The 68,373-nt window shown below is 31.1% G+C and overlaps 7 protein-coding genes across 7 annotated transcripts; 2 read left to right on the top strand and 5 right to left on the bottom strand.

Moving 5' to 3' along the window:
• The first annotated feature begins 1,460 nt into the window (after positions 1-1,460).
• LOC130957824 (B3 domain-containing transcription factor VRN1-like) lies at positions 1,461-4,197 on the top strand. Its single transcript, XM_057884670.1, has 6 exons — positions 1,461-1,604; positions 2,014-2,214; positions 2,332-2,635; positions 2,764-2,891; positions 3,039-3,315; positions 4,026-4,197. Exons 1-6 carry the CDS (start codon positions 1,527-1,529, stop codon positions 4,037-4,039), a joined length of 1,002 nt encoding a protein of 333 aa, XP_057740653.1. The 5' UTR covers positions 1,461-1,526; the 3' UTR covers positions 4,040-4,197.
• Positions 4,198-13,056: 8,859 nt separating this feature from the next.
• LOC130957823 (uncharacterized) lies at positions 13,057-14,494 on the top strand. Its single transcript, XM_057884669.1, has 2 exons — positions 13,057-13,670; positions 14,150-14,494. Exons 1-2 carry the CDS (start codon positions 13,515-13,517, stop codon positions 14,492-14,494), a joined length of 501 nt encoding a protein of 166 aa, XP_057740652.1. The 5' UTR covers positions 13,057-13,514.
• Positions 14,495-31,590: 17,096 nt separating this feature from the next.
• Positions 31,591-35,680, bottom strand: LOC130957822 (cytochrome P450 704B1). Its single transcript, XM_057884667.1, has 6 exons — positions 35,208-35,680; positions 34,620-34,835; positions 33,588-33,884; positions 33,018-33,395; positions 32,234-32,434; positions 31,591-31,770 (listed from the first exon to the last, which is right to left on the bottom strand). The coding sequence occupies exons 1-6, from the start codon at positions 35,517-35,519 to the stop codon at positions 31,591-31,593; spliced, it is 1,584 nt and encodes a 527-aa protein (XP_057740650.1). The 5' UTR covers positions 35,520-35,680.
• A 217-nt stretch (positions 35,681-35,897) lies between these two features.
• LOC130954184 (uncharacterized) lies at positions 35,898-40,254 on the bottom strand. Its single transcript, XM_057880916.1, has 6 exons — positions 39,041-40,254; positions 37,757-37,812; positions 37,413-37,646; positions 37,028-37,319; positions 36,394-36,590; positions 35,898-36,229 (listed from the first exon to the last, which is right to left on the bottom strand). The coding sequence occupies exons 1-6, from the start codon at positions 39,932-39,934 to the stop codon at positions 36,076-36,078; spliced, it is 1,827 nt and encodes a 608-aa protein (XP_057736899.1). The 5' UTR covers positions 39,935-40,254; the 3' UTR covers positions 35,898-36,075.
• A 14,912-nt stretch (positions 40,255-55,166) lies between these two features.
• Positions 55,167-57,901, bottom strand: LOC130958193 (BTB/POZ domain-containing protein At1g50280-like). Its single transcript, XM_057885158.1, has 3 exons — positions 57,782-57,901; positions 56,543-57,670; positions 55,167-55,631 (listed from the first exon to the last, which is right to left on the bottom strand). Exons 1-3 carry the CDS (start codon positions 57,842-57,844, stop codon positions 55,206-55,208), a joined length of 1,617 nt encoding a protein of 538 aa, XP_057741141.1. The 5' UTR covers positions 57,845-57,901; the 3' UTR covers positions 55,167-55,205.
• A 3,093-nt stretch (positions 57,902-60,994) lies between these two features.
• On the bottom strand, positions 60,995-62,816 carry LOC130954771 (probable xyloglucan galactosyltransferase GT17). Its single transcript, XM_057881533.1, has one exon. The coding sequence runs from the start codon at positions 62,691-62,693 to the stop codon at positions 61,209-61,211; it is 1,485 nt and encodes a 494-aa protein (XP_057737516.1). The 5' UTR covers positions 62,694-62,816; the 3' UTR covers positions 60,995-61,208.
• Positions 62,817-64,124: 1,308 nt separating this feature from the next.
• Positions 64,125-65,258, bottom strand: LOC130957821 (uncharacterized). Its single transcript, XM_057884666.1, has one exon. It carries the CDS (start codon positions 65,256-65,258, stop codon positions 64,125-64,127), a length of 1,134 nt encoding a protein of 377 aa, XP_057740649.1.
• Positions 65,259-68,373: the final 3,115 nt, after the last annotated feature.

The following is a 68,373-nucleotide window of genomic DNA, read 5'->3' as shown; positions in this document are numbered from 1 at the left end:
CAAAACTGATTTTGGAACCTTCGGGCTTTGAAGCTTAGATATTTTGGGCCTTAAGAAACGAAGGATACAACCGTAATTGGATCCGTCACTCCTACTAATTTTAAGAAAAAAACATGTAAAATCTAGCATATGACTACGATTTATGCTTTAAATCTGCATGTATGAATAGTTGTACTAGTACATATTTTAAAAGTATTAGAAATGTGACCCCTTTTTCAGGATACCACGATTTACGTCGAAATCAAACTATAGATAAGTGAGATAAAATCATGGGCACACAAAGCATAAGTTGTGAATGTAGTAATGATTTTAAATAAAATGAATGAAACCATAGAGAACCCACAATTTATGAAAAAGGATGCGTAAAACATAAGGAACCAACAATTTCTTGTTATTTATTTAGGTTTAGCTAAATATCTGGAGAGTAATTGATTTATTATGGTCACGGGTAAATCAAACCAGAATGACATGCAAGGACAAAAACTGTGTATAAATCATTGGTTCTTTACATGTTTTAGTTTTACACATCATTTCTCATAAATTGTGAATTCTTTGTGGATTTTATTTCGTTTAAAACCACATCCTAAACCGACGACTCATGCTTCGTGCGCCCATGGTTTTGTCTCACTTGTCTAAAATTTTGATTTTCACATAAATAGTAGTATCCTTATGTAAAAAATAGGTGATATTTCTGACATCTTTAAAGTATGTAGTAGTACAACAATTCATGCATCCAAATTTAAAGCATAAATTGTAGTCTTATGCTAAATCTTTTGTATATTTTTTTAATTAGTAGGCCAGGAGTGCCACGATTTATACAAAAAATTAAAGAATAAAATTTTATTACATTTAAATTTAGAATAATCTGGTAATATACATTTTCAATTAATTTAATTAAGTAAATTATTTTCAAAATTATATCATCCACACCATAAATCTAAAATAATAAGACACATTGCTTACACTTTATACATATAACATGAAAATAATAAATAAAAATATACAGTTAAGACTAAAAGAGTATCTTATAGCTATAGGAATTATTTTTTCCAATACATATGAGATTTTTGTAAAAGACTTACTAAAAGGAAGAAATATTTTTAAAGGAAATTCATTTGATTAGATTAGATATTGGCTAGTATATGGTTTATTAGGAAGACGCCGAAAATAGAAAATAAAAAATAAAAAAGGGTAAGTAGTTAAAAGGAGATAAAACGCATTATCTTCTTTGATTTTTCTAAATCTTAAATATTTCCACGGAAAATAACTCAAAGATTCGAATTAGAAACAAACTCTTCAGTATCAATCAATTTCTATTTCCCAGTCACCAAAAAAAAAAATCAATTTCTATTTCCTAAATGTTTGAGAAGTGGGACCTACTCAATTACACAATTAATCACTTCCCATATAAATATAACAATTCATTAATCCATCAATTTAGCAACTAATTTTCACACATTTTCAATTCAGTTTTGCATCTCTCTAACTCCAAATTCCTGAGCTTCGATCAATTTCAGTGGTCAACTATGTCTTCTCAAGAACGTGATGTCGTTCACTTCTTCAAGGTTATTCTTGAAAAGAACCTTCTTGGTGATGGATTTCTGGTAATAATAATTATACATCAATTTTTCTTCCCGTTCTTTTTCTTTTTTCTTTCTTATCTCTTCAATTCTCCATGCAATTCTCTAATTTTGGTCACATTAATAAGGGTTCACCAAAACAACATAGGAGAATGAACATGTGCAGTTCAATTCCCAATAGTAGGGTTTTGAATTAGGATTAATAAAAGCTAAACCCTAATCTTTTGACTTAGGGTAATACTTAAACCCAACAAATTGTAGTAATTAGTAGTAGTTAATTTCCCTTTCTTTATTTTTATTCAATAATTTTGATTAGTAGTAACTTTAATGTTTAGTAATAATACAAAGTATGTAGCTTTATTCCTAACCCTAATTGAATTTCTTGTTCGTTCTTGAAGCTAATTAAGAAGTTTATTTTAATTTTTGTTTACAGAGATTGCCAAAGAGTTTTGTGCATAACTACTGGAAACGAATTACGTCACGTTCTGTTTTTCTAAGTCTTCCAAACGGAGCTGAATTTGAAGTTCATTGGTCAAGGGATGAACGTGGCGACGTTTTGTTTGGCCACGGTTGGAAAGAATTTGCAGAATACGTGTCTCTCCAAGCGACACAGTTTCTCTTGTTCCGTTATGAAGTGAAAAAAACTAATAATAATAATAATAATAATAATAATAATAATAAGTTTTATGTTATAGTTTTGGGTTCAAGTGGTTTAGAAATTAAGTACCCTTGTTCTAATTCTGTGTCAAAGAAAAAAAATGATAATGTTAATGTTAATGTTGTTGAAAAAGGGCAAAAGGGTGAAAAGAGTGATGCTTGTCCTTTTGAGTTTGTTAATGGAAAAAGACGAAAATCTCTCTTGACACCGTTACAATCACCACCTCCACCACCACCACTAGTAATTTCCGATGATGAAACCAATAGTTTCAAAAGGAAGAAAATTATAAAAGAAGAGCCTGAAGATTACTCTATTATTGATGGTGAAATCAATAACACTAAAAGAAAAAGGAGAGCTTCTAGGAGTTTTGATTATATTGCGAAGGAAAAGGATTATGGTAATTTCTCTTTTTCTTTTCTTTTTTTTTTCTATTAAAAAATTAAAAAAGATGTTATAATAATGTTAATTGTTATATGCAAATTTAAAGTAATTTTATTGAAGCTTTGTTTACTTGTGCTCTTATAGATAACTCAGAAGTGTTGGACAATAAAACCATGAAAAAGTTTCAAGAGAAAGTGAAGAGTAGGTTCCAAACTGGGAATCCCTTTTTTGTATGTGCACTTGGGAAAACCTATTCTGACAGAGACCTCTTGGTAACTATTCTTTCATTATTTTTTTAAACCTTAATTTTATAGATTTTTTTTATCTTATATAGTAGTATTTTTTTTTTGAACACTTGAAATTCATCCAATTTTTTTGTGAATGAGATTTTCATTACTAATAATTAATGATGAAAACAGGTTATACCAAGCTATTTTGCTAAACCAATTCTTGGGAAAAGAGAAGGAAATGCAAAGCTCTTTCTTGTTGATGATCCGAAGAAATGTTGGGATGTGCAGATGAGAATTTCTGCTTGCAGACAATTTATAATTACAAATGGTTGGAAGAAATTCTCAACATTCTATAGTTTGAAACTTGGTGACGCTTGTGTCTTTGAGTTGGTCGATCCAATCGATATTTTATTCAAAGTTCATATTCGTAGTTATGGAGAAGACCCTTTGACTCCTAGCTCTTCTGGTAATTTACATATATCTCCTTATTAATAATTAATTTAATTCCTTGTTCCTTTTTTTATTATGTAATAGTATATGTCAAATATGTCATCTTAGAAAGAGAGGGGTAAAAATGGAATGAATTCCTAAGTGTGCATTATGTTATGTATCTAAGTTAATTATTTGCATGGTTTTATATTCTCATTATTTATTAAATTTTTTTATATATTTTCTCGAAATAATGATCAATTATCAGATTTTAATTTTGATACACTTCATGTGTTTTTCATACTTATTTTTAGTAAAATTAAAAATTAATTATTATTATTATAACACATGTAACTCCAATCTTTGTTTTTATTTTTGCTAATTTGTGAAAAATGTACAATATTCTAGGATAATTTTTTTACTTTTTTTTTCACTTTAGAATATTCAGAGCAAGAAGGCCCTTCATATAGGCCTCCTTCTTCTTCTTCACCATTCCTTAAAAAGCATAAAACTTCTAAAGCTAATTTCGGATTCATGCCCAAGAATGAATGACTTCACCATACACATCAAGCATGAACAAGTCATTATGCGGTATGAAAATATAATTTTATTAGAATAATCATCATGTGTATAAATGATTAAATGCAACAACTATATTCTATATGTGTTATATATATTGTTAATATCATTTATTAACCATTATTCTTGAACTAATAAAGTTTTGTTATTATGTTTTGTTTGGTGTAGGTGATACCAACTGAATACATAAAGAATTACAGTGTAAATTGGAACAATTTTGCAACCTTGCAAGTTGATGAGAAGAGAGAATGGAAGGTGAAATTACTTTATTATCCAAATAATGGGTATGCAAGATTTTCTCAAGGTTGGACCAAATTTACTAAGGAGTGTAAATTGGAGTATGGTGATTATTGTCACTTTGAGCTTATTGGTTTGGAGAATCTTAAGTTCCAAGCTTCAATTAGAAAAGGACACTAGAGTTGGTTTATATTATATGTACGAAACACTCAGAAGATAAAGAATATAGTTTAATAGATAATTTCATTTTGCATGATGTATTGATGATATGAAGTTTTTTCTCTTCATTGTAAATGAATTTTTAGTTGCTAAACGAAAGGGGTATATTTGGTATAGTATACAATAATTTTGTGAAGTGAGAGCTACACCAAACACATGCATCCAAGAGTTAATTACATTGCAATTTGCAAACATATATTTTTCTTTTTTTGTTTTAAGCGTTATTATCCTTAAAATAAAAAATACATAACAATGACTATTCCTAAATCATGTACAATTTGGTGTGTTTTTTTAATATAGATGCTAACAAATTTGAGGGTTAAATTTAAAAAGTAATAAAATTAGTAGAAAAATCTGACCCTCAAATTTTATGAAAGACTGAAATTTTAAAATTTGATAAAATATAAATTTAAGGGTTGAATTTGTGTACTTCAAAATCAAAACATCCAATTTATTAACATCTAATTTTATGTTACAGTGAAACTAACACACTAAATTTTAATAACACTAAAAAACGTGAGTATTCGATTCATTAACATCCAGTTTTATGCCGCAAATTATTTTTGATATTGGGGTAGAAATGGTGTTTTTTAGAAGTATGAATGTTAAAGGTGTTATTCTCAAATGTGGAACTTTTTTATTTAAAATATGAAAATCGGACCCTTCGATTATTTTGGGAATAAAAATCGGACAATGATTTATGAAATTTTTTTTTAAAAAGATCACAACAAACAAATCGGATCCTCTTATTTATGAATTTTTTTTTCAATCACAACAAATAAATCCGACCCTCCGATTTGATATTAAAAAGTTTTTAAAATTTAATTTACAAAGTAATCGGACTCTGCAATTACTTAATCCCATATTAAAATAAAATCACATGCACCCTCAACAGATTTGGATTTCACACCTCTATCTTCCATAACAAAAATTTTTATCCGTTTTATGCTACGGTGAAACACACCAAATTTTAATAACACTGAAAAACGTCTTTGTTTGTCCAATATTAAAATTAGGTGCCTACTACTGTAAAGATGCATCTTTACAGATTTTTGTCTTTTATGGCAAAAAAGCGTGTCACTAAAAAGCGTTGCTTTAAAGAGAAAAGTGTTATCCTTAATCGTTAACTTGGCTCTGATACCAATTTTTATCAATGCAGGTTTTTGAAATATTTTTCTTGGGTTGGATTTGCATTATTAAAATTTTCTATTTCTTTTAACAAATTTTCTATTTCTCTTGATTTTTTCTAATTCTTCGACTTCTTTTTTCAGATTGTTATAAGATAATACTAAAGTTTTGAAAGCTCTTTGGTTTATTTCAGAAAACTTTAAATATTTCAAATGATTTTCTCTTTCAAAGAGTTCTTGTTTCTTATCTTGATAAGACACGTATATTTCTTCTTTATTTATCGTCATAATTTATTATTTAAAGTTTCATTCAACTTTTCAATTCTTTTTGTTAATTCCTTTATTTCAGAATCTTTTTCTTCAATTTTTAAATGAGATAGACTTAGAGGGCTGTTAATTTTAGATTCTCTTATTCTAAAACTAGATGATGAAAATGAATTTCTTGACGGTTGTTTTAATAACAAAACTGGGCTTTCAATAGCCTTATTTCTTGGAATTTCTGTTTTTACAAACTTTTGAAATAGTTCATCAACATAAATTCTTTCTTTATTTTTGAAGTCTATACTATGATGACTATTTGTCAGCGCATAATTAATTGCATATGTGATAGAAAATGGTTCATCATTTTGTTCCATTAAATCTATCTTATGGAATTTATAAGCCAGACTTAAGGATCTGCCGAGATTTTCGGTTGATAGAGGAATAGCGTATCCAATATGAGCATTGAATTTAACATTTACATTTGCCAAGTTACCATGGATTATTCCAATTATTTGATCTCTAGGATTAGTGATTCTTTTATCACAGATTGCCAGACTTATTGGAGAATTAATTCCTTTCATGTATGTGGATTTAACTAAAACTTGAATGGTACTAATATGAATCCATCCAATTTTAGATCTTTTTTGTTGATCTTTAATTTTTCCAATTTGTTTATTTACATCTTGTTCATTTATCAGAGCTATTTCAAGTTCTCCATTTGCGGATTGTATTTTTATTGGAGTTTCAATCTGAATTTTTCCATAATATATTATATTTTTTCTATTAAAGATTTCTTTTAGAGGATTTTGTTTATTAAAATTATCGTTAGGTTTAAGATCTAATTCCGTTTTTAAAATAGCTTGTTTTTCATTATCAAGTAAAGCAGTTAGCTTATAGTAATCAGATTCTTCAGTTATTTCTATATCTTCTAAATAATTCATAACTTAAAAAGATTGGGATAAAGATGTACCTTTCTGGAGAATAAACTTCTTTATTTATTGCTATTTTACAATATGTTTTGTTCTCCAGAGGGGAGATTTTACAAATTAATTCCAGAGGGGAATATCTTAGAATTATTTTTCTAATGGATCAGACTCCAGAATCGCCTCAGCTACTTCCTCTTCGCCCCCCTGGCCTGTGAGTACTCTAAGCTTCCTGCTTTCTGATTTCTGATGCTCTATCAAATAACTTAGCACTCTATTTATAATGGTTGGGTTTGATGGACAAATCCCATCCTTACCCTTCTTATGACGTCATTGCTTACGTCATTGAGCAATAATTCGCACCAACTACATTATTGGTGCCTTGTGACGAAAGCTCTTACATCATTCAACAATAATGTTGATGGATGACTCAGATGTCTCATCCTCTTCTTTTCCCATGTGGGTGGGGTCTTCAGCATTGTTGCTTTCTTCAGACATTTCTGAGGCGCACAGCTGGCACCTATGGTCTTCTTTGTCTTTTAGTAAATGGCATAGATTCCTCCTTATCCCGTCAGGAAGTTTTTCCAGTAATCCAGAAAAGTTGTAAAATGCTGATTCAAAATCCACTAGAAGTCTCATCTCTTGATTCAATTGGTTTTTCTTACTAGAAACAATTAGAGTGTTTCTGCTTTTGTAGTTTATTCTTGTTCTGGATTCTTTGTTTATTTTTTGGGCTCTCTCGAAGACTCTTGCCAATGTACTGGCCAATCTTCCTTCGTCGCTATAAATTGATAGATCTTGAACTTGTTCTATTGGTTGAAAATCTCCTGGGAAGACTGACATGAAAATTACTTGAAATGCTGGGATCAAACATTCTCCTTCTTCATTGAAGATTGGCTGACTACTTGTAAATTTTAGGGATATATCTCTTGGTTCTCTTGCATCAATCATATTTTTGAATTTTTTCGCTGCATCTATAAAATCTGCAGGAAATTCTTTAATGATATTTAAATTGTCAAAAATTAGGATTGTATCAATTAATCCGTATTGGAAAAACTGATATGTATCAGAGGGTGAAGCCTCTGGGAAGATTACCAGCTTTGTTAGCTGTTCTTTGTTAATGGGATAATATCCCAATATTGCTCTTTTGTCTAGAGTCCAATTTAGAACCAGATTTAAGGTTTCTCTACAGTTTGATCTACAGACCCTTTTCTTGTCATTTATTTCGGCTCTTGTGGGAATATTTTTCATTAGTCCAGTCCTTTGGGTTTGGGCTGTTATTTGGATTTGTACTGGAGCTTTTTCTGCTCTTTTTAGAATTTGCTCTGTATGGAGCACTTCATATTCTCTGAGGGATTCTTTTGCCTCTTCTATTGTCAAGAATCCTCCCTTGTGAATAGTTTTGTGCTGATGGGTGAATGGGGCTGCTTTAGCCCAATCATCGTAAACTCCTTTCATTGGGCCATTATATATGACATAATATTTTTTATCCTGAGTTGATTTTTTAACTATTTCTGCCAGAGTTTTATTTTCAGGGATTTTTTCAGAAAAAATTGGTTTTGGGTTTTGTGGCTGGTCCACCACGCTTAGCTGGCTGAACTCTGATGGTGTTGCGAGCATTGGTATTGGAGCAGGTAATGTTGCTTGCTGGGGAACTTTCATGGCTTCCATGGCCTTCTTGATAGATTGAATTTTAGCTCTTAGCTGGTGGCAATGATTGCACCTTTCAAGCTCTTGTTCAAGCTTCTGGATTTCTTGATTCATTGTGTTGACAATGAACTCCATTCTCTTGTCAATGTATCTGCAATAATATTTTTATTTCCTTTAATGTACTCGATTTTTATCGGATATTGTAATAAAAACATTTGCCATCTTACCAGACGACCCTGATTATAATCAGATTGTAAATTATATCTAATAAAACCTGTTAAATAACTTGAGTCTGTTCGTAATGTAAATTCCTTTGGAAGTAGATCAATCCTCCATTTCTTAATAGTTTTTATTGCTGCTAGAGTTTCTTTTTCATGGGTAGTATACCTCTGTTCTGTTGGTGTAAATGTTCCAGAAATATATCTGCATAGTAATTCCTTTGAGGAATGTTTAGAATCTAGTGATTCTTTTTCTTTGTTCAAGCTTTTTTCAGCTTTTTTAGCTTTTAGACAGCCTGACCAGGTCTTGTCTGAAGCATCTGTTTCTACTATTAAATAGTCATCTTCTTCCGGAATATAAAGTTCTGGAAGATTTTTACAAAGTTCTTTAATTTTTTGAATCTGCAGGCTATCCTTTTCTTCCCATTTCCAATTCTTTTTTATACTTATTTTTGAAAATAAGTTTTTAGTATAATCTGTTATATTCTTTAAAAATCCTTGATCAGAAATATAATTTATGCATCCTAAAAATCTTTGTAATTGTTTTCTATCTTCCATTTTATCAGGAAATAAAACTACTTTTTCTAATACATTTGGTTGAAGTTTTAACTTCCCTTCAGTAGATAGAATTAATCCAAGAAATTCTATTTCTTGTTTTGCTATCTTAGCTTTCTTTTTACTAAGGACTAAACCTTTTTCCTTACATCTTTCTAAGACAATTAGTAATTTTTGAAGATGATCTTCTTTATCTTGTTTTGTAAAGATTAGTATATCATCAATGTAAACTAGAACAAAATCATTTAAATCTTTTAAATTTTCTTCCATAAATCTCTGATAAATACCTGGAACTTGTTTTAGTCCAAATGGTAGGACATTCCATTCGTAGAGTAATACTCCTGTTGATTCTTTTGTTGGACAAGTAAAGGCAGTTAATTTCTTTGTTTCTTCGTCTAAACGAAGTTGCCAATATCCTGATTTTGCATCGAGCGATGAAAACCAAGTTGCTCCTTTGATTTTTTCTAGAATGGAATCCTTTCTTGGGAGCTTATGAGCATCTCCTATGGTTGCTTCATTCATTTTTTATAATTAATAACCATTCTTCGTTTTCCTCTTTTAATTTCGTTATTGTTTTCAACATAGAAGGCTGGAGCCGCATGAGGGCTTTTACTTAGTCTTATAATCCCTTTATCTAAAAGATCCTTACATTCAGATGAAAATTCTTCCTTTTCTCGAGCTGAGTAGGGAATTCTATTTGGAACATTTATTTCCCTTGTAGGAACTTTTAGCTTAATACTTATTAATTCTTTGTTTGTATTTTTAATATCTAAAGGATTTTCAGCACAAACTTCATTTAAAAGTTCTTCTATTTTAATTTCAAGGTCATTTTTTGGAGTTTTTATCTGGAAATAAAGGTTCAAATAACATTCTTCTAGAATTGAAAATATTTTGAATTTTAAAATTTCGCTTATAGTAGTGGTTGGGATTTTTATTAATTTTGCCCTTTGATTTAGAGAGGAATCATATGGGGCTTTTAGAACTATATATGTTAATTCTTGGATAAAAGGGTGATACAGCTTTAGGAAATTATTTCCTATAATTAAATCTATTCCAGATTCTAATTTATATATAGATGGAACGATGAATCTATAATTTTGAATGAAGACTTCAATCATTTCTGCTTTAAAATTAATTTTGTGTATAGATTTATCGGCTATTCTAATTCTTAGTGGATTTTCTAACTTTTTCCAATTAAGTCCTATATTTGAACTTGCAAAACATTTTGTTGCCCCTGTGTCTATGAAGGCATTAATAAATTTTTCTGTAATTTTTACAGTAATAAACGTAGCACTAATACTCAGTTCCTGAGTTTGTCTCTGAGTCTGTTTCTGAGACATATTCAAAAATATATTTTAGTTCATCATCAGATTCTTCTAGAGGTTCCATAAAACAAGTTTTTGCGATTTCCATTTGTTTAGTTAAGTCTTTTTATTCTTCTTTTTGGACATTCATTTGCATAATGTCCTTCTTCTTGACAATACCAACATTTACAGTTTTCTTTTTTATTTGGGCAATAATTCTTTGGTTTTTTATTGATACTTCTTTCCCTAAAGTATCTCTTTTTTCTCCAATTTGGATAATATTTTCTTTTTCTAAAGTGATATTTTCTTTTTCTTTGGATATTTTTATAAGGATGGTATTTCCGAATATTTTTATTAGAACCATATTTTTGAGGAATTTCTTCGTTATCTTGACAACAAATTCTAATTATATTATTAAATCTTTTTTGAGTAGCTTCTTGCATACAGCGTTCTTTATTTCCTCTCTTATAGCAAATGTTGCTCCACCGAAATTATTTTCGATTGTTTTATTATTTATTTCTCTTATAAATCTTCCCATGATGATTTCGTTAGCAGGATATGGAAGTTTTGTGATATACATGCTAAGATAATGATTTTTATCTTCTTCTTTTAATTTATAATAATATATTCTATATTCGCAAATATAGGATTCTATATGGCATAGATCGAATATTTGAATATTGGCCAAATGATTTTTTGCTTCTAAATACTCTTTTTCAGAAATTTCTTTTCTATGATCTATAACATTTTTTCCAAAAAATTCTTTGTATAGAACTTTCATTATGTGTGCTATTCTATCATAAGCTGTTGTTTTTGCAGCTAATTCTTCTATTATTTTATTATCTATTGATAACATATAATTTCGTATAGTTCCTTTAGTGTGGAAACCTATGAAATTCCAGATATCCATTTCAGATAATTCATTTAATTTTGGGTTTGTATAAGCTTCTAATAGAAAAGAGTTCATCCAATCTTCGAAAATTTCTTTTTCGTTCTTTTTGCAATCTAGATCAAGCATTTTTTCTCCTTCTAGATCTTGAATTTTAGGATTATATTTTGATGGTATTTTAGTATATTTCGAATTTTTGCTTATAAATCCTTTTTTAAAGGCATAATTTTCAAAACCTGTTTCCCATTTAAATTGGGTTTGATTATTATTCCCAGATGTTCCAGCTTCATCCTTTACTTGTACTGGATGTACTGGTTCATCATCACTTGAATAGTCTAAAACATATTCTTCTCTTTCAGAGATTTCTGGTTCTTCTTTAATCTGAAAACCTTGTTCCAAAAAGTTGTCTTCTTGAGCCATTTTTAATTGTTTAAAAAGCATTGTAACTTCTTCTAATTTTTCATCAATATTCATAATTTTAGAGGCGGTCTAATCATTAGATTTGTTGTATCGATTTTATTTTGGATTTCTTCTTTCTTAGGAATTTCTTTTTGGAAATGTTTATCAAGAATTTGTTCAATTTTATTTATTATATTAGGCTCTTCTTTTTCTTTATTTTTCTGAAACTTTAGAGAGACTAATATTTCTTCAAGCATATCTATTATCGAATTTAATTGTGGATTAAAAGTATGATGAAGATGGGGATAATTATCTCCATGATAACATTTTTTAGAAACTCCGTGTGAAATATAAGTTTTTTCTGGTTTTTGAATACCTTCAATAAAACTTAAAGTAAAATTAAGATTTTGGGAAAACTCGTTTTGTATTGATTTTAAAAATTCAGTGTCATTACTATTGACATTAGTTAAGATCATTAGTTTTTGATCTATTAATTTTGATAGATTAATTATTTCTTCTCTTAAATCTTCTAATTTACTAGTTTTTTTCATTAGGTGACGCTTTTCTTTGTAAAGGGCTACGATTTTAAGTTAAAAGTGTGGTTTTAGAATGTGTGGTTCAAATTTTGCCACATAGCACATCTTTAAAACAACATCTTTACCATATATTTCACCTTAAAATTAAAGTGTGAATAAATGATATGGTTGGAAAAAAAAAAAAAGCCTGAAATTATAATTGAGTATAGCTAGTTAGCTTGCTTAGCAAGTAAACATCGTATCATTATCATAGGGTGGGGTGGCGGTGGCGGTAGGAGGTTGTACCGTCAGCCGCCTCATCAATCACTCTAATGTGCTCAGTGCTTTTATTGGAACTCCAAGTTAATCCAATTATTTATTTATTTATTATTATTACTATAGGAATATGTAATATATTAATCAATATAAAGATTTCTATTTTTCTAAAAGAAAAAACAAAATATGAGTGAGACAAATATAAAAGAACGACTAGTTTAAGCAACGTAATTTTTTTTATATAAAAGAATAGATCGGATCACAGACAAGTAAATTATTTAAATTTGTTTTAAAAGATACTTTTTAGAGTAAAAGCCCTTTCCGGTCCCTAACCATTTACCCGATGGACGACCCACCCCCTAAGTAATTTAAAACCCCAAATCGGTCCCTATCAATGATGGTATATGGACATTGAAGACCCTGCAACCGGTTCCCAGCAGGTGACATGCTGATCTGTCAGTCACTTGTCCACCTGGATTTTTGTCCTACATAATTAGGACTAATCGCCCCCTGCACCTTTGAAACGATGCGTTCCATGAACTCCCATGTACTCCCATGTACCCCCCTGCTGGGTCAAATTGATTCATGTCAGGTAGTGGGGGTTAAATTAGCTTTGATATGTGAGTTCTCCCCTGCATGGTGATTATGGGTGGATCGGGTGAAGCAGTAGGTTTGTTTCATGAGTTAGGGTTGTTGTGAAAGTATGAAAGTGATGTTAAGTTTGAAAGTTTGTACCTTTGTGTTGGCTTGATGCATTAAGAATGCTTAATGGATAGACAGGATAGCCTAGTTGCTGTTGAGGGTGTTTGAAGTTTAGCTCTGTTACTGAGTTGTGATTTGGTTTTTTACAGATGTCTGTGTTTGTTGCCCCTGTTTTTCATCACGGTGGGAGACTAGAGAAAGATTCAAATGGAGTGTTACGCTATGTAGATGGGAAGATTGAGAAATTTCCACCGATGGATGTTGATTTTGTCAACAAGAAGGACTTGGAAGAACTCTTCAGGGGATTAGGTTATCTGGAATACTAATAGGCCTAGATGGTTGCTTCTTAAAAGGTTATTACGGAGGGCAGCTCCTAACTGCAATGGCACTTGATGCTAACAACCATGTATTCGTTATTGCATATGCTGTGACAAGAGCTGAAAACACAGAGAACTGGACGTGGTTCTTGACGCGGCTTCAGGATGATTTGGGAGACCATCAAGTGCGCGGATGGAATCTGATGTCCGACCAACAGAAGGTAACTACAATGTCCCTATACTATTCTGATATAATGTATGTTTTATGAATGTAACTCTGCACAATGTAGACTTGTGTTGAATGTGTTAATTAGTTGTTTGTTTAGATTTAAAGTGGAATATCTGCTAATTGAAGCAAAAGGCTATACTTGTTAAACTGAAGAAATTCAGCAACATAGTTGGTAGTAAATACAACCAATCTAACCATCTTCCCTTACAATTGTTGGTATCCCTTCCATAGAAATAATCTGTTAATCTGTGAATTGTCACCTGGGTTAGTATTTGTTTGTAATCGTGTTGTTTAATTTCTAGCTTTTGGTTAGTAGAATTCTGCACAACATAATACATTCATTATTAGTTTATGCATATACGGTTAAGTGGCTTATGATTGGTCTATGTCTATTCCCAGCAATTGGTGTGTAGTTATTGGTGTCTTTATGTCATAAGTGCATTATATTTGGTTTGTAAACCATCTTTGCAGGGACTTATGCGTGCAGCCAAGGAAGTCATGCCCTATGCACACCACAGAAATTGTGTGCTGCATATTTGGAAGAATCTTCAACAAAGGTTCAATAACAAGCAGGTAAAGGGTCTGTTATGGCATGCTGCCAAGTGCACCACTCAGGTGCAGTTCAAAGCGGCAATGGAAAAATTTAAAAGTGTGTGCCATGGAGGATGGGAGTACATGAATCAATTTGACCCAGCAGGGGGGTACATGGGAGTACATGGGAGTACATGGGAGTTCATGGAACGCATCGTTTCAAAGGTGCAGGGGGCGATTAGTCCTAATTATGTAGGACAAAAATCCAGGTGGACAAGTGACTGACAGATCAGCATGTCACCTGCTGGGAACCGGTTGCAGGGTCTTCAATGTCCATATACCATCATTGATAGGGACCGATTTGGGGTTTTAAATTACTTAGGGGGTGGGTCGTCCATCGGGTAAATGGTTAGGGACCGGAAAGGGCTTTTACTCTACTTTTTATGTATAAATATGACATGATTGTTTAATATGTTCTTGGAAACAAAGAAAAATGAAATAATCGCGTTTGTTGTCAATGGCTACATAATATTTTTAATAATAGTATGTTATTAAATATATTTATTATATATTACAGATCTGTAAAAATTAGTAACTAAATATGTATCTGATTTATTATTAAAAATTTTTTTAATCTATTTAAGTAGATCAACAAACTAACCCAACAAGTTTAAGCATGATGAGTCTTTCTTTTTTTAAAATATATATTATATATATTCTGCAAATTATTTATTTATATACTCATGATGAGTCTTACATCATCATCGTCGTCAATAGATTTGTGTTTCAATTTCCAAACTTTCAGTCACATCCAGTCGTCTCAGCAGTGAGTGGTTACATAACATGTAAAATTGGAAACAAAAAACTGATAAGGGTAGTGGCCTAGTGGGTGATAGCAGATGAATCAATATAAAATGTGCGAAATTTTTATTTAATTTTCTAATGAAAAAAAAAACTTTAAACACCTTGAAGTTAATGTTTTGTTTTCTCTGATATTTTTTATTAATATAATAATATATTATTAAGTATATTCATTATATATAACAGAGTGACCCTTAATCCTGTATAAAACTTTGTTACTAAATATGTATCTAATAATTTATTATTTTCTAAAATATTCTTTCATATTTTTCCTAACTAAAATAAAATTTAGGTGTTGTATAATATTTACTGTAATTTAAAAGTTCGTTTGAGTTTTTATATTTTGTTTGAAATAATTGATTTTTTTAATATAAGTTTTTGTAATAAATTAGATTTATTTAACATAATTAAGGAATAAATAATTAAAAAAAATCTTCATGTCTGTTTTAACATTCTAATAATCAAGATAATCATATTTTTATAATTTTCTGCTAAAACATACAGATACATAAACTACATATCACACTAAATAAAGTTTCATTAAAACAAATTTTTTTTATAATTAATAATTCAATAATAAAGACATATGTCAAAAATACTATAAAAAATATTTTACAAAAACTTATTGAAAAAATAATAATTTTTACATTTCTAATACCTTTTACATTTTTAATGTATTGAAAATATTAAAAATAAAAAAGTCTATTATAATAAAAAAAGAGAGAAATACACATGAATAAATTAAATCAGAAAAAATTTTATAACAAGTGCCAATGTTATTGGGCTAATTTTTTTATATGAAAAAAATATTGGTGTTTTTGTTGGAAATGAAATTATTTAGTATAATTACAGATGAATGAATTTTATAGGCAAGGAGTCAACAAGTTGGGAGCGCGTTGTTTATGTGGTAATTTAATATACTTATTAACACTTAGGGAGAGTGTTGAATAATTTTCACAATACTATAATATATTTCAAATATCAATATTCAAATAAAACACCATCTCTATTTTCATATTAAAAATAATTTCCAATGTTATTAAATTAAAAAGATAAATAAACTTATATATATATATATATATATATATATATATATATATATATATTCAATAGCTTCATCTTTACTAACTAGTATCTAAGTTCTAAAAAACAATGTCTCTGCATTCATCAACAGGTTTCTTTAAGATACTTATACACAACACGTTTAAAAAAGAATTGGTAAGTATTTTTTTTTTCTCTTTTTGCATTATACTTATAACATAATGTATGCACAATTTTTTTTTTAAATTCAACAATAGTTATAGCATCTCATATATCAATTAACTCAATTATATATTCTCTATATTTTTTTTTTCAGATGATTCCCAAGAGTTTTGTGAGAAAATATTGGGAAAGGATATCAAATCCTATAATACTAAAGCTACCAAATAACAGAGAACAAGAAGTATATTGGAGTCAAAGGAAAAATGATGAAGTTTGGTTGGAAAATAACTGGGAAAAAGTTGTAAAGTTATGTCACTTGGAATATGAATTTTTGTTAACATTTGAATACAAAGAAACATCATCATGTTTTGAGCTCAAAGTATATGATAAGAGTGCTTCACAAATAAACTACCATCCAGATTGTGGAGTTCATGAAACTAATCATGATTATATTGTTGTTGATGATATTCAAAAGGAACCAAAGAGAAAGAGAACCAACAAAGCAGGTAATCAAAACCTAATAACTTCAACTATTTTTATTTTTTTTATTTTGTTATTCATCAGCTCATATTTGAAACCAAGTTGAAAAAATTCAAAAGACAAAGCATTAGGTTTGATTAAAAAAAAATAATGTGCCTTTTAATGAATATCTATCAAAAGTTTTTATTTATTTATTTACCATGTTAATTAATATTAGATTTCTCTACCTCAATAACTTTTATTTTATCATTTTTTTTTCAGGAATTAGAAAAAGCATGCTCAATAATGTTAGGGAGAAAATAGAGATGGCTGAAGCCTTCTCTACAAAATTGAAAAATCCTTCTTTTTTTCTTGTTCTGAAGCCTTCATATGTTCATGGCAATGCTAATCTGCTGGTATGTAATTAAAATGAAACAAAAAGTCAACAATAATCTTGATTTTATATTTTCTAGAGTCTAGTTCCTATTATATAGTAAAAATATGATTTTGTTATATTTTTTGTGATTTATATTTTCAATTTGTAGTAGTTTCAATTTTTGAATTGATATTGTTATATTTTTAATTGGTGTAACATAGCATAGAAGCCACTGAATATTTTATTAGTAAGTAGTTTTATTATTTTTTATTAACTAATTTAAAATTTTTAAAATCATATGTAAATAATTAAAATGACAAATATTGTAAACCTAAGAGAGTTAGTACTTTACATCTCATTGAAATAGATGGAAAAAAAATCTATCAATATATTAAATTAATTATTATATTTTTATGCATAAATATATTTTTAATTAAAATAATCATTTTTAATAAAATAATTAAATATATAGTATACTATACTTTTTTTTATTTTCAGTTACATAATAAAAATTTTATAAAATACTAAATATATTTTTTATATATATGTAATAATTGATTAATGAGTAAATTGCATTTCCAACACACAGCATATACCATCTTTATTTTCGAGACAATACTTAAATGGATTAAAAGGAAGTGGCACGATTTGGATTAGTGAGGATGAAGACACAAATTGGCCCATTAGTTACAGTTTCTCTAATATTCGAAAACGAACTACAATTCATGGTGGTTGGAACAAATTTTGCAAGGAAAATAAGTTACAAGTTGGTGATGTTTGTGTCTTTGAAATGATGACTCAAGTCAACCCCCATTCCTTCAAAATTCACATCATTCCAGTCACACAACAACAACCATCAACTCCTCCTCATCAATTTCAAGGTTCTAACTTTAATTTTAATTAATTTATTTATTTTTAGATAAAGTATAATTTTTTTTTCAAAATTTATTAAAAAATTTAAAAATACTTTAAATTTTATTTTATTTCAAGAATTTTTGATTTATATAAAATATATATCTGCTTGACTAATTTTTTAAAAAATAACCATCAACACAAATAAATTAAAAATAATTATCATATATTATAATTTAAAAATATTATTTATATATTAAAATCAACCAATAATATATTTGTATATAAATATGTATAATTTAATTTATTTTTAATGTGTATTTTTATTTTAATATATATGTTATATATTAGTAATTAATTTTGGTGACTAATTTTTAATGTATACGTAATATAATTGATTATTATTAGATTAATCTTAATTTTTTTACAAGTTTAAGAACATTTTTAAAATAAAATAATATTTTTCAAAATTTTGACAAATTTTTTTTAAATATATACTTTATTTATCATTTATTTTTTATTTAATAATAGTCTTACTACTAACTTAAATAACTTGTGCTATAAGGTGTGTTTAAAAAAATAATTAATGTAATGTCCCTTTATTATTATTTTTAAATATTTCCAATTTTTGTTCCTTTGATGATTCATTCATTGTTTTCCTTGTGGTATGAAGCTGATGAGCAAAACAAAGATAATGATGAAGTTACTAGAAAGAGAAAAAGAAACGATAGGGTTTCAGGAAGATCTCCACAATGTCACGTGCTTCAGAGTATTCTTTCTTTCTTTTCTTTTTGTTATTTTTTTCAAATATATCATTCTGCAATTTCTTTTATTTTATTTTATTTCGGTTATTACGTATACTTCATCTTCAGAGTTACAAAATCTAATTTCTTTTCTTTTTCCTGTGCAGAATCTGAAATTCCCAATAGGCAGACTCATAATCAATTCGAGCTTCGTATATCAAAATCTAAATTAAAGCAATTCACTTCATCAGTATTCGTAGTACGTACGAGTTGCTAGAATATTGTATATATATTATATATTAATATATAGTATTTATATAATTAAAAATTAATTAAAGACATTTTTTTGCAGCCCATACCAAAGAAATTTCTTCGCAGGAATGAAAAATGTCTTGGGAAAAATGTGACACTTAAATTTGGACAAGAATCATGGACTGTGAAAGTGGTGAATGGTGGATCGTTTAGCAAAGGTTGGGTCCAGTTTGCAACAGAATGCAAATTAGTTGTTGGAGACATTTGTCGATTTAAACTGAGTGACGGTAAAAATTTAGTGTTCCATGTTTCCATTTTTAAGGAGCATCGCTCATGAAAATGAAATCATGATGAGATCTTGTTAATGTTGTCTATATATATTTTAAGTCATGGTGAGAATCTTTTGTAGCAATTATCAAATGGATTGTATGGAGAATCTGTATTTCATTTCATATTGACTATTTCTTTTCCTTTTTGTTTTTGTTGTAAATTAAGTGTCAGCTTTCTCATTTCAAGAAGTCATTAATTATTAATGTTAATCTTTTGTGTTCTCTATTATTAAATAAAAGAGGAAGTGAAAAAAAAGTAGAAAGTTAATAGAGAGAAAATCGTATTAAGGATACTTTAGTTTTTCTCTTCTTTTTTTTTTTTTAAATTACTTAGAGCATCCCTGCGAAGTGAGAACACTTTGTAGTTTGTACTTTTACAAAACGTCACAAACTCACGATGTTTTATCTTTTATAATTAAAATTTTTATTATAAAACGCCAGTAATATTTTGTACTATTATTATAAAAAAAAATAAAAACCAATAGAATATTTATACAATATGTACAATAAAAATTTAGGGAGTATTAGAGATATAATCATTAGTGTTATTCTTTTTCATCAACGGAAGCTTTTAGAATGAGTCATAACATAGTATTAGAGCTCTAGATCCAAAAAGTCAAGAGTTAGATAGTTAGTGAACCCCAAAATCAGTTTAAATTTACTCAATAGTCTATTGTACACTTTATTATCCCTAGTATTCGCATAATATAAGTGGTGTTCATTTTGTAACTTAATAGTCCATTATACACTTAGACCATTGACTCTCTAATAGTACTCAAAAAATAATGTAAAACATTAAAATAGTCAAGTATCATTATTTTACATTAAAATTATCTACGCATAAAAAAATTATCCCATCTCTAATTCTATATTTAAATTTAATTTTGTTTTGAATCTCACAAAATAGCACATTAGTATTTGTAAAATTATATGTCATAAATAATAATTTAAAATTAAAAAAATAAGATTTGATACTATTATGTTTGATTTTAATTCAATTAAAATTTGTTATTTTTATTATTTCATCAAGATAGTTATACAAGTATCAAAATTTTAGAATTTAAATTTTTTAAATTTTAAATTTTTACTTTAAAAAATAAAATATAATCTTTTATCTTTAATTTTTTTAAATTTTACTTATAAAATAAATAATAAAAAATCACATTTTTTTTAATTGAAATTTAAAAATTAAAAAATCCAATTTTATTAATTTCTATCAAGATAATACTATCTCTTTAAAATGAGATCAGTTTTATTTCATCTATCAATCTAAATTCTAAATTAATTTTTTTTAGAAATATCAAAATGATACTCTAAAAATATTCTATTAGAGATCTTATTATATTTTCAATAAAACTTAATGTTTGTCTTAACATTTGTGCTTTAATGTTTGTCTTAATATTTGTGCACAATTAAAAAAAGAGTTTTAGATAAACAACTTAATTAAGTTTTTTTGAAAAAAAATTTAAATAATATAAACTCTTAAATAATTTTTTAAAAAGCTGTAATTTAGTTTTAAAAATTGCACCAAATATAAATTTATTTTTAATTTTTTTATTGTTTTCATTTTTTTTAAATATTTTTGTGAACATCCAAAATCTTCTAGAATACATTTCTCCTCCATGAGCTATAACGTACTCTATACTCTTCTTAAAATTTATTTATAACCTGCTATGGCCAATGAAATTGATTCAATTCCCTAATTTCATCACCCTTTTTCTTCTTTCTTCTTCTTCTTCACAGACAAACAAATATGGCCTTCTATAACATGTTTTTTAAGGTTCTTATTGATCCCAACCAACTGAGGGGAAACCAACCAAAATGGAAGAAGCCGTCATCACTTCATGAATTGGTTCGTATTATATTATTATTATTATTATTATTATTATTATTATTATTATTTGACAAAAAACAATATCATCACTCATGTCCATTTAAAATTGATGCATTCCTATTCATTATAAAAACATAAACTTATGTCGAGAAATTACTAAATAATAATGTATGTATAAATTTGTTTGTTAATTATTGTTAATATTTAATTTATTATATATTGCTTATTATTTCAGGAGATACCACCAAAATTTGTAGAAAAAAATTGGAAAGAATTGTCAAATCCATTATTGTTGGAGTTACCAACGGGACATGGAATAGAAGTAAAATGGATCATTAAAGAAAATAATAGTGTTTGGTTTGAGGAAGGCTGGAGAAGAGTTGTGGAGTTGTTAAAATTAAAGCATGGATATTTCGTGACTTTTAAATACAATGGGAAATCGAAATTTGAACTCATAGTTTTTCATCCGAATACTTTAGAAATTGATTACTCAAGTGTGAGAGGTTTCTATAATGATGATCATCATCAAGGTGCAAATGGAAATGATGATGATGATGATGATGATGATGATGATGATGATGATGATTCTATTGAGATTATTGCTGAAGAGCCAGAACAATTCAACAACAGAAGCAGAGAAGGTAATAAGAAGAGTTACATGAATCTTTTTCATACATAACTTATATATACATAGAGTTTAATTTTAAATGCATGCACTACAGTATAAAAATTATATTTGTTTTTTTATATAACTATTCATATTATTAATGTAAAAAAAAATTCTTTTTTGTTTGAGGATGCATCAAAATTAGATTCTATTATTATATAAATGCTGAAAATAAAATAGTTTGATGATTGAATTTACAGGAACTTGTAAAAGCATGCTCAAAGAAGTTCATGAAAATCATGACTATATTGTAATTGATGATGATGATGATGATGATGAAAGGCACTCTGAACCACTCTTGATGAAAAAGAGAACCAAATCAGAAAGTAATTGAATTGAAATCTAACTTCAACTCTTTTTTATTTTATATTTTTTATTTCATTAATCAGCTCATATTTCAAAACAAAGCTGAAGAAATTCAAAAGTCAATAGAATCAGACCCGTTTGGATAGATTTGCAAGTGCCTTTTTTTTATTTTTAATTTATGAAAAGGTGTAGTATTAATATCTTGTATAATTTTTAAAATAAAATTGTAATTTTTTAAAAAATAATTTTAGTGTTTAAAGAAAAATTAAAAAAATTATTTCTTTTATAATAAAAATTTTTTTATTATTTTTTTAAAATAAATATTTTTAGAACTAAAAAATCAAATACAAAATAATTTATTTAAGTTGTTTACCCAACTATCAAAAGTATTTTTTTATGTATCATCTTAAAGTTTTATATTTATCTGCTTCATAATATATAATTGGTTATATTAATAATTTAATAAATCAATATAACTAGCCACAATTTTATTTTCATATATATATATATATATAACTCGTTAGGATTGAAGGGAATACCTTATAAATGCTGGAAATAAAATAGTTTAAATAATTATTTGAATTTACAGGAACAAGTAAAAGTATGCTAAAAAAAGTGAGGAGAAATATGAAATGTGATGATCACCGGAGCAAGGCACTGGAGAGGGCTGAAGCCATCTCTTCAAAGCTGAAAAATCCTTCTTTTGTTCGTGATTTGAAGCGTTCATATGTTGACTACGGGATCATGGTAATTAAAAAAAAAAAAACACATTCATTAACTTGATTCTATATTTTTTAGAGTTTATTTTCTATTAGTAAAAATATGCTTTTTGCACACATCACTTTTTAATTTGAATATGGAGGAAAAAGTGGTGTTAGACTCAGATGTGGGGAATCTAGGTGCTTTACAGTCATGTGGTGTTAGCGAATAGAACTCGGACCATGCGAGTTCTTCCTTTCATAAAAAAATTGATAACAACAAACAATTCGGAGGGTCCGTTTTCTAGCTTCCGAAATTCATATTTGCCTACCCACAAGTCGGACCATGCGATTTGTTAAGCAAAATTTTAAAATCAAACAACTCGCATGGTCCGATTTGTGTACTCTGAATTTTTCAAATTTTTTAACACAAATCGGACCCTCCGAATTGTGTACTCTGAATTTTTTTAACTTTTTAAACACAAATCGGAGGGTCCAATTTGTGTACTCCCACAATTTTAAAAAACACCAAAAATTACCATATTAAAATATATCACTCATTTTATTTCCATATCAAAATTTTTTAACCACAGAAAATTACATGTTTTATTTTTTGTGCTTTGTATTTTCAGTTTGTAGTAGTTTCAAATTTTGTATTAATATTGTTATATTTTTAATTGGTGTAGTTTTATTATTTGTTATTATTAATCAATTTTTAAAATAACAAAAGAAAGTTAATTGGGGCCAAGTCATGTGTTGATATTAAAAATTATATACTACTTCAGTCGATGTTCTATTTATTTTTTTAATTAAATAGAATAATCAAATCCAAAATAGAAAAATAATTAAATTTATTTACAATAAAAATTTTATAATTTATTTACAGTTGTGGATTAATTTTATTTTATTTTTAATGTTAATAACCATGAATGATTTAATTTGTAACATATGCAGCAAATACCATGTTCATTTTCGGAACAATATTTATATAGATTAAGAGGAAGTGGCACAATTTGGGTTAGTGATAATGAAGACATGAAATGGAGTATCAAATACAGTTACAATGATTCTCAGAACAGAACAAGTATCTATGGTGATTGGCACAAATTTAGAAAAGAAAATGAGTTAGAAGTTGGTGATGTTTGTGTATTCGAAATGATGACGAAAGTTGAACCCCATTCCTTCAAAATTTACATCATCCGAGTCACAGAAGGATCATCATCATCTTATCCTCATCAATTCCAAGGTTCTAACTTTAATCAATTAATTAATTAATTTATTTTTTATTATTATTAATTAATAAAATTCTAGATGTGTTTGGTTTGTAGTTTTATTTTTTTATTTTTATTTTCAGTAATTTTTATTATTTGTATGTTTTTTTTATTTTGTAAAAGAAAAAATAAAAACAGTAAAAATAATAAAATGTTATTTTTTGTTTTTATCTCTTGTTTTTATTTTTTTTCACAAAATTTATAAAATAAAAAATATTGAAAAAAAATAAAAAATAAAAAATTAATAATCTTATTAAAAGTTTACTAAAAATTATTAAAGAATATTTTTTATTTTTAATATATTGAATACAGACAAATGTGAAAAAATTTACTAGTATATTTTTAAAATATATTCTTATAGCATAAAGTAGATTATATTTAGAATTTTCCTATTTTTGTTATTTTTTAAAATATATTATTATGCGATTTATTTTATTTTATTTTGGTTGTTGTTGTATTTTATTTTATTTTTGGTTACAAAATCTAAACTTTTTTTTCTTATTTTTTTTTATGTCTAAACAGAGTCCGAAGGTCCCAATAGGCAGACGAACAATCAATTCGAGATTCCGATAACAAAATCTAAATTGAAGGCATCAACACTCGTAGTACGAATTAATTACCAGAATTTTGTATATTATATATTAATATATATTACTATATTTTTGTGGTTATTGTATACTATATAATTAAAGACATTTTTATTTTTGCAGAAAATACCAAGGAAGTTTATTCGCAGGAATGAAAGATGTGTTGGGAAAGATGTGACACTTAAAGTTGGAGAAGAATCGTGGATTGTGAGAGTGTTGAATTCTGGTTCGTTTTGTAAAGGTTGGATTCAATTCGCAAGAGAATGCAAATTAGTTGTTGGAGATATTTGTTATTTTGAACTCACTGACCCCACTAATTTTGTGTTCCATGTTTCCATTTCTAAGGAGGAGCATCGTTCATAAAAATGAAATCATATCTTGTTAGTGTTGTATATATATATATATATATATATTTTAAGTTATGGTGAGAATGAATCTTTTTTGTAGTAATTATCAAATGGATATGTATGGAGAATATTATCCTAACTAGCACTATGTATATTATGTATTAAGTATCCATGAAAGTATGTAACGTATTTTCAGTTGAAGGTTGGATTGTGTTTGTTTTTTATTTTTTTCGTAGAAATTCACACCTATTTTGTCTTTATGAAAAATTAATAGATAATAATTTAACCAAATTTATTAAATTATTCAACGGTTTTTATTATTAACTTTTAATAAAGACTATAAGCGTTTACTTTTTTTTTAGGTTTTCTGATTTTAATTATATTATTATTATTATTATTATTATAATAGTAATATATTATAGGAAGAGTTTCAAGTATGTATAGTGTATGTTTAATATTGATAGAGCAAATATTACCACATCAAATATCATTTAGGTGTATAGTCACAAAAAAAATATTTAGGCGTCTTTTGTTAAAAGGCTAGATTAAATATATTTGTGTCTATATGAATATTAATTTTTAGAGTTTTAAGAGTTTAGCTAATATGTATTTTAAAAGCACAAATTAATATTATTATTAATGAAAATTTGAAATTTAATTTAATAAATATTTTTATAAACGTTTTTAGTCGTTAATTATCTAAACCAAATTATTTGGTTAAAAAATTTAGATATGAAATTAGAATGAGTGTTATACTTTAACGTGATAATTTTTGGTATTTTTTAAACTATGAGAAGTATATAAATCGGACCCTTCAATTTGTGTTTAAAAAATTTAAAAAGTTTGGAGTATACAAATCGGAGTACACAAATTGGATTTGTGTACTCCAAATTTTTCTAATTTTTTCAACACAAATCGAACGATCCGAGTACAGAAATTGGACGGTCCGATTTGTGTACCTAAAAATCGGACGGATCGGACCGTCCGATTTATACTTTGTACATTAAATCATCCAACATTTTAGAAAAATACAACAGTAAATCATAATTTAAAAAGTTAATTGAATATTAAAAATAAAAAAGTAAAATTATTTTAGTAAATTTTTTTTTTTACGATAAAAGGGGCACGAAGGTCCAAATAGAGAAACGGTTCATCTGCAATCAGCAGCAAAGATTAGGGAGAAATACAATTAAGGAGGAATGGAATAAAAAATAAGCATTCTGAGTTATTGGACAAATTAATTTCTATTTTTATTTCAACATTTATTTGCATTTTAAAATTTCAAGTCTTTTGAATATATTTTTAACATATTAGATGTATTAAAAATTTTATCTTATCTTAAAGAATTTAACTATATTATGTTTTAAGATCACAATTTAAAAATATAATAATAAAAAATTTAAATTTTTATGTACTTAATATATTAAAAATATAAAAAAAATTATCTTTGTAATAATTTTTTAATAAAATATTTCTTTCTATAATATCTTTAAAATATATTCTTAAACCACATATTAATAATATCTTTAGTTTTTAAGTGACTCCCAAAATATTCTGCCAAATAGTGAATGTTGGATTATTTTGTCAAACTGAATTTATGTTAAATAATTCAGTTATTTTTTTCATATTTTAAATTTTAAAAAAACTTGTTTATTGTTTTAATTTTTAAAAAATATTTTTCTTCTAAAAAACTGTAGCGTGACCAAGGCAAAAAGCGTACTCTACAAGTCTACATTAGTTTTTTATATAAATAACGCCTTGAAATCGATTCCGTTACCCTAATCTCATCACTCTTCACAAGTCACAGCTATTAGTTTTTATTTTCCAACTCTTTTTCATTCTCAGTTCTTCTTTTCCATCGTCAACAAACAAACATGCCCCACCATAACATGTTTTTTAAGGTTCTTCGTCATCCCAACCTTTATGATGAAACGGTTCGTATTATTATTTAAATTCTTCTTCATACCATATAAATTCAATGCATTTCTATTCATTGTAGTAAAAAAGATAAAAATTGTGTTGAGAAATTATTAAACAATGTATGTACAAATTTTTTTGTTAATTGATGAAATTTAATTTTCATGCTATTAATATTGTTATATATTATTGCTTTTTTTTTTTTTTTCAGAAAGTGACAAAAAAATTTGTGAAGAAATATTGGAAAGGAATAGCAAATCCAATATTATTGGAGTTACCAACTGGTGACAAAATAAAGGTAAAATGGAGTAAGAAAGAAGACGATAGTATATGGCTGACTGAAGGTTGGAGAAGAGTTGTGGAATTATTAGAATTAAAACATCAGTATTTTGTAGTTTTTGAATATAAAGGAAAATCTAAATTTGAACTCATAGTGTTTGATTTGAGTGCTACGTCGATTGACTATTCGAGTTTGAGAAGTCATAATGATCACCATCAAGGTGAAGATAGAAATGATGATAACGATGATGATGAAGATGATGATCAACCTATTGAGATAGTTAATGAAAAGCAAGAACAATTTAGAAGAAAGAGTAGAGCAGGTAAAAAATAGTTTCAAAATACTTTCTACTTTTAATTACTAAAGTACTTTTTTCCATAAAATTTGTCTAATCTTAAGTTTTAATTTTGTTTTCAAAAGTTTTCCTTTGCAGAGTTATAATATATGATAATTATTTTTGAGTTGTTTGTGTCAATAGTTATTCTTATAAAATTATTGTTTATTTGACACTAAATTTTTTAAAAACATTAGCTGATACAAATAAAAAACTTTCAAAACAAAACGAAATTTTTAAACAAAACAAAAAAATATATTTTATTGTTTTTATTTTATATGTAAAAAAATTAATTTTGTTCATTTTTTTTAATTGAAAATTTAGGTTTACAAAAGTTGTAAAATCCCATATTTGATTATGCACGCTATTTTGATGAATTTCTTCTACCTTAGAAATAGTTAAAGTAGTTGAATTTATTTAATTTGAATTTGCAGGAGCTTGTAGTGAAAGACTTAAAAGAGTTCAAAGTGATTCAAAAATTGCTCCGAAGAAAAAGGATAATAAACCGTTGGTATTAGAATTTCAAAGCAGAAAAGCATTGATGAATAGAGCCCAAGTTTTCTGCCTAAACTCAAAATATCCTTGCTTTATACTAGAAATGCAAAGATCTTATATTTCACATGATCTACTGGTAATTTTCTCTCCATATCTTTTCTTTTTTTATGAAATTTTATTTCACATTTTCTTTTTATATGCATTGCATAAATTTATTTATTTTATTTTTGAGAAGACTACAATATTAATTTTTTTTAATAACCAACCAAATATAGTATTTTTGTGTAATCTTAATTTTTACGATAATGAAAACTACCTTCTTAAAAATATACCTAATTATTGTTATATTAGTTGTTGCAGATATTGCGGTTGTGAAATTAAACAATACTTAATTGAAATTAAAAGGTCAAACTCATGCTTAGTAGATAAAACTTGCGGAATTATTGGAACGGAGATTATTCATCATGTTTTTAATCAATTTCCTTTTTTTATATATATAATATTAGATTTATAAACAAAATGTCCGAAAAAAATTGTGTAAATAAGCTACTTAGTAATTTCTGACTATGTTGTAAGTTGTAACATTATTTTGTGTTTTATTTTCTTATAAACCATGATTTTGGAACAGCGTATACCAATCGAGTTTTCGAGAGGGCACTTACGTGGGTTAGAGGGAAAAGCCAAAATTGGAGTTAATGGTAACATGAGATGGGATATTCTGTTAAGATTTTGTGGTGATAGAGCTACTTTCAGTGCTGGTTGGAAAAATGTTTCCGAGGCTTTTGGCTTAAAATTTGGGGATGTTTGTGTATTTGAGATGATTAAGGACACTCCACTTTCCTTCAACTTTTTTCTCATCAGACCCAAACAGCAACCAATAAGCCTTTGCCACCAAAACTTGCCAGGTTTCATGATTTTTAATTGTTTCATCATTTATTATTATTATTATTATTATTATTATTATTATTATTATTATTATTGATGATGTTGTTGTTTAATATAAAGTTACTACTAATATATTGCTTGGAAGATGTTATTAGAGTTGTTGAACAATCTTGAGTTGAATTAAGGTTAAGTTATAAAGAAAAAGAGCCCAATTTTGGTAGAAATTAGTATTATGATTAGAAAAATGATTGTGAGTCATAATTCATCATTGTTTTAATTGTCCTCTTAATTTTTAGATAAAGAAATTTTGAATTTTGAATTTTTGATATTTTTTATAAAAAAATGATTTGAAGTTTTAACTTCTAACTTATTCTCCTAATTATCATATTAATTTTTAAATAAGAAAATTATTGATATTTTTAGAAAAAAAAATTGAATCCTCTAAATTTTAAATATTCACTTTAAAGGATAAAGTGTGATTTTTTTCTCATTTTTTTTTGTCTCATCTATGAAATAAATAGTGAGAGATCACACTTTATTCTTTAAAGTGAAATTCAAACTTTAGAGAATTTAAATTTGAAAAAAAAATATATTTAAGGTTTTTACTCTTTTTAGTTTTTAGTATTAAAAAGAATATTAGAGGATGAATTGAGATTTTCAATAATTATTCTTTTTAAAAATAATATATATTATTCGCTTTTTTTTTATTTAATTGTTATGGTATGTAGCAGACCATTATCAAAGCCTCCCTCAGCCAAAGAAAGTGCAAGGGCAAACCAGTCAATCTAGAAAAAGAAAAAGAAGCAGTGATGGAACTTTCATGAGAATCCGTGACAGTAAATATTATTCTTTCCCCTTTTTTTTTTTCTCCATTTTACTTTGGTGTATACAATGATCATGTCATGCCATATTTACAATTGGTTTTTGAGAGTTTAATTTCTTATTTGAGTAGATTATTAATTTAAAGATTTAGTTGGTTTTAAAATAAGAAAAAATTTTTGTCTAAAGCATCTAAAGGCTTAGAGCAAAATGAATACATGATTTATTCTATTATTTTAATTTCTATAAATATATTTTCATTCCTTATATATTTTTGCAGGAGCTCCCAACATGCAGGATAATGAATTTATCCTTGAAATTAAAGATTATCACCTTAGTGGATCTACTGTGGTAAGATTATAATTATAACTTATAAGTAAAAATTTTAAAAATATGAAAAAGAGATGGATATCCTAAAATTTGGAAAATAATAGACAAAAATTCAAGTGCAGTTACTAATAGTTATTAAATAATTTGACAGATTTAAAACTCTCAATTATCATTTTCATATGAAATTAATTGCACCTGATTTTTCATCAAAATTGTGCCTATTGCGTAATATAAGCCACTTATTCATAGAGTTGTCTTTTCATTTTATTTGTTTATTTATTTATTTTTGCAGTTCATACCAAATGGATTTTGTCGTAGGCACAATGATTGTCTTGGAAAACTTGTGAATCTGAAATTTGGAGAAATTTTACGGCCAGTGAAATTGTTAGCACGCGGTGCTTTTTCTGAAGGATGGTTGAATTTTGCAAAAGAATGCAAATTGAATGCTGGTGACTTTTGTTCCTTCAAACTTGTTGATGACCAAAATCCTATCTTTGAAGTTTCAACTGTAAAATCAAAATAGTTAGGTTGTGTGTGTTTGTTCTAGGAAGCACAAGATTAAGACCTTTGTTTTCATCTTAGGTTGCTACTCTTTTGTGTTATTACATGGGTTTCTAATATAACTGTTTGGAATTTAATTTTGTTATCATTGTATGTATTTTGGTAACTAAACACATATGATGCTTAGTTTGTTTTATTTGTCTAATATTTTTTCATGGATGCTCTAGTATGATGTATTGAGCTTTTTTTTCAAAAAAAAAAAACTCCCATATGATGGATTGTTGATTATGTCATCGCTAGTACTATTAATTAGCATTAATAATAAGGGAAAGTACGAGCAGCCAATTGAATATTTTTACAAATTTATAGAGTATTAGAGATATAACTATTAGTGTTATCTTTTTCCATTAGCTGAAATTTTTAGGATGAGTAGTATCATAACATAGTAAGAGTTCGATCATTGGTGAACCCCAAAATCAGTTTAAGCTTTTGGGAAGATGTTTATTATCCCTAGTACTCGGATAGTTATTCTAGATAGTATGAGAGATGTTCATTTTGTAACTTAATAGTCCATTGTTTGGATCCAATAATAATTATAATAAAATGATATTTGTATTATTTTTTGTATAGAAAGTTTTTTTCCATCTTTTTATAGTATAAAAGAAAATTTTGTTATTTTTTTATATTTTATCATTATTTGTAATATTAAAAATATAAAGTGTATAAGAGAGATATATAAAGAGTATATAAAACATTCTTCTTAATAAATAGTTTTGAAGTTTGAAAATTTTAGTTAGTATATGACATTATCTTTTGATTTCAGGTTACATATTACATTATTTTATTTTAGAACAAGAACTACTTGTTATTTTGTCCCCCCTAATTGCTAGTTCAATTCATTTCTCTTTCTTTCTCTTTTGAATGAAATAAGCAACACCTATAACTACATCATGCAAATAAATAATAATGAAAATCTTAATTATGAAAGATTTATTTATTTATTGCATCACATAAAAAATGTGATGAGATTATAGATCAAAGGCGCCTTTGTATGGTTAGCTTCAAGCCATGTGCCATTGACAAAATAGTCATCATTCTATAATTAACTTGGTGACCAGCCACCAAATTAAACTTATAAAATCTGCACAAAATAGCCATCACCATCCTCATTTGTAGGTATGCTGAGTCCTTCCCAAGGCATATCCTTGGCCCTCCCTGAAAAATCCATACTTAAAATATTATTCATGTCTTTCTACTTAAAAAAAAATTAAAACTGATAATTTTTTGTTAGATTACTCAAATCAAATCTTTTTCCTGAAGTCCTACTTTATTTAGACCGAAAAAATCGTACAATTTTTTTTTTTAAAATTACGTCTCTTTGCTTAAATTTGTAGTCAATCATATTTTGTAATAAGTGCAGTTGATAGTCAAGTTTAATTATTTTTGTATCCATAATAATATAAAATAAAAGTTCGACTCCAAATTGTTAAAAAAAATGACTTGGAGTCGACCCTTTGTCTTATGATTAGTTAGTTCTGTTTTTTAATAAAACTGTCTTTTCTTAAACATATTACCATTTTATAAGATAAAAAACTCATGAAATTGTTTCCATATTTGAATAATTAATTCATCACATATGTGCAATCCTATAACAATATTTGAAGGGTGATGAAGTTACCTGAAAAGCAGTGAATTTGAATGGAGATTCATTTTGGAGAACACCATCTTTGAACCATCTTTCAGGAATGAATGAAGGTGCATCAGGTCCCCAATTATATTCCATTCTTCCCATAGAGTATGGAACATATGTTACCATTCCCCCTGCTTTTATTTTTGTTCCATCTGGTAACACATCATCCTCTAACACTCCCTTAGGATCCTACATTCAACCATTGATATATCATACAAGAAATTAAGGCTGCACTGAAAATTGATCGAATTTATGGTTTTAGATTGCAAAGTCTATCACGTCATGCCGTCGCAATATATTTATATTTGGAATTGTAACTGCAATTTAAAACCGTCGTTAATAATAGACTATATCCTGTTCTAGACACATTAAAGTAACATTTTGAAGGTTGGACAGAAATTTTTAGTAGGAAGAAGTGTAAGAAGTGGTTCATTGCGGTTATTTAAAATGTTTGACTGAAAAAAAACAAAAAGATATTCTAGAACAAAAATCAAGTATTGCGAAAATTATTAACAGGTCGTTTTCGAACTATAAAAAATGAAGTAATGTAAATTCTTTTTGTTGTTGATGGTAACATAGGGAATAACAACATCGAACTATAAAAAATGAAGTAATGTAAATTTTTTTTGTTGTTGATGGTAACATAGGAAATAACAATAGATTAGATTTATTTTTTAGTTTTGTTTTTTTGTTTGTTTATGTTCTTTCGCTCCATTATATTGTGTCGAGTTTTCTTGTTAAAAAAAAATACAAGAGATGCACCGGTACATACCTGAGGAACTGCTGGATACAACCTTAGTGTCTCTGTAATGACTGCATGCAAATAATGCAATCTCTCTAATGAATCTTTATTCAAAAACTTTGAAAATTGCTCCACTCTTTGATTGAATGATTCAGAGTCTCCAATGTCACATTGATTCAGAGTAACACCTTCATCTTTTGCTCTGTTCTCCTCAAATGTCTTGAGCTCCAAGTAAAGTTTGTCAGCAACATGAGCATGTGTCATCACCATGTATATCGCCCACGACAGAGTTGTCGCCGTCGTGTCTCGGCCGGCGATCACAAAGTTCAACACAACATCTCTTAGACTCTTGTCTGTTGCATTATTTCCCCCTAGCTCTATAAATCTTGATAATATATCATGCTTTATCTGATTTCAACAAGAAAAAAAATGAAAACCAATTTATCACACTCTAATGATGTATTAAAATTGTTATGATTTAAGATTTTTGGAGAAATAAAGTATTATAATCATTCGAAAACTTGTAATATAACGTACATTTTTTAGGGACTAATTTGTTATACTTCGATGATTCGAGGACTAATTTGTATAAATATATACCTTACTTTGTTGTCCATTGTTTTTAGCAAGCTCTATCTCTGCTTTCCTTCTCCGAATGACATTGTAAGTGAAATCATCAATGGCTTTCATGCTTCTTTCAAGTTGTGCTTCTGAACCAATGTTTAGAAACTTCTTGATTCGCCATAGCGGATCGATGAAGCGAAGTGTGACAATGGTGTTTGCAGTGTCAAAGGCTTGAGCAAAAGAATTTTCTGGTAAATTAGGAGCCAAGGTTCCAATTTCCACTCCAAATCCAACCTTACATATTGAGTCTAAAGTCATTCTCATCAACAACTCCTACAAAATTGGAGATTGATGTTTGTATTTTGGCTTAGATTTAGTATAGGAATTAGAAACCAACAAATAATCATAGATACCTAAATCAAATGCTTTTAAAAATATTTGTATTCAAAACATTTTGTTAGATTGAATAGCCAATTTGGTTTCTAACTACTATTTTTCTTGGCCAACTTGGTCTCTAATTAAAATAAAATAACAATTTGGTTTTTAACCATGAAAAATGCTACTTTTTTTTATAAGATTTAATTACTCGGCCGGTTCTTACTAAAATTTTAAATTAAGTCCTTATATTTTTTTCTTTTTAATTGGGTCCCTATATAACTATATTATATCAGATTTTGTAATTAAGTCTATGTTGTGACAAAAATATTGGAATCAACGTAATATTCTATTAAACAAAACAAATATGTCTAATACTTGACTGAATATTCTATTTTGTTAAATAGAATATTCAATTGATTTCAATGTTTTTGTGGCGACAGAGACTTAGTTACATTTTGATATGGTACATGGATCCAATTGAAAAGAAAAAAAGTATAAAGATCTAATTGAAAATTCAATGAAATTATAGGGACAGCAAAGTAATTAAACCTTTAATAAATAAGGCTTGAATTATAATCTACTTTGGTTAGAAAACGAATTGTCCATCAAAATCAAAACAAAAAATGAAGAGTTAAAGTAAAATCATAAAAATAAGACCAAAAATTAATGAATGTGAATATTTGCAGGCACCTGCATATCTATTTCTTTGTTGAGGAAAGAAGCTTGGGAGAGAATGGTAGATAATTTTAAAGCATACTCTCTGAAAACTTTTGTACTGAAATCCCTCAAATTTCTTGATGCAAACTCTAAGCTTGCTGTCTTTCTCTGTTTCCTCCAAAGTTCACCATCAACATTAAATATCCCATCTCCAAGCAATACCTCCATATAAGAATGATACACTTCACCCTGCATTATTTTAAGAGCATAATAACAGAAATTTTTTTAATTTTTTATGTAGTTAATGACTTAGTGTATTAAAAATATAATTTTTTTAATCTTTTTGATAATTTTAAGTAAAATATTTTTTTAGGATGTGCTTAAAATATGACCTTAGAATATATATGTTAGCAAGCCTCTTTTTATAGTAATTTTATCTCAAAACCACTTTTTAGTAATACTAGTAAATAAATTTATTTTCATATAAATGATTATATAAAACAAAAACAACTATACAAATATACTATGGTTGAAATAAGTTTAATCTTCCAAACAAATCCTCAACTAAGAATTTAGTACCCACCATTGAAAGGAAAAGAAAGGATGTAATTTGGATTTTACCTTTGGATAGTTATTGAAATTGGTCTTGAGCACATGTTCCACATTAACAGGATCAGCAATGTAAGTATGGGTTGTAAATGGCATTTGAACCACAACAGTTTTTGACTTGGCCAAATATTGAACAAGCCAATCATGCATCCTATCATAGTTCATCAACAATTCAATCACAGACCCAAGAAAAGGCCAAGTCTTGGGGCCTTTATTGTTCCTCTGACTCCATCTATGTACTAGCATCCATGAAACAAACATTAACATCAATAGCACCAAACTTCCCATGTTGCATTCTAATGAAGGGCTTGTCTCTTGTCCCATTTTTTAGAACCTAGTAATGTGTCATAAAAAATGAATGCAATGGTGATTAATTGATGAGCTTCTTTATATTAATTAAAGGATGTCAAGAGATGGTTAGGATGTAGGTATGTTAGTGGTTTCCTTTATGTGTGTGGTTTTAGCAAAGCAACATGTTGTCACAATCTTTGAATGCATGAAAAGGTTCATTTGTTTCATGCCCTTGACCTAATTAAATTTCTTGAAATTATGGAATATAATTTATGCCTAAAAAAGCTACTCTTTATATTTTTATTGGTTCAGGTAAAATTTAAATATTTGATTTTGGTCCTTGCCGTTAATATTAGTAAATGCATGCATAGTTAAGTCAATAATGACATGACAAAAATTAGATTGAGCGGATAAATTCTTATTTTTTATATTTTTACTTGAAGGATTTAATTTGAATCATCAATAAATTTTTATCATGTAAAAAGATGTATATACACATGTTGTCCCACACACCCTTCAAAATTACAATGAACATCTCAAGAATTTGGTGGCGATAGGAGATGAATCAAAATTTGTTCAATACTACTACTCAAGAATTTATTGACCAATCATAATTCTTGTATGAGATATTAACAGAAGCAGCATCACTCAAGAGATGTGTCACAAGGCCTGCTTTATTTGGATCCAAGTAACTTATCATCCAATTTAGAATGTTTCTCTCTTGTCCAAAATCCATGCCATACCTGTCAATTTTGTAATTACGAATTTACCATTAAATTGTTTTTATTTATAAATAATATTTCTTAAATAAGCAAAAACCATCTAAAAGCATAAAAAAAAATCTTTACATGCAACTAATTTAATGAACTCCATATTAAAGAAAAGTAGGAAAAAAAATTTTGCTTACCACTTGAAAATGGGACTTAGATAAACGGTTCTCTTCTCCAAATTAACTTCAATTCCATCATTTGCAAAGAACTCTCTTGCAGCACCTCTCAGTTCTTCTGCAACTCTATGGGGTGAGAAGAACCTCACTTTTGGGCTTGACTTTGTACCATTACAAATTCCAAAGTGAATTAACGGATTCATTTTCAGAAGAGCAAGCTGCAATTAGAAATAATAAGTTACTGTTACTTTGTATTCACTTAATTATAGTGAAAAAAAGTGAATCAATTTGGAAAACACAAACTGAGGCTGCAGCACTGTTTTTATTTTTATGTAGATAATTTTCTTTTATGAATTTGACTTTCAAGAGAGTATATATAGTTTCATGATTAGTACTTACTATTTAAGTGTGTGTCTCACTTATTCAAAACAAAGCAAAACAGAACATACAATACAATTATGTTACCCTGCTTAAGAAAACTTTTCTAACAGTTCTTTTTTTAATTTAGAGGTAAAAAAAAAAAAAAAAACAAAATTCATCAAAACATAAGATCAATATCGTATTATGTCAAACCAACTAAGCTTTGATATATATAATTGCGAATTTTGAACCAACCAGAAGAAATATATAACAAATAAAAAAAAAATCAGATTACCTCTAACCGAGGGTCTCCAGTGCTGAAGGGCTTAACTAATGAATATGGTGACCTTCTGTTACTTCTGAGAATACCATTTTTGATAGTACTAGGAGAATAAGGATGTCCTCCAATCAAATACAGGAAATCAGAGAAGGATCTCCTGTTAATTGCACCTTCTTGCCCCACTCCTACTCTTATCACAGCATGGATTACCATTGCATTATACAAATTCAAGAAGAAAGCAAGCTTCTCGTTTTCTGATAGCTCCAACAGATCCACCCTCTGAAGATCCTGGGTCATGTTAACATACCTGCATTTCCAAGAGTAGGCTTGTTAATTTGCAAATTATGCATTCATAGTAAAAAAACTTAGTATTTGTGGTGTTTTGAAGCATTTAATATACCTCCTAAATTCTTCACTTTTACTAATGGCCACATAATCAACATGTTTTCTATCATCAGAAGCATAAGACTCAAGAATAGCTGACATAATCTTGGTAATCCTGTCACAAAGTTCAGCTGCAGCCTTTGGTTCACTATCATTTGTGGCACCTCTGAAATTGAAGCATTTGGTGATAAATGCTTCATGCTCAAGGAATCTGTAGAAATTGTTGTTTCCCTCCTCAAAATCATTTTCCCTACATATGAAAAACATATAAGAAAATCACTATAAGACTATGAGTGTCCCTTATATATGGTTCATGTATATGTATAGTTAGTTATTAGTTTCAAAGAGTTCTTTTCTTACCCCAAAACATGATGTATGAAGTGCTTCTGGCACAATTGTTTTCCAATCTCCACAGCCTGGAAATTTTTGTTAGAAATGAAAATAAGGATATATGCCTTAATATTATAGTATAAATAAATAAATAAATAATTTACTTTGGTATTTTATTTTAAAGTTTTAAATTATGAAATCGGGATTGTATTATTACTATTTAGTAATACACTAATATTATTTAAGAGGTAAATGTAAAATATCTTAGTTTTCATTATTTTATAAACTTCTTTAACATAAATCAATGAATCATCCTAACAACTACTCTTTCATATAAGTTTATGTTTTTTTTTTCCTCACGGTATCTCCCAACTGACAGGTCAAGGGGTACTGAATACTAATGAGATGTTGCATACATAAGGCGGAATTCAAACTTCCAACACTTACTTAAACCAACTAGTGAGCTAACTATTGGATTAATCCAATTTGATTACATAAAGTTTTTGTTTAATTCTACAAATTAATTAAGAAAATGATAACCAAAACTTTTGAAAATTTTACAGTCCAGAAAAGAATCAATCATTCAAACCCATGTGCCATTTTTTCTCATTTTGGGTCAATGGAATGAGTCCATATATCTTTGGGACTCCCCCACCAGCCAACAGGCTTTGTTTGGTTTATTATACTTTTGATCTCATTAGTACTTAGGACCACTTATGCTAGGCCCCTAGTTGTTCTTTTCTAATTTTCTATTGTAATTAAAAAACAATGAAAATAATTGGCCAAATTATAAGATGAAAAAATTCAAGATTAGGCAGAATTTAGTACTTTTAGCTAGTATTTTGGTTATTAGTTTAATTTTTTAATTTAGCAATTTAATAACATATTTTTAGTCTATACTTTTAAATATTATTAATTAATTGCCAATTAAAAATAATAAATTTCACTAACTCTTAGCATTTTTCTCCTTATAAGATAATCAGTTACTAAATTAATCTATTATATAAAATGTATATTAAAATTAAAATATAAATTAAATACTACATATATTTATATTTGTGCACAAATATATAATAATTAATGTAATAACTATCATGTACACTTAATTTTTTTAAAAAAAATCAACATACAACAAAACGTGATAACTGATAGGAAAGTTCAGAATGTGTACCAAAGTTTAATTTCATACGTTCAAAATTTGAAAACATTTACTAAACTAATCCTAATAATATCATATCAACAGTACAAGAATTTTGTATACTTAAAAATATACTAAAATAAAATAAAATAAATAGTTATTATATATTAACGTACCTTGGGACGAGAAGAGTGAAGATAATGAAGGAGAAAGTCCACTAAGTCGGTCCCACTGAAACAGTTCCTCACAAGCTTCATCTTAATCCAACGGTCCTGAATCGGCAATCTCTGCCTCATCACCCTCACAACCCTCACCATCTCCCCTTCTTCTTCTTCTTCTTCGTCTTTTGCCACGTCATCATCAAATCCGTATGCCGGCGCTGCAGGCGCGTCAGCACCGGAACATTTCCCTCCCTCCTCCCTCAACAACCGCCGCTGCAATTCTCCGTCGCCGCTCCTCATCATCACGTTCAGCTCCACCAACCCTCCGATCAGTTCCCCGTCGAAGAAGATCTTCGGCACCGTCTTGCTCCCCGTCCGATCCACCAGCTCCTTCTCTCTCTCCACGTACACGTCGACATTGATCTCCACGAACCTCAACCCTCTCTCTCTGAATAACCTCCTAACCGCGCTGCAGTCCCTGCAGTTGGACCTCGAGAAGAAGCTAATCACTCGTCCCTTCGTCGAAAACGACACGTCGTTTTCTTTTTTCTCCGTCACAACCACCTTGACTCCCGGCAGATTGAACTCCGTAACGTCGCCACTAGAGTCCTTGTCGTTCTTGTTAAACGACTCGTCGTTTTCGATGGATTGCTTGATTGACGAGATGCCTCTTGAGATCGCAGACGACAAGTCGTTGCTGCGCTGGCGGAAGAATTTCCCGACTGCCAAACGCGAAACGGCGTCGTTTCGGTTATTGCCGTTAAGTTTAGCTGGTGGTGTTGGCTTCGGGAGAAGCGAATGAGGTTGCACGATTGTTAGAGTTTTTGTAACGGTCACGTCGTTGTTGACGTTATTACCGTTGGGATCGTGGTTTTCGTTTGGAATAGGACTTTCCACTTCAGAGCCCATTTTTTTGTTTGTTTGTTTAATTTCTTCTATGCTAGCTACGAATGGAGATTAGTGTTCGAAACTAAGAGAAGCAAAAAAACCGGTTACGTTGGGAAAACCGAGGAGTGAAGAAAACGAGGTTGGAGTAGTGATGAGGATGCTTTGAGATGGGAGTGGTGGGTTTTTAATAGGGTGGGATTTGATTAAGTAATTTGATTAAGTAATAGTAGTAATTAAAAATGGAAGCAACGGATTTGAGGGAGTACGATGAAGGGGTCAGTGAAATACAGGGGGAAGAGACAGACGTGGTCTTTTTTATTGATATGATTTGAGTGTTTACGTTTTCTATACTTTTCTATGGAAAGAAAAATACTCATATGATGACCTAATTAATATACATTTACTTGGAACTTTTCAAGAATTTTCTTTCATTCAAAAGTACTACTAACCAAACTAAAGTTCGCTTGGCTCTATCCATGGGAAGAGCGTGGTGTGTTCATCACTTCATCATGTATGTGTGTCACTGCACGTGGAATTCACGAGTGTTTTAATTTTAAGATTTAGCTAACTAAGAATACATGTCTTTTACTTTTTTGTTTGGATTTTGCTGACTTGTGTTTTAAAGGTATATATTCTTAAAAAAAATTATCAGAGCTATTAAAATTTGAATAAAATTTTACATTCAAATCAAATTTTTGTTTAAGTCTATTCAAATTATTGTAACCTTTTAAATTAAGCGCTCCTTCTCCTTTTCCTTCTCATTTTCTTTCTCATTTTCTTTCTGCTTCTCTTTTTTCTTCTATTTCTTCTTCTTGTTCCAAATTCGTGCAGTTCTTTTTCTTCCCTTCTTTTTCTTCTCCTTCTTCTTCTTTTTTTATTCTTCTTCCAAATTTGCACACGCATTTTTTTTCTTTTTTTTCTCCTCCTCTTTCTTCTTTTCTCTTAGAGATTATCAATTCAATTTAATTTAATTCATAACACTGGGTCTATTCAATTCAAAATAATTCAATTCAATTCATAAATTTATTAAGGTGAAATACCATTATATAAAATCAAATTTAAAAGAGCTTTATGCATAATGAATCGAAGGTGAAATAATTGTATAGTACTAAATGAACGGAACATTATCCATTATATAAAATCAAATTTAAAACACGTTTGTCTACAATTTAAAAATTATCAATTCAATTCAATACACCCGCATCCATTCAATTCAATTCATAATAAACCGAATATTAAGGTGAAACAATTGTATAGTACTAAATGAATGAAACATTATCCATTATATAAAATCAAATTTAAAACAATTTTCTGCATAATGAAGCGAACACGTTATTAAAGTAAAACAATTGTATAGTACTAAATAAACGGAACATTATCTATAAAATCAAATTCAAAACACACGTGTCTACAATTTAGATATTATCAATTCAATTCAATTCAGAATACCTGCGTCCATTCAATTCAGTTCAGTAATTGCATTTTATTCCATTCGATTGAAAAATAATCCATTAGCAAAATATTGGTGTTGTTGGTGATGACAATAACGAAAGAGAAGAAGAAGAATCTGCGTGCACAAAGAGGAGAAGGTATGCGTGAATTGAAAGAAGAAGAAGAGAAGGTATGCGTGAATTTGAATTTGAAAGAAGAAGAAGCGGAGAGAAGAGAAGAAGAAAAAGCACGTGTAATGACGCTGTTTTAATGAGAGTAGTTTTTGTTGGTGTTGCACTTACTTGAATAAATTTCGATGAAAAAAAATACTTGGATGTATAGCAATCCTATTAGAATTTATTTATTTTTTATTATTTAATTATTAATTTAATTTTTTTAGTTTAATTTTTTTAGTCTAACTAGTAACTCAATAATATATTTTATCTCATATTTTTAAACATTACTAACTAACTAATAGCCAAAAATTATAATGTTCTCCTAAAATTCTAACATTTTTTTTAAATATCATAAAAAATATTTAATTAATAATTATTGAAAATTTATTTTTTTATATATTTTTAATGTATTAATTACATCAAAAATTTAAAAATATTTTATTATTATATTTTTAACATGTGCAAGTTAGCTATTTTTTATTTTTATATATTTTTAATAAAAATTTCAATTAATAACCTTAATATGTATTTATGTTTGTCAAATCTTTAATTTTAATTGTGTTTTGATGGTATAGGTGATTGTAATATGTGTATTTTATTAGTACATTACTAGAATGAGTGTTTTAATTGTATGTTTGTCTGAAGTGGGAAATGATTTAAACTTTTTTATGAATTAAAAAAATAGACATTTCCATTCTTAATTATTTTATTTAACCAATTTATTAATAATTTTATAATATATGTTCTTTTCTTATTCCATAAAATGGTACAATTATTTTCATTTTGACGGGAATTAAATGGTGCATTAACCAAGTCAATAATTGTATTACCATAAAATGAAGTCAATCATTGGATGATAAAAAATATTATAGTTTAATTGAAAAGTAATTAGTCTGCCTTTTACAGTAATAGAAGGATATTGCTAATAAGTACCTCACACAATTTTCATGGACATTATAAGTAAAATTTTGAATGAAAAATATAAATTAAATGTAACTTTTTTTAAAAAATTATATATATTGAATACATTGAAGGAGCTAAATTTTTTCAGTTTTTCCTTTTAACTAATATTTTTAGTGTTTTGCTAATAAGTGCTTTAAAGACACGTTTTAAGATAATCATTAACAGAAAATATACATATTTTAAGTTTTTAATGCATTGAATATATTAATAATATATTAAAATTGAAAACAAAAATTCTTAATTAACCAATGCCTTAATTATGGTGATTTATTTTGAAAATTTCTTATGTTGTTGCTTCTATTATAAGGATAATGATAAAGTCATTCTATATATAATTATAGGAGAAAAATCTAAAATAGTTCTTGACACTTACCTCAAACAACAACGAGATTTTTGATAAAAAAAAATATCAACTCAGCTTTTAAGATTTATTTTTATATGACTGATTAGTTCTTGTGTCAAAAAAAAGTTAATGTTGTTTTTTTTGTACAGAGATTAATCAATCTAAAAAAAGATTAGGAACCGAGTTTGGTGTTTTTTGTTGAGGGTTTCATTGTCCTTTCGAGATAATTGTCAGGAGTTAAATGAGATATTCACTCTAATTATAACTGATATTTTTTATATTGTAATTTTGTATGAATTTATAAAAAAAGAACATTATTAAAAAATAGAAATTTAAGTGCAGTTAATTTTACGTAAAAATGATAGTTAAAGATCGTTAAATAGATAATAATTTAATCAAATAGTGTGAAACCAATTTATAATTCGAAGAGAGTATCCTTATTAAAACAATTCTCAACTATCAATTTGACATGAAATTAATCACATGAATTTTTACTAAATTAAAATAAGAATGATGATATACATTTATTATTATTATTATTATTATTATTATTATTCATGGAAAGTGTTATTGTATTAAACTATTAATCAGCATTTACCTTTGCTAGTGTTTGGTCCATTTCAATTCTCCTTAATAAAAAAGTGTTTGGTTGGCCCATTTTCAACGCGTAATTGGAAGTTTGCAACGATAAATCCGATGTGTTGGCACCAAAAGAGACGCAAAATAACGGAATCTCCAACTGATGCCGGTGGAGACAGCACCTAACTGGCCCTATTTAGTGTGCGGAGTGACGGAAATGCCCTTAGGATTTGACAATCAAGAGTGGACTAAGCCCGAAGATTGCATGTCTTAGGGGCATGTCTGTAATTTCAAATTTCATGGGAATGTGGCGATGATGTAGGGAGTGGGGACTGGTTGATTTGCATAAGAGTGTTGACAATGGCAAAGAGTCAAATGAGATAATAACAACATGCATTGCATGACGTGATTTAGGCTCCAATTTGCGTCCAATTAGGACTCTTTCCATCTTAATCCTAATCTTCATTTGTTTATTTAGAAACAATCAAACACCTACTAAGCAAGGCTTTGGCCAATTGGCACACCAACCAAACCGTCTCACTCAACTAACCATAACAATAACAACAACAACAAAATCTTATCTCACTAATTAAATAAAATTAACTACATAAATTAAACAATATCATTAAATTTTATTATATATTATATCATAAAAAAATTATTTATATATAAATCTCATTAGACTATTTTATTAATAATATTCCTAAATTTTTTTTCTATCTTTCACTCTTTGTCAATTTTCTATTTTATCCCCCTTTCTAATTTGATACTTTCTGAATCTTCTTTTCATTCAACTAACCATATATATAAAAAATTTTAATGTGATTAATTTTGATAGGCTGAATTGCCTAAATTATTGTATACAATATTTAGTTATGTTTGTTTATTTAGACCATGATCATTCTTATATTAATCGTTAAAAATAATTATATTTAATAACGTGATAATATATTAATACGTAATTAAATATATATGTAAAATTTTTTTATATTATTAGTTATTAAAATTAAATTTTTTTATTATATTAAAGATTAATATCTAAAAATATTAAAATACAAAAATTCCTAGTATATTTGGCAATAATATGCCCAATATATATATATAAATTATAAAAATATTATTTATATATTAAAATTAACAATAATATATTTGTGTATAGATGTATTTAACTTATTTTTAATATATATATTATATTTTAATATTATTTTATACTAATGACTAATTTTAATAGCTAATTTTAGTGTATATTTAATACCGTTAAATCTTAAAAAAAAAATTGAATATCGATAGAATCTATGATTCTATCGTCTCATGTTCATGTGCGTTTTAAATTTATATATAATCATAAATTTTGATTTATGTAAAAAATAATATCAAATTATTTTGTAGTGATAAAAAATGTTATAGATATAATCTATACTCTATATTCTATAATGTATAAGTTCTTCTTAATAAGCCAATAAATTTGTTACGGTGGGTAACCGGAGATAAATGCAATGGATGGCGTTGAGGGGCCCAAATGTATGAAGGAGGAGAACTCCGGATGGGTCAGCAACTCGGGAGGCTCCGTCCGACTTGCGCGCGCGAAGGAATGGGGGGTGGTACCTGCAAAGACACTCCGATGCTTAAGTTAGCAAGAGTGTGAGCAGGTCTAGAGAGTATTGGGCTTAGAGATACCTGAGGGGTGTCAGTGTATTTGTAGTGGTGAGCCAATAACCACCGCTGGTGTAGTGCCGTATCTTTAGGATATTAACCGTCCCATTATCTTGGGGAGGTTAAGATATGGCTTTAGGAAGCGGTTAGAGAGATTTTAGGGGCGGTTACTCATTTGAATGAGTGTTTATCTGCCAGCTAATCTCATGTCCGACTTCTTTAGCGCAGGTCGGGACGAACACCGACTTCTTATGTGAAGACCGGCGTTTAGTAAGGCTTAATCTATTGGGTTGGGCCTTTTAATTGGACTTGGGCCCTTATCATTGGGCCAGGGTATGAACAGTGCCCCTACTTGAGCCCAAGATTCTTTTAAGGCTAGGGTTCAAGTATTCAACTCGGGTTCGTAGCCGACTTTCACGGGTTTTGGAACCGACGTGATTTTCGTGACCTTTTCTTTCTGACAGTTACGTCAATTCAAGCGTCGTGTCCGTTGAGAAAGCGTTTAGGGATTGAGGGCTTTGGTAACGGTGCAATCTCATTAATGACTGCCTCGTTTTTACCATTATGCCCCTTAGCCTATTTATAAATACTTTCCCTCTCTTTCGTTTTTCCGTTTCTGCAATCTTTCAAACTTCTCCTTTCCCTGCTTGTGCTGCATTCTTGTGCTTGAAAATTTCCGCTCTCTCCAACCTTCACTTCTCGGATAAAGGTTAGTTTTGTTTCTTCCATATCATGCCTTGTGTTTGCATGTTTTGTATTGTGAGTGGGTAGGTTGGCCTGTAGATTCTTGGTTTTGCATCCCTCCCCTTTAGGGACCGTGTTTTTGATTTTCTTTTTTCTTTTTCCTTTTGTAGGTTTCTGCCACTTTTCTTTATATAAAAAATGGCTTCCGTAGATGTTCTTTCTCTGTGGGTTGATGACACTGTCCTTGGGGAGGAACCCCTGGTCGATGCTGAGTTTATTACTCATCTTCGTACTCATCACCGGCTTTGTACTTCAGAGGAGGACGAGCCAAAATATGAACTAATAATCCCGGGTCCTGAAGACCGGGTCTGTTTTGGGAGAGTTAATGAGGCGGCCCCTCATTTTTTCTTCATGTATGAATGTATGATCACCCGTTTGGGTGTTTTTCTTCCTTTCTCAGATTTTGAAATATCTATTTTGCACCACTGTAGAGTTGCCCCTACTCAACTTCACCCCAATTCTTGGGGTTTTTTGAAGATCTATCAGTTTATTAGCCATGCTCTGGACTTTCCGACCTCTTTGAGGATTTTCTTCTTTCTTTTCCATATGACCAAGCCTTTTAGTGGGCTAAACAACAAACAGCAGTGGGTATCCTTCCGAGCCATACAAGGTCGGAGGATTTTCACCCTTTTCGACGAATCCTTTCATGACTTCAAAAACTACTTTTTCAAGGTTCAAGCCGTAGAGGGTCACCACCCCTTTTTCCTTGATGAGCACTCTTCCCCTCGCTTTCCCCTTTATTGGTTGGCGGCCTCCCCTTGTGAAAAGTATGGTCTAGATGACCTTGACGAGGTGGAGGCGGCTATTGTGGGATTTTTCAAGGAAGCGTGGGGAAGGGCCCCATACTTGGATACCAGAAAAATCCTCCAGGGAACGCCGACTTTTGTTCAGTCTCAATTAGGTAGTGCATGCATTTCTGATTTCTGAGTTGTTTCTACCGACTTGAATGTTACCGACTTATAACTGTTGGTTGTTTTTCTTGTAGATATGGCAAAGAAGAATGCTCAAGAGGCTTACCAAAGGGTCCAGGAGGCTAAGGCGAAGTCCCGGGCTAGGTCGGGGGGTGCCAGGGCGATCACCTCTCCTCCTCCTCCTCCTCCTCCTCCTCCTCCTCCTCCTCCTCCTAAAAATACTGGCACTCCCTCTCAACTCCTTGTCATTTCTTCCTCAAGTTTGTCTCGACCACCCCCTTCTGCCCAAATTCTCTCTGAGCCAGAGAAGAAGAAGCGTAAGACTTTAGAGTCTGGCTCTTCTTCTTTTGATGGTGGGGTTAAGGCGGATGCTCTGGCATTCGTCCGAAAGAACATCTATCCTTTTATAAGTATGGATGATGTTTCTGTTCGAAACCACCTCACCACCATGGCCGAGGAGAGTTTTAGGACAGCGGGTGTTTGTGGCAAACTTTTGGATCTTTTTGAGAAGACTCCCCTTAGCTCTTTGGGGGCAACCTCACGGGTTGAGGAGTTGGAGGGGAGGCTTCTTATTTATGAAAAACATGAGAAGGAGTTGAAGGAGGAGAGAGATAAGTTGAGGAAGGAGAGGGATCACCTTAAGGAGGAGGAGGGTAAGCTGCGGGCTCAATGTACTTTGGAGGCGAATTTGAGGAAAACGGCACAAGACAGCTATCACAGTTTATTTCAGGATATTGTGGCCGTGAGGAAGGACTTGCTAAATTCTCGGAACGCATACGCTGAGTTGGAGGATTCTATTGCCGATGGCGCCGAGGAGTCTTGGAGAATTTTCTTGGAACAAGTCAAAGTTATTGCTCCCGACTTGGATCTTTCTCCTCTACATCCGGACAAGGTAGTTATTGATGGCGCCATCGTTTATCCTCCTGCCCCCGAGGTTGTTTCCGAGTCAGATTTGAAGACTCGGGGGCAGAGGATTATTGAGTCTCCTCCTCGAGATCCTCCGAGTTCGTCCTCCGTTCCTCCTCCTGGCCCTGGTGGTGGTGATTCCTCTGCTTCTCTGAAAAGATAACTTTATTTTTTATGGCTATATGGGGGCTCGACTTGTGAGTCCCCCCTTTTTTAAACTTATTTGTTGTTGGTTGTGTGAACAATTTCCTTTTGGCCTTTTAAGGCCGTAAACAAAATATTCTGATCTGTGCCCTTTTTTGGATAAGGGTTTTTAAACAAAAGTGAATGCCCCTTTTTTGGATAAGGGTTATCTTGTGCGTTTTGAGTTACCTTGTGCGTGTATGCTTTTCTGATTTCCCCTTAGCTTTTTCTTGAAAACCTTTCTATTTCGGATTTCTCGTTTTTCGTTAAGGACTTTCGGGTCGTCCTTTAAACTTTTTCTTAGGTTTTCCTATCTCTTTTTGTTATTCCTTTGTACTCAACTTTGCTTTTTTGATGAGTTTTTCGTGACTTAGGTTATTTTTGCGATGCGTTTTTCTTCTACTTGGTTTTATACTTCGATCTATGGATCGAAGTGTTTCCAAGTTTTCCTACTCGGGGTCTCGTTCCGACTTATGAGTCGGGTTGGTTCCCGAGTTTTTACGATCGACTCATATAACCTCTTTACACCGACTTGTACCTCGTCGTTTTATCCTGACGACCATCTAGGTCGGTTCATGGGATTTTCACGTTTTGTCGAGCTTAAGTCGGCGCGTTTCGTAGAAGGATTTAGAAAAATAAAGCAGGATATTTATAAGAGATATTATGAATGAAAAAGATCTTTATTAATTGGGGAGGTACCTTCTTTTGCTACTAAGGGTCTTGATAGCTTATTTTTCCCTTAGTCTCTACTATGATGCCTCGTTAAAAACCCTTCTCCAGAAAAAACCCTTTTTTGGGAAAAAATCATGAAGTTGGGAAAAGAGTACATCAGGGAGTAGAGTTCGCTTTTAACTGTAGTACCTTTTCATATTACAAGCATGCCACGACCTTGGTAGCTCAGTTCCGCTTAGGTCGGTTACTTTATAATAACCTTTCCCTAATACTTCTTTGATTTTGTATGGTCCTTTCCAATTTGCGGCGAGCTTTCCTTCTCCCGATTTGTTGACTCCAATGTCATTTCTGATTAGGACCAAGTCATCTGTAGCAAATGCTCTTCGAATGACTTTCTTGTTGTACCTTGTAGTCATTCTTTGCTTTAGCGCAGCTTCTCTTATCTGGGCACTTTCTCGGACTTCGGGGAGCAGGTCGAGCTCCTCTTTGTGTCCTTGTATATTTCCGACCTCGTCATGGAGAATTACCCTTGGGATTTGCTCATTGATTTCTATTGGAATCATGGCTTCTACGCCATAGACTAGTCGGAAGGGTGTTTCTCCTGTGGCGGATTGAGGAGTTGTCCTATAAGCCCATAACACTTGAGGGAGCTCTTCAGCCCAAGCTCCCTTTGCTTCCTGTAGTCTCTTCTTTAATCCTGCCAGTATGATCTTGTTAGCCGCCTCGGCTTGCCCATTGGCTTGGGGGTGTTCCACCGAGGTGAACTGATGCTTGATTTTCAGACTGGCTACTAGATTTCTGAAGGTGACATCGGTGAATTAGGTTCCATTGTCTGTAGTGATGGAATAAGGTATTCCATACCTTGTGATAATGTTTTTGTAGAGGAACCTGCGACTTCTTTGAGCGGTGATAGTGGCTAATGGTTCTGCTTCTATCCACTTTGTGAAGTAATCTATTCCCACGATCAAGTATTTGACTTGTCCTGGTGCTTGGGGAAAAGGACCTAACAAGTCCATTCCCCATTTTGCAAAGGGCCAGGGAGAAGTGATACTGATGAGCTCTTCTGGTGGAGCTACGTGGAAATTTGCATGCATCTGACATGATTGGCACTTTTTCACAAAGTCTGTGGCATCTTTCTGCAAGGTCGGCCAGTAGAATCCTGCTCGGATTACTTTCCTGGCGAGTGACCTTGCTCCTAGATGGTTTCCGCAGATCCCACTATGTACCTCCTCCAACACCTCGGTAGTTCTTGAGGTCGGTACGCACTTTAGTAATGGTGTTGATATCCCTCTTCTGTAAAGGACATTTCTCACCAAAGTATAATGTTGTGCTTCCCTTCGGATCTTTTTAGCCTCTTTTTCCTCCTTAGGGAGGATGTCGAATTTCAGGTATTCGACTAAGGGGTTCATCCATCCGAGGTTTAAACCGACTATCTCAAGTGTCTCCTGTTTATCTTCTGTTTTTGCTACCGAGGGTTCTTGAAGGGTTTCTTGAATCAGGCTTCTGTTATTTCCTCCTGGTTTGGTACTTGCTAACTTGGATAGGGCATCCGCTTTGCTATTTAGATCCCGAGTTATGTGTTTGACCTCGGTTTCCGCAAAGCGTCCAAGATGTTCCAGGGTTTTTTCCAAGTACCTCTTCATATTAGGGTCTTTTGCCTGATATTCTCCGCTTATTTGGGAGGTCACCACCTGTGAATCGCTGTAGATCGTTACCTTTGTAGCACCGACTTCCTCTGCTAATTTTAATCCGGCAATCAAGGCTTCATATTCTGCCTGATTGTTTGAAGCTGGAAATTCAAATTTTAAGGAGACCTCTATCTGGGTTCCTTTTTCATCTACCAATATTATGCCTGCGCCGCTCCCTGTTTTGTTGGAGGATCCGTCTACATAGAGTTCCCATGTAGTCGGCTTTTCCTCTTGCTCTCCTGCATATTCTGCAACGAAGTCGGCGGGGCATTGGGCTTTAATTGCCGTCCGAGTTTCATACCTCAAATCAAACTCGGAGAGCTCTATCGCCCACTGAACCATTCTTCCTGCAACATCCGTCTTTTGGAGGATTTGCTTCATAGGCTGGTTTGTGCGGACTCTTATTGTATGAGCCTGAAAGTAAGGTCGTAACCTTCGTGAGGCTATCACCAAGGAGTAGACAAACTTCTCTAGTTTGTGGTACCTTAGTTCAGGGCCTTGCAGGACCTTACTGATGAAGTAGACCGGGTGTTGTCCGACCTCGTCTTCTCTTATCAGGGCTGACGACACAGCCCTGTTTGCTACGGATAGGTATAGGACGAGGTCCTTTCCCGGTATTGGTCGGGTCAAGATAGGAGGTTTGCTTAAGAACCTTTTGAACTCTTGGAACGCCTCCTCACATTCCGGAGTCCATTTGAATTGGCATCCCTTCCTTAATAAGGAAAATAGTGGAAGGGATTTTAGTGCCGAGCCTGCCAGAAATCTGGAGAGGGCTGCAAGTCGGCCATTGAGCTGTTGAACCTCTCTCAAACAAGTCGGGCTTTTCATTTCTAAGACGGCTCTGCATTTATCGGGATTGGCCTCAATTCCCCTTTGTGTTAGCATGAACCCTAGAAATTTCCCTGTCTCGACCGCGAAGGCGCACTTTGCAGGATTTAGCCTCATCCCATGCGACTTTATAGTGTCAAAGACTTGTGAGAGGTCGGTTAAGAGGTCGACTTCTTTCTTGGTTTTTACTAGCATGTCGTCGACATAAACTTCCATCAAGTTCCCTAGGTGGGGAGAAAACACTTTATTCATCAATCTTTGATACGTGGCTCCTGCATTCTTTAGTCCGAATGGCATGACCACGTAGCAATAATTGGCTCTCGGCGTGATGAAAGATGTTTTCTCCTGGTCGGGTTCATACATCGGGATTTGGTTATATCCCGAGTAGGCGTCCATGAATGATAAGTATTGATACCCCGAGCTGGAGTCCACCAGGGTGTCAATACTTGGTAGGGGATAAGGGTCCTTAGGACATGCCTTATTCAAGTCGATATAGTCGACGCACGTTCTCCATTTACCATTCTGTTTTTTGACTAGCACTACATTGGCTAGCCATGTTGGGTATTTGACCTCTCTAATAAAGCCGGCTTCCAGGAGCGCCTGTACTTGCTCTTCTACTATTAGGGCTCGTTCTGGGCCGAGCTTGCGTCTTCTTTGTTGCACAGGTCGGGACCCTGGGTAAACCGAGAGTTTGTGGGACATGAGCTCGGGATCAATCCCGGGCATGTCGGAAGCCTTCCATGCGAAGAGGTCAGAATTAACTCTCAGGAGTTCACCCAACCTTTGTTTTAGGGTTTCCCCTAGGTTGGCTCCTATGTAAGTGTTTTTTCCTTCCTCCTCTCCGACTTGTATCTCCTCGGTTTTTCCTCCCGGTTGGGGTCGCAGCTCTTCTCTGGTCCTTGTACCACCTAACTCTATGGTGTGGACTTCTTTGCCCTTTCCTCTCAGATTTAGGCTTTCGTTGTAGCACTTTCTTGCCAATTTCTGATCTCCCCTCACCGTTGCTATTCCTCCTGGGGTTGGGAATTTCATGCAAAGGTGGGGAGTAGATACCACTGCTCCAAGTCGATTAAGAGTAGTCCTGCCGATTAAGGCATTGTAGGCTGACCCTTCATCGATGACTATGAAGTCTATGCTCAGAGTCCTTGATTTTTCCCCTTTTCCAAAAGTGGTGTGAAGGGGTAAGAAACCCAGTGGTTTTATTGGCGTATCCCCTAATCCATATAAGGTATCGGGGTAGGCTCTCAACTCTTTTTCCTCTAACCCTAGCTTGTCGAAGGCGGGCTTGAAAAGGATGTCCGCCGAGCTTCCTTGGTCTACTAGGGTTCTGTGGAGATGGGCATTGGCTAGGATCATAGTTATCACCACGGGATCGTCATGCCCGGGAATTATCCCTTGCCCATCTTCTTTTGTGAATGAGATAGTGGGGAAGTCGGGTGTCTCTTCCTCGACTTGATAGACTCTTTTGAGATGTCTTTTGCGAAAGGATTTAGTGAGGCCCCCTCCCGCAAATCCTCCCGAGATCATATGAATATGTCTCTCTAGAGTCTGCGGTGGTGGATCTCTTTTATCCATATCATCTCGCTTTCTTTTTCCGTGAGTGTCCGACCTTTCCATGAGATATCTATCAAGCCGACCTTCTCTGGCCAGCTTTTCTATCACATTTTTGAGGTCGTAACAGTCGTTGGTGGAGTGACCATATATTTTATGGTACTCGCAGTAGTCGCTGCGGCTTCCCCCTTTTTTGTTTTTAATAGGTCTAGGGGGTGGCAGCCTTTCAGTGTGGCAAATCTCTCTGTATACATCCACTATAGAAGTTTTGAGAGGAGTATAAGAGTGATATTTTCTGGGCCTCTCGAGACCGAGTTCTTCCTTCTTCTTGACTTCCCTTTCCCTCTCTTTAGATGAGGGAGGGGGTCCAGGTCGCCAACTCAGGTCTCTTAATTTCGCATTCTCTTCCATATTGATGTACTTTTCCGCCCTTTCTTGTACATCGCTTAGAGAGACGGGGTGCCTTTTAGATATGGACTGTGAGAAGGGGCCTTCTCTAAGTCCATTGACTAACCCCATTATGACTGCCTCTGTGGGCAGGTCGTGGATCTCCAAACATGCCTTATTGAACCTTTCCATATAGGCTCGCAAAGACTCTCCGACCTCCTGTTTTACTCCCAAGAGGCTCGGTGCATGTTTTACCTTATCTTTCTGAATTGAAAACCTCATCAAAAACTTCCTTGAGAGATCTTCAAAGCTAGTGATTGATCTCGGGGGGAGGCTGTCGAACCACTTCATTGCTGCTTTCGATAAAGTGGTCGGGAAAGCTTTGCATCTCGTAGCGTCGGAGGCATCAGCTAGATACATCCGACTTTTGAAGTTGCTTAGATGATGCTTTGGGTCTGTGGTCCCGTCATAGAGGTCCATATCAGGGCTTTTAAAGTTTCTTGGAACTTTTGCCCTCATTATGTCCTCGCTGAAAGGATCCTCTCCACCCGGGAATTGATCTTCTTGGTCGTCGCGGGAGTTGTGACTCTTGAGGGAGGATTCTAGCTGTAAGAGTTTTCTTTCTAACTCTTTTCGCTGTTCCATCTCCTCTTTGAGGTACCTTTCAGTTTCTTTCTGCTTCTCCCGCTCTTGCTCCAATTGTTCTAAGCGACTGTGGACTAACCCCATTAATTCAGTTATGTGGGATGGTCCGCCTTTTCCCGATTCTCGCTCGTCTGAGGGGTTAGCCTTCGGGTTTTTTACCCCGGAGGTGCCCTCTCTATTCTGATCATTAAATTCCTGGTGGAGGGTTACATCCACATTGTCGTTACCTGCGTTCAGATTCTCTTCTTCGGAATCCGTTTCCGCATGTACTTCCTCATGGGATCTATCCGCCATCGATGGATGATCTCTCGGGTCCCCGGCAACGGCGCCAATGTTACGGTGGGTAACCGGAGATAAATGCAATGGATGGCGTTGAGGGGCCCAAATGTATGAAGGAGGAGAACTCCGGATGGGTCAGCAACTCGGGAGGCTCCGTCCGACTTGCGCGCGCGAAGGAATGGGGGGTGGTACCTGCAAAGACACTCCGATGCTTAAGTTAGCAAGAGTGTGAGCAGGTCTAGAGAGTATTGGGCTTAGAGATACCTGAGGGGTGTCAGTGTATTTGTAGTGGTGAGCCAATAACCACCGCTGATGTAGTGCCGTATCTTTAGGATATTAACCGTCCCATTATCTTGGGGAGGTTAAGATATGGCTTTAGGAAGCGGTTAGAGAGATTTTAGGGGCGGTTACTCATTTGAATGAGTGTTTATCTGCCAGCTAATCTCATGTCCGACTTCTTTAGCGCAGGTTGGGACGAACACCGACTTCTTATGTGAAGACCGGCGTTTAGTAAGGCTTAATCTATTGGGTTGGCCCTTTTAATTGGACCTGGGCCCTTATCATTGGGTCAGGGTATGAACAAAATTATAACTCAATTAACATACCTTTTTTATACTCATTTAAAAAATCGTTAATTTAAATCTCTATATTTTTAATTAAAAAAATAAAAATTCTTTTCAATAAAAAAAGTCTAAGCCCAATACGAGTGAACATGTACATGAGAAACATCAAATGCCACCATTAAATTCATGTCTGGCCTTGCTAACACCCCAATTACTTTAATTTATGATAAAGGAATTTTCCACTTTATTTATCAACAATAAAGCTTAATGCACCAATTTCTCTTTAGCTTCATTCATAATTTAAGTTATGATGTAGTTTTAACTTTTAAGTATCATCATATATGATGAAAGAATTTTTTTTATCTCATTTTCTTTTTTTTTTTTTGAAAAAAGAGAGCTTAACATTTGAAGTGGAACAAACAATTTACAATTATAAAACAGAAAAATATAAATCAAAACAATTTTTATGTCATTTTTGGTATAATCATCAACATCATAGTTAACTATCACATAATTACTTAACACAGTAAAATAATCGAGCAACACAATTAACCACGTCTATTACCTTATTTTCAAAAATAATTTTATTTTTACGTAACCAAATATTCTATATAATGTTAAACCCTGCAAGTACCAAGTACTACAATATAATATATACGTATAGTTAAACACTAAAAAGAAAAAAAAAATCAAAATTACAATACAATTTTTTATACAATTCAATGAAATGTCAATATATATCTTAGCCATATAGATAAACAACCAAGCAAGAATTTACATTAATATCTATTCAACAGAATCTATGCCCATTTCCAGCACAAGAAGGACTAAGCAACCCATTATTATTATTACTATTATTGACACCAAACCTTGACATTTGATTCTTCATTTGGTTGCATAATTTCTCCAACTCCCTCACTCTTAATTGCATGCTTTCTAAGTTTAGTCTCATGTCTTCTTTCTCTTCCAAGAACAAGTTGTTTGTGTTGGACTCATTGTACAAGATTATTTGTGAATGGTCCATTATACCCTTTTCATTAACTGCAAAAACACGTTGTGGAATTTTTGCTTTTTGGGAAATAAGTGCTTGCATTGCAATTCTTGGGGGTATTTTTGGGTTTTTTGCAAGATCTTTACAAATTTCAAAACTTAGTTTATTATAATTAAGACATCTGCAGAATCTTGATCTTTCTTCAAATGTAATCATTGGGTGAGACTGCAGATTGAATAGTTCCATCAAGAAAAAATTGAATTAGAAATTAAATATAACAATTAGATTATTAACACTAACACCAAAGCAATGCATTTACAAAATTAAAATTTTTAAAAGAAGTAATTGTTGTGGAGAGATTATACAAAAATAAGATTAGTGAACTGAACAAAACTTTTTAATTATGTATACATTTATAAGACTATAAGAGTATGCAATTTTTTTTTTTTGATCTTTAGATTATTTAAATTTTTGTATGTACAACATTATTTAGAGTAATACAGACATTTGGCAAAATTCGTTTCCCTTCTTGGCGGGCACCTTCTTATCCTCTTTTTTTGTTTTATTTCATGATTGATTGTATTTCCATATATATGACAGATTATATGACAATGACATAGATATACAAAATAATAATAATAATAATAATAATAATAATAATAATAATAATAATAATAATAATAATATTATTGAGCCAAATTGTTAAATTTCAGTATTTTGAACTGAAATTTGGACAAACAAATTTTACTTTCGTAAGAATTTCTAGTGATGATAAGACATTAAGAAAAAAAATATTTGGTGATTGTTTAAGAAATAAAAAAAGGTAAAAATAGACTGTGGTTATCCACATAAAGATGTATAAAATTGTCTTTAAAATAATAATTAGATAATACACATATTATATTAAGCAGTTTAGTAGAATAATTATTTAAATAAAAAAAATTATTATGTAAAAATAATAATTAAAATCAATTAAATAGATATATTTAATTAAATTATTTAACATAATAAATATTATCATCTTAATTAAGTGAAAACTCAAGTGCAGTCAATTCTTAATTACCATCTGCATATGAATATATTCTCCTGTAAATAGTAAAATATGTCAAATTTTCTAACGATTTTGATGAACTAACCTGAAGATAGATGTCAATGGCTCTGTAGAGGCCATCAAAGCAATCTCTAGCAGAATCAGGCAAACACTCTGCAACTCCAAGAAACTTTGAGATCTTCAGATTCTGATCAGCTGATACCTCTCTCAAATACTTATCAATTAACCTTCCAACTTTCCTCATTTTCTCTAAACTTTCACTATTATTATTATTGTTGCTCTCAACAAATAATTTAACCAACCTTATAACAAAATTAACATCATAATACAGCCCCATATGGTTCCCACACACCAACAAATCATCCAATCTTGCTTCCTCAAGATTCCCACCAATCAATTTCTCCATCTCCATTCTACAACCTTCACTAAGCCCAAAACAAGACACAATCCTTAGCACCCAGAAAAGTGTTCTGCAAGAAAATGTGTTCTTCCCAACAAATATGACTCCATAAGCAGCTGTCTCGGCAATACTCGAATACTCACCATTCTTGCTTCTACTTGGAGGAACTGATTTCTTCAGATAATCAATTAGGAACCTTGTGAGGACTAAGTTGTTGTTATGCTTCTTGTAACCGCCAATGCACCTGAGAAACTTGTCAATAATCATTGGAGGAAGAGAATCCATGTCTTGAAACCACCAAGCTTTGCTTGGAAAGCTTTGTCTTATAGTCTTTGGTGTTGTTTGAAAAGAAAGCCTCTTGTTATTGTTTTCTGGCGACGACGGCGACGAAGAAGGAGATAATAAAAGTAGGCTTGGATCAGAGTTCAGAGCAATCTTTGCCAACAATGCAAACATGATCTTGTCCAAGATTCCACAGTTTTCTGCATAGGAATGGAATGAAACACAACTCTTGAGACTCAAAAGTGTGTCATTCCATGTCCAATGATAGATTCTGTCAAGAAAATTTTCTGTTTGTTGGATGAGATTGTTGGTGAAGAATTCTTCAGTCATGTCAAGGTAGAGTGCACTGCAATGGAGGATAAGGACATTGGAAACTGTGATTGGAATCTTGCCATTGTTGTAGCAGAACATTGAAACAAGCTCAAATCCATTTGGACCACATGGGAAATCATTCATTTCAATCATCATCTTATTCTTGTTCTTGTTCTGGATTTGACTCTCTATTTTTCCACTGTATTTTGACATAACCTCCTGCAAAATAAGATGAACTACATTCTTCAGTCTTCACCTTTTGATTTTTCTTTGGATCTAAGAACAATTATTAGAAGATAAAATCTAAATAATAATGAATATGTTGAGTACCTTGTTCAAAAGGAAGATTTCTTCATCATTAATGTTGATTTTCAAGTCACAAGGCTTCTGCATAGTTAGCCACTTAATTGTGCATTGAATAAATGAGAGAGAAATATGAAATAATTCTAATTCTTGTGGATAATTATATAAATGCATCATATGAATTTGAATATATAAAATAAAACTTTAGTTCGTTGGTCTCGGTATCAGTTATTCCACTAAGATTAGGGTATGTCCTTAAGTTTAATAAATATTTAAAATAATATTTATGTATAACTCGAACTCACTTTGTGTGAGATATAATTTGAGTTTATAGTTTATCACTCATGCTAACCCTAATTCAATTAGGCTTTGGTTCAGAAAACATGACCAAAAATTAATATTCTTATATTTTGTTTAGTGAAAAATAGATTATGAAAATTTAATTTATTCTTATTTTTTTTATAAAAAAAATATAATGATAAAAATTTGATAAATAATAAAAAAATAAAAAATAAGTTGTATTTTTTGTTAGTATCTTTGTGTCTTTTTATAAAATATACTAATTCAGTATTTTTATACATAATATCTCTATTCATGGTTTATCTGCCAAACATAATTTTATATTTCTGGTCCTTATTTAGCTGTTTCAGTGTTCTATATCTGTAAACAAATGCAGTTTTAAATTCAAGTGTAATTTTAGACTTACAATGTATTTCAAATTTATGATGTAAAAAAAAAAAAATCAAATTTACATTCACTAGTCTTTAACAGATTTGTCAGTATATATATGTATATATAACGGAATGGCCAAGGTACATGAAAATGTTCAACCCTATCCAAGCCAAGGAGATGCTTCATTATTGAGATCTATCCCATTTGTTTCCTAGCTCTTTTTCATAATTAACTACATATATTATATTCTGTTTTTATGTTAAATATGCTTTTTGTATCGTGATTCTACAGCCTTATTATTAATTATTTATGATTGATGTTATATAGTTTTGGCTATTATAAGACAAGGTCCCCATGCATGTATGACAAATTTGGTTGTATTAGCAAAGGTGTGTCACAGTATATATTTTATGTATTTTGCTAATTTGTTGCTCTTGTCTCCATTGCTGGACCAGTTGTTCTACTTCAAAATTTTGAGTAAGACTGCTACTAAACAAAGCCACAATGATTCTTTTTTTGTTTTTATTTTTATTTGCTATTGAAATGGGATAGGCTTATGTTTGAATTTGTCTGACAGGGTCAACAATTCAAGAAGAGCCAGAACCAAAGCATATTGGTTAATAATATAAACACCTTTTTTCAGTTCTGAGTTCTGCCAGTTAAATTTAGTTGCATTGCATGACTTGGCTTTGGATTTACTTGAGGGATGTACTTTCTAAACATGTGAACATGGACCTAATGAATGGGACCAATGAGAACTATAAGGGAATTTTTTTTTTAAAAGAATCAAGATAAAATCAATGGTTGACAAGGTTGGTAAAAAATGGGGCTAAATTACCAATTAGACTATCTTTAAATTGAATATAAAGACTAATGAGTAAAAAAATGATTAAGTCGAAGAATGAAAATGTTTGGTAAAAAAAAAATAGCTAAAAACAGTTAAAATTTATTTTATTTAATATTTATTAATTATTATTAAAATTAATATATATTAAATAAAATAAATTTTAATTATTTTTTATCTGTTTAATATTTTTATTAAAAAAATTATCTTTATAAAAAATATTCTTAGTCCGAGTTAATTGAGTTCGAATTAGGTAGCCGCGAGTAGAGTATATATTGGTAGTCCTACACTAACAATATAGAAACTTTTGAGTGGCTAGATTCTCGTGAAGTGAACTGCTGGGGATGTTGCTCGGGAATCTCTCAATAATAATCTGAGTTAGATTCTTATTAAGAAGCCCATACAACCAGCGTTTGCCAGCATCTGAGTCATTGCTTATGCATGTGCTGCTGATGATATGCGTGCTTCCGAATCTTTTTTACTTATTATTCACGAATTTTGTTTGTTTTCAATTATTCATATATTCAACAAATTACAAATATTAAATAAAAGATATTTACAGATCAGTTTTTTCTTATACAATTTTGTTCAAAATTATTATGAATGTGAAAACTTAGATGCAGTCGACTTCAACTTTACGTGAAGTCGACTGCACCAGTTTTCACTTAATATAAATTATGATATTTAAATCACATTTTTTTGTTTGGACTTATGGGCCTAGTGCTACTTAGTCGTGGGCTAGGAAAAAATGGTGTCACCTTCCATTTTGGGTATTTAGGCCCAAAAAAGGGTATGGTTCTCTTCCCAGTTCCCATTGTTGTTTAAACCCACCCACCCTCTCGTATCCCAGGTCGGGTCTATCCGTTCATTGTTTTTTTTTTCAGGTCCAGCTTTTGACCCAAATCTAGGACCAAAAACCCCATCCACCCATTTTTTTACTTTATAATGGGCAATATATGAAAAAGGTTTGATACACGATTTTTATTTATTTTTTAAATATTGTTCATCATATGTATCCATAAATTTCTAAAATTTAAATCGAAGATTTTTTAATAAGAGTATAATGTATTTATTATTTTAAACTGATTTCACCATTAATATTTTCACACACATTCAATAAAAAAGTGAATTATGGAATATTAATTAACATACTAGTAATTATAAATTATAATAACAATACCAGATGAAGTGTTTGTAATAGGTCAATTCTATGGAGAGAATTGAAATCCCATATAGTAAAGTTTATTTCTTAACAATCGATTGAATAAATAAATAAATAAATAAAACAAAAAATCACATAACACCTTACAAACCAGATAAGCAGCATGTGATAAATATAGCCTATGAAGTATGAAGTGCACACACCGTCACATCCCATATTAAAGAAGAAGCTAAATTTACTCCTATGTCCTTCATTCGCAGCTTTTGCTAGTAATAACTTCAACACATACCTTATGACTTATGAGGTTGAGCTAATAACTCCAACACACATACCGCTAGATTTTAATTTGTTTTAAAATGAATGATTTTTTTTTTTTTTAGAAGAACACTAGTTCATATATAACCTATCCAAAAGTTACTAACAAATAGTAGCTAGATACAACTACTTAGGTTGGTCAAATAGTCAACTCATTCGTTTTGTGCATATAATATTTATTAGCCAATAATAGACATTTAAATAGAATTTAGACAAGAAACAAAAAAAATAGCTAGATACAAAACTAAAAGTAGCAATGAATCTTAAAAGGTAGTGATCTTTTGATTGATACTTCCCATTATTTTTCCAAATATCAATGAAACAATTCGGAGCATCAGATCATATCAAATTCCAAAAATAGACAAACATTGCCCCTCACATTTAGTTTCTTACCTACACATAACATCTACGACAAATCCAATTGAAAAAAACAATAAATAAAAATAATAACGCTAATCAAATTAAACTTCCTCACTTCCAAAATCCTTACCACTTATTTTTTCCTCAACAATCCTAGACAGTCTCTCCAACGCAATATCAACAACATCACCAAAACTAACATCTTCAACAACACTTGCATTAGGATGCATATACGTGACCTTATGGATCAAATTTATCACAGCCACACGCATCTTTTCTTCATCTTCTTTTGAAATTCTCATCAAAACCTCCTCAATACTCTTCTTCCCCTCACCACAATCATTTTCGTCAATAAATACCGAATACGTATTTTTCTCGTCCGGCAAGTACCATGCGTACTGCGTATACGCTGTATGAGACGAGAAAAACACAGGTATACAACCGGCCAAAATTGAGTCAAACGTTGACCTCCGAGTGAACGAGTCACCCGGAGCCTGAAGGCAAAACCTAGACTTACTCATAACTTCGAGCACAGCCATTGGATCATGGCACTTGCTGGCACCATTTCCACACTGTACCAGCTCACACTTCATAGAATTCTTACACTGCTTCAATATCTCGTCGCGTATTTTAGCTTTTTCTAAACCGTGACGTGTCCCGCCGACAAACGAAAATAAATAAGGTCTGGTGGAGTCACAAATTTGTTTTTGCCACGTCATCAATTCTGCTAGGCTCCTGGGATGAAAATAAGAAGGGTAAGGAATACCAAATTGATTTTTTCCTTGCCAGGGTTGTCGCTCCACTGTTAGCACCGACATGTTTTTGACAGGTGGCATGTTTAGAAGAATGTTGGCTCCAAAGTCAGGCCCACTGGGTGTTCTCATGAAATCCCATGCGGTTCGCCCCAGGGCAAGAAAATGATCCTTACCTTCGTTTATATTAAACCAGGGTTGACTCTGGAGATAGTCAACAAGATCAACGGCCAGGGAATCACGCTGCGTGAGATTAGCCTCACGGAAGACGCTGGAGGCGTAGAGACCACCATAGAAGGGGACGTAGAAGAGACGCGCCTCGCTTGGATCCCACGTGCGGCACGGGTGGTTCTCCAGCCGCGCGTGGATTATCATCTCCGCTATGAATTGGTGCGTAGCAAACCACGATGATGATGGTGATGATAATGCAGTTACGGTTGTTACAATAGGTTGGCCGAGGCCGTTATTTGCCACGTGAGGGCACATGTTGGTGTAGATGTTGAGGTTGTTACAGTGCTCGAGGAGTCCGAGGTTGAATTGTGGAGGGAGGTTGTAGATGTAGAACGGGTATGAACCGACGCATGTTTTGTTGTGGTTGTTGAGGGTGGTTGTGGTGGTGGTGGTGAGGGTGGTGGTTGTGGTTAGTGAGAGCCATAAGCGAAGAAGAATGAGCCACGTGGCAATGAAGAGACATGAGAGGAGTAAGTACTTGATTTTGTTGAGCTTGGTTAAGGCGATGTTTGGATCTTTGTCTTTGGTTTTTGGGAAGAGGTCTGATGATGATGGAAGATAGTAATTTAGAGAAGAAGTCGGTGATGGTTTTCTGAAGAACATGGAGGAAGAGGAAGAAGAGGCACAAATTCAGGGTTGAAAGTGATGGAAACTTTAGTCAGAGAAACAGAGAGAGAGAGAGAAAATTGTGGCTCCAATTGGGTGAAGACTAGGAAATAAGTATGAAGAAACAGTAGTAACTCTCTGTCTTCTATATTATTGTGAATTTGTGATGAAAGATTTTTTTATTATCTAATCTCCTCCCATTAATGTGTGCAGTCAACAAGAATTTAAACATGGCTTAATGGCTATAATTAGTTCTTAATATATATATATATATATATATATATATATATATATATATATATATTAAATTATGATTCTCTAAAGTTTAAATTTTACTTTAAAGAGTAAAGTATGATCTCTCACAATTGATTTCATAGGTGAGACCAAGAATAAATATGAAAGATAAACTATTCAAGGGTATAAGATCACACTTTATTCTCTAAAGTAAAATTCAAACTTTAGAGGATCCAAATCCTACATATATTCATACACAAATATATTAGTGATTAATTTTAATAATTATTTTTATCTTTTAATATACAAATAATATTTTTGTATATATATATATATATTGTAATATTCAATAATCTTTATCTTTTTGTGGTTTTGTTAATGTTGATTATTTTAACTATATTCATTAAGGATTTTATATTTTTATTAGTATAAATTAAATTAGTCAAACTAATGTTGATACTTAAAAATTTCATTATTTAAAAAAATATTTTTTTTGAAAACATAATCTATAACATGTAAAACGTTTTTATATTGACCATAAATATGAACTAAATTCATAAATGATTTTGAATACAAATGGCAAATGCACATGATTTATGTTGTATTAAAATGTATTATCTACCGAAATTAACTTTCATACACTACTTCTAAAATATTTTTGGTGTTATTGTATATTGGTTACTAATTAACAAAAACGAAAATTATTTTCACATAGGTATTTTAAAAATTAATTATGTAAATAATTAAATAGTGGTAGATATAATCATATAATTGATAAAAAAATAATTTCACATCTTACAAATATATATAATTATATATAATCCTAAAAATTAAATATCTTTGTAAGTCTTCAAAGAAAATCGGAGGCTTGTATATATTGACATGATAGATTATATCATCGAAATTATCTTATTTTTGTTGCAAAAAAATATTATTATATATATTATTTAATTTTTTACGATATTTTCTAATTTAATAGACTAAAAATCAATTTGCTGCAGTATTGATAACTAAACATTTGTTTAAATAAACTAGTGAACTAACCGTTAGAACAACTAAATTTGGTTAAAAAAAATATTATTATAAGATACTTCAAATTATAGGAATACTAGTTTTAAGACCCGTGCCAAGCACATGAACACAAGAAATACTTATCGAGAAGATGACAAACGAACTACATGACAAACATACCGTTCAAGGCAGAATGTTAGGTAGTAAAGCAAAAAAAAAATTTCTGTAGACAACATTAATAGTATGATCAGAAACTTTGCCGTTAGAACCAACAGATAATATCTTCAGTCCAGAATGCATGCTGACCCGAGAGAGTGCAACGTAAAGCTGACCATGAGTAAAAACAGGCCTTGGAAGATACACGCCAACGGTTGACAGCGTCTGACCTTGGGACTTGTTTATGGTCATCGCAAAGCAAAGCGCAACCGGAAACTGTCGTCGAGTAAACCTGATCAGTAATGTCTCATTATTAGGGGACATGTTCATCGTGGGAATAAAGACAACCTCACCAGTATTATGACCTACTAATATGATGCACTCAATGACGTGGTCGCCAAGATGTCTAACCTGCATCCGCGTACCGTTGCATAGTCCATTGGATTGGTCAATATTGCGAAGAAGCATGACAGGAACACCGATTTTAAGAACTAACCGGTGTTGGAGAATTCCTGAACAATTCAACGCATTCAATGACTTCGTGCTCATTGTATATAATTCAAATTTCAGGTGACCATCTTCATTAATTAGTGTATCCGAGCTCAAATAAACTCTCTCGTTGCCAGGGATCAAAGACATCACATGATTGTTTACTTCAGTTACAACATCAAGTGTTGGTGATAATATACTCATATCCTTAAAATAATCCACGCTAGAAGAATGGAGTAAAATGTCAGGATAAACAAACAACACCAAATCATGCAAACATGGAGACTCAATATCCAGCAGCAAATTGTCAGGTATTCTAATTACTGATTCGCCATCGGTGTTGTCTCCGAGTAACTTGTCGCCAATTTGAAGCAGCCATTCAACAAATTCCTTTAATTGTAAACCGTGGATATCTCGCGAACCACGGCCCAGCCTCATGTTTTCAGTTAACTGCAACACTTGGCAAGATTGCCACAGCTTCGAAGCATTAATACACGAATGAACAATCTCTTTTCGGGAACTACGGGGAATCACATGCAATATCTGTCGAAAATTACCTCCCAGAACAATAATTTTTCCACCGAATGGAGCATCAGGATTATATCCATTATCAAAACGAAAAACATCCTTAAGGTACTTGTCGAGCTCTTCGAAGCAAAATTTATTTAACATAGGTGCCTCATCCCATATAATTAATTTTGCAGCTGAAATAAGACACGTGAGGGGTGTGCCTTGCCTTATATTACAAATAGAGTCCTGGTTAACACTGAGTGGAACCTTAAAGCGTGAATGAGCAGTTTACCCATTAGGCAACAACAACGATGCAATGCCACTGGATGCCACGTTGAGAACAATATCACCCTTCGACTTTATTGAAGCAGACAGTGCATTCCACAGAAAAATCTTACCAGTTCCACCATATCCACAAACAAATAAAAAACCACCAGCGCCACGACTAACTGCATTCGCTATTGTGTCGAATGCAATGCACTAGTCTCGATTCAACTGGAAAATCAAATTGACGAAAATACTTGCCAACTCTGTCCTGTCAAAATTGAGCTCATCAAAAAAGACTGTGTCGAAAGGTTCAGTTGAATCAACAAAATCAAGAAACGGCATGTTAGTAAATTCTTTTAGGCTCTTACCGTTCGGTTGCAAAAGTTTTTTTAATTTTGGCAAGCGTGATGAATTTAATCTCCTTAATGGAATGCTGGAAACCTAAAATCAAAATGAAAGATTGTTACATCAGAAACAAATTTGACACAATGATAAAGGAAAAAAAATGCATAACACACTGCAGTATTGATTACTAAACACTTATTTAAATTGACTAATGAGCTAACCGTTAGAACAACCAAATTTGGTTAAAAAAATACTATTATATGATACTTCAAATTATAGGAGTATGTATATATGTATGCTAATTTATATAAATTTGTCCTTATAGGTGGAGTAGGTAGGAAAATTCATTAGCTGTATTATGGGAGCGAAGATGGAAGAAGGTGGGGACAGAGTAAATTAAAGCAAATGCTGTGTCTCTTATTTCAAATTTATTCTTTTAGAAAACCTCGCGGGTGATTCATTTTGTTGGTGCCAATAATAATTACAAAAATGTGAATGAAAGTGCCCAAAAAAATGTTAGGGAATAAATATGAGTTGTTTCTTTCAAACAAGGAGTGTCTCACTAAATGCACCCGAATAGAAAATATAAGGACATAGATGTTTAAGTTTTCAATAAATGTTAACAATTTTATTTTTTTATTTTTTTTTATTTTTTTTTTCGTGTAATCTCATCATCAAGACTAGACATGAAAAAAAAAAAATCTCATCATCTATCTTTGACAAGGAGAATCATCATATAAATATTAAATCTATAATATATGTATGATCATGACCCTCTACGTGAAACTACTCTAGATACATGATATAATAAATCGTTTGATCAAATAAAACTATGCAACAACTAAATAAACAAGTATTCTCGTACATTGAATGAAAATTATTGTTAGCTAATATTGAACAATCATCATACTGTATGTAGATAAACATTTTAACAGTAATATTAAAAAGATAAAAAAAAAACAATCAGAACTTGTCTTATTTAATATTTATTGTTAGTATTTATTAATAATAAATACTAAATAAAATTAATTTTAATTAATTTTGACTAAATTATTTTTATTACCAAATATTTTCATATTTTGATTTCTAGAGGTAGGTGGGGACAAAATTTACTATATGAAGGACACAACAGACGAATTCTAAAACACATGCATGTAGTTAAGATATATAGGTGTCACAATTTTGTTATAATTATTGTTAATAATTTGGTTGGAGATAAAAATATATAATGGATTAAGATGAAAATTCAGGTGAAGTCGACTTCACGTGAAGTTGATATTTAAGAGTCGTTAGATGAAAATTAAGTTAAATCAGTCAAATCATCTAACAACGTATCAACTTCACATTAGGTAGACTGAATCTGAGTTTCCACCTTGGATTAAACGTGCCAAAGTTTTCGGGGAAGTGTATTTTCAATGAGACCTTATAAAGAGAGAGAACAATAATGGAATATGATATGTGATTGATACATACAGCTCGGAACTAAGGGAACACAATATGCAATGATTCTTGTGTTATATATGTGAACCAAATAAATTGGTATTTAATTTTCCAAATTGGTTGTTCTTGACCTTTTGCCTTTTTGTTTATTCGGTGACGTAATTGACCAATATTCTTCATTCATCTTTTTAATTATATGGAATATATTGTCTAAGCTTTTGTCATCATTCAATGAAAGAGGTGAATATGGCGCAACTAACTTTGGAAATAAAAAATAACGTGGACACCTCCTTCCTCAATCATGCATGCTACTAGGCTTATGCATTATTCATTTATTCCTAAATCCTAATAATTAATTTAGCAAATTATTTTTTGTTTGCTCTCAAACTTCTTAATTTAATTTGTCATCAGCTATATATGGAGGTTATTAAACGAAGGGAAAAAGATCCTAGATTTAATTAGAATTGTTCAAATTTATTTATTTATTCTTTAGTTATCCATATTTAATTTATTGAATAAAAAATATTAGGGAACAACACTGTTCATACCCTGGCCCAATGCTAAGGGCCCAGGTCCAACCAAAAGGCCTGATCCAATAGATTAAGCCTAGCAAAGCACCGACCTCCACTCAAGAAGTCGGTGTCAACCACGACTTAGTATGAAGAAGTCGGTTATGAGATTAGCTGGCAGATAAACACTCATTCAAATGAGTAACCGCCCCGAAAATCTCTCTAACCACTTCATAAAGCCATATCTTAACCTCCCCAAGATAATGGGACGGTTAACACCCTAAAGATACGGCTCTACACCAACGGTGGTTATTGGCTCACCACTATAAGTACACTGACACCAATCAGGTATTTCTAAGCCCAATACTCTCTAGACCTGCTCACACTCTTGCTAACTTAGGTATCGGAGTGTCTTTGCAGGTACCACCCCCCATTCCCGCACGCGCGCAAGTCGGACGGAGCCTCCCGAGTTGCAGACACACCCGGAGTTCTCCTCTTTCATACACTAGGGCCATCAAACGTCATCCATCTTATTAATCTCCGGTTACCCACCGTAACATTGGCGCCGTTGCCGGGGACCCGATAGATCATCCATCGATGGCGGATAGATCCCACGAGGAAGTCCATGCGGAAACGGATTCTGAAGAAGAGAATCTGAACGCAGGTAACGACAATGTGGATTTAACCTTCCACCAGGAAGTTAATGATCAACATAG

The sequence above is a fragment of the Arachis stenosperma genome, chromosome 10 (assembly GCF_014773155.1).
Source record: "Arachis stenosperma cultivar V10309 chromosome 10, arast.V10309.gnm1.PFL2, whole genome shotgun sequence".
NCBI lineage: Eukaryota > Viridiplantae > Streptophyta > Magnoliopsida > Fabales > Fabaceae > Arachis > Arachis stenosperma.
The sequence above is the reverse complement of the archived record's forward strand: the minus strand, read 5'-3'. Positions and strand labels throughout refer to the sequence as shown.

Bases quoted from the DNA above. Each gene is read 5' to 3' on its own strand.
- LOC130957824 (XM_057884670.1), top strand. From the start codon at position 1,527: ATGTCTTCTCAAGAACGTGATGTCGTTCACTTCTTCAAGGTTATTCTT. The intron at 2,636-2,763 runs GTAATTTCTCTT...GTGCTCTTATAG, and splicing joins TGCGAAGGAAAAGGATTATG to ATAACTCAGAAGTGTTGGAC. The intron at 2,892-3,038 runs GTAACTATTCTT...TGATGAAAACAG, and splicing joins ATTCTGACAGAGACCTCTTG to GTTATACCAAGCTATTTTGC.
- LOC130957823 (XM_057884669.1), top strand. From the start codon at position 13,515: ATGGCACTTGATGCTAACAACCATGTATTCGTTATTGCATATGCTGTG. The intron at 13,671-14,149 runs GTAACTACAATG...CCATCTTTGCAG, and splicing joins TGATGTCCGACCAACAGAAG to GGACTTATGCGTGCAGCCAA.
- LOC130957822 (XM_057884667.1), bottom strand. From the start codon at position 35,519: ATGGGACAAGAGACAAGCCCTTCATTAGAATGCAACATGGGAAGTTTG. The intron at 33,885-34,619 runs GTGCCTGCAAAT...CCAATTTTGTAG, and splicing joins ACAAAGAAATAGATATGCAG to GAGTTGTTGATGAGAATGAC. The intron at 31,771-32,233 runs GTAACTTCATCA...TGGATTTTTCAG, and splicing joins TCAAATTCACTGCTTTTCAG to GGAGGGCCAAGGATATGCCT.
- LOC130954184 (XM_057880916.1), bottom strand. From the start codon at position 39,934: ATGGGCTCTGAAGTGGAAAGTCCTATTCCAAACGAAAACCACGATCCC. The intron at 37,647-37,756 runs GTAAGAAAAGAA...TTTCATATGTAG, and splicing joins TTCATACATCATGTTTTGGG to GGAAAATGATTTTGAGGAGG. The intron at 36,230-36,393 runs GTAAGCAAAATT...CAAAATTGACAG, and splicing joins CTAAGTCCCATTTTCAAGTG to GTATGGCATGGATTTTGGAC.
- LOC130958193 (XM_057885158.1), bottom strand. From the start codon at position 57,844: ATGCAGAAGCCTTGTGACTTGAAAATCAACATTAATGATGAAGAAATC. The intron at 57,671-57,781 runs GTACTCAACATA...CTTATTTTGCAG, and splicing joins AAATCTTCCTTTTGAACAAG to GAGGTTATGTCAAAATACAG. The intron at 55,632-56,542 runs GTTAGTTCATCA...TTCAATCTGCAG, and splicing joins CCATTGACATCTATCTTCAG to TCTCACCCAATGATTACATT.
- LOC130954771 (XM_057881533.1), bottom strand. From the start codon at position 62,693: ATGTTCTTCAGAAAACCATCACCGACTTCTTCTCTAAATTACTATCTT.
- LOC130957821 (XM_057884666.1), bottom strand. From the start codon at position 65,258: ATGTTAAATAAATTTTGCTTCGAAGAGCTCGACAAGTACCTTAAGGAT.